General features: G+C 37.4%; 2 protein-coding genes across 3 annotated transcripts in view; both read left to right on the forward strand.

Moving 5' to 3' along the window:
* Positions 1-1,728, forward strand: part of nr2c1 (nuclear receptor subfamily 2, group C, member 1) — a 32,313-nt gene extending 30,585 nt beyond the window's left edge. For both annotated transcript variants that reach the window (XM_062043058.1, XM_062043059.1), the window contains exon 14: positions 1,065-1,728. In XM_062043058.1, the coding sequence (XP_061899042.1) occupies positions 1,065-1,236 (172 nt within the window). In that variant the 3' untranslated portion in view covers positions 1,237-1,728. The remainder of the gene's footprint in view (positions 1-1,064) is intronic.
* A 6,707-nt stretch (positions 1,729-8,435) lies between these two features.
* LOC133647020 (transmembrane and coiled-coil domain protein 3-like) lies at positions 8,436-60,605 on the forward strand. Its single transcript, XM_062043060.1, has 4 exons — positions 8,436-8,842; positions 53,049-54,010; positions 56,579-56,714; positions 56,789-60,605. Exons 1-4 carry the CDS (start codon positions 8,762-8,764, stop codon positions 57,092-57,094), a joined length of 1,485 nt encoding a protein of 494 aa, XP_061899044.1. The 5' UTR covers positions 8,436-8,761; the 3' UTR covers positions 57,095-60,605.
* Positions 60,606-67,399: the final 6,794 nt, after the last annotated feature.

Genomic DNA, 67,399 nt, shown 5'->3' on the forward strand with positions numbered 1-67,399 from the left:
TAGGTTTTAGTCCAAAAAACTGTAAAAGTGCATTTTATTTAGGTTGTAGATTAAAATAAATACCAAAGAAAGCAAACTTACTTTGTTCTTAATTTTTGGACCAAAACATACTAAGTAGAACATTTAAAAATAGTAATTTTGACTTTATTTGTATCTTAAATGTTGGTCATTTATAGTTAAAAACAAAACAACTGTGGAGATGCATGATTTGTTGTTTGGGTCTCCATTTTATGTTTTTAGTTTGGAAAAAAACAAAACAAACACACACTTACCTTGTATTTGATAAAAAATAAATCACACAGCATTTATTTATAATGTGAAAATGTTAGTTTTTAGTCCAAAAAACTGTAAAAGTGCATTTTATTTAGGTTGTAGATTAAAATAAATACCAAAGAAAGCAAACTTATTTGTTCTTAATTTTTGGACCAAAACATACTAAGTAGAACATTTAAAAATAGTAATTTTGACTTTATTTGTATCTTAAATGTTGGTCATTTATAGTTAAAAATAAAACAAAAAAACTGTGGAGATTCATGATTTCTTGTTTGGGTCTCCATTTTATGTTTTTAGCTTTGAAAAAAAATATTTTAAAAAAAATGCAGTTATTAGATAAACAATAAATCACACAGCATTTATATATGTGAACATGTTAGGTTTTAGTCCAAAAAACTGTAAAAGTGCATTTTATTTAGGTTGTAGATTAAAATAAATACCAAAGAAAGCAAACTTATTTGTTCTTAATTTTTGGACCAAAACATACTAAGTAGAACATTTAAAAATAGTAATTTTGACTTTATTTGTATCTTAAATGTTGGTCATTTATAGTTAAAAACAAAACAACTGTGGAGATGCATGATTTGTTGTTTGGGTCTCCATTTTATGTTTTTAGCTTTGAAAAAAAATACAAATAAAATAAATGCAGTTACTTTGTATTAGATAAAAAATAAATTAAAATGTATTTATTTAAGTATGTTATATGCTCCTTCCAACACTGCCTATTATCTTGTGTAGACCACACACGTTTCCTTTTGCACGTCGAATAACAAGCATGTGGTTTCTCCCAGGTTGTCCAAGCTCCTGCTGCGTCTCCCCGCCCTGCGCCTGATCAGCGCCGCCGTCACGGAGGAGCTCTTCTTCGCCGGCCTCATCGGCAACGTGCAGATCGACAGCATCATCCCCTACATCCTCAAGATGGACTCCACGGACTACAGCAGCCAGTCCGCCTCCGCGGTGTGACGCCCCCCCCCTCTTTTTAGCGCCGGGACTGTGGAAGACAGTCATGCAAGCAAAGTCTCTGGCCACCGCGTGGCCCCGTCTTTTTATTTATGTGGATCCTCTTCATCGGGGGGGTCACCGAAGAGCAAACGTGCACACAATCAGGACTGAAGCAGTGGAAGAGTAGAGTGCATTTTAGTGTACATAAAGTAGTATTTTATGGCCTTTGCTCTTTCTGCAGATCACGGTTTGTTTTTTTCCCTTTTACACTTTCCCTAAACCATCATGTGAAATCCCATTCTAAAAGGTTATAACCTTTTATTCTCTATTTGTTTGCCAATCCAAAGGATAGGACCAACAATGCATTTCTTTCCACTGTGGATGCAAAGTCAAGTGTGTACATAGAATGTATGGAGGAGCACTCTGTGATGATCACATCCTGTCTTTTGGACAAAAAAATATATATCTATAACGGTCTTGTCGGTGGAAAATAAACAAAGTACGTGTCGAGAACGAGCTCTTTGACGGCACTTCCTCGTTCGCTCGAGCGTGATCAGGAAGCGGAGGTCTATAGAAGTAAATACTTTTTCATCATGCGCCAATAGAGCCAGCCGATTGTTTACACGCGGCGCTTAAATTATGCACACAAAGTGTTTAAAAGTGACGTCCTTTCTGCACTTTTCAGTATCAAACACAAAAACGTATGATGTAATGTGGGGACCGCCGTTCCCGACTCGGTGGATTATCCCATTCCAGTCTGAGCGAATGTTTGGACGCAAGGAGTCGCGTGGAGCGTTCCCACGGCCTTGGGATTTGGGCTCCGTTTGATCCCAAAGTCGGAGGGCTTGCAAGACAAAGCTGCAGCTTTTTTCTTGTTAATAAGCGTGGCTAATAGCGCCTGTGATGATGACGCAACTTGTTTAGTGCTATAGGGAACCCAAAAGCAGCGAAGTTGGCACGTTGTGTAAATGGTCAATAAAAACAATGATTTGCAAATCCTTTTCAACTTATATTTAATTGAATAGACTGCAAAGACAAGATATTTCATGTTCACACTGAGAAACTTTTTTGCAAATAATCATTAACTTAGAATTTAATGGCAGCAACACATTGCAAAAAAACTCATAGTAAAAGCACTCTTTTACTATGGAGCCATAATGTTGTAACATGTGCTGAAATAAGCAGGGGCGTCCATGACAACGTTGCTTGGATGGCAACATATGTTGCTCCAAAACCTGTATGTACCTTTCAGCATTAATGGCGCCTTCACAGATGTGTAAGTTACCCACTAATACACCCCCATACCATCACAGATGCTGGTTTTTCAACTTTGCGCCTAAAACAATCCGGATGGTTCTTTTCCTCTTTGTTCTAGAGGACACGACGTTCACAGTTTCCAAAAACAATTTGGAAATGTGGACTCGTCAGACCACGGAACACTTTTACACTTTGCATCAGTCCATCTTAGATGAGCTCGGGCCCAGCGAAGCCGGCGGCGTTTCCGGGTGTTGTTGATAAATGGCTGTGGCTTTGCATGGTAGAGTTTTAACTTGCACTTACAGATGTAGCGACCAACTGTAGTTACTGACAGTGGTTTTCTGAAGTGTTCCCGAGCCCATGTGGTGATATCCTTTACACACTGATGTCGGTTTTTGAAGGGTCCCGGGCGTGCTGCTTACGTGCGGCGATTTCTCCAGATTCTCTGAACCTTTTGATGATATTACGGACCGTTACCCATGCCTTGGGCACTAATACACCCCCATACCATCACACATGCTGGCTTTTACACTTTGCGCCTAGAACAATCCGGATGGTTCTTTTCCTCTTTGTTCCGGAGGACACGACGTCCACAGTTTCCAAAAACAATTTGGAAATGTGGGCTCGTCAGACCACGGAACACTTTTCCACTTTGCATCAGTCCATCTTAGATGAGCTCGGGCGGCATTTCTGGGTGTTGTTGATAAATGGCTTCCGCTTTGCATAGTAGAGTTTTAACTTGCACTTACAGATGTGGCCACAAACTGCAGTTACTGACAGTGGTTTTCTGAAGTGTTCCTGAGCCCATGTGGTGATATCCTTTACAGACGGATGTCGCTTTTTGCTGCAGTACCGCCTGAAAGATCCAAAGTCCGTAATATCATCGCTTACGTGCAGTGATTTACCCAGATTCTCTGAACCTTTTGATGATATTACGGACCGTAGATGGTGAAATCCCTAAATTCCTTGCAATAGCTGGTTGAGAAATGTTGTTCTTAAACAATTTGCTCACGCATTTGTTGACAAAGTGGTGACCCTCGCCCCGTCCTTGTTTGTGAACGACTGAGCATTTCATGGAAGCTGCTTTTATACCCAATCATGGCACCCACCTGTTCCCAATTAGCCTGTTCCCCTGTGGGATGTTCCAAATAAGTGTTTGATGAGCATTCCCTCAACTTTCTCAGTCTTTTTTGCCACTTGTGCCAGCTTTTTTGAAACGTGCTGCAGGCATCAAACTCCAAATGAGCTAATATTTGCCAAAAACAACAAAGTTTTCCAGTTGGAACGTTAAATATCTTGTCTTTGCGGTCTATTTAATTGAATATATAAGTTGAAAAGGATTTGCAAATTATTGTATTCTGTTTTTTATTTACCATTTACACAACGTGACAACTTCACTGGTAAAAACAGCATTCTTATTTCACAAGCAAACTTCCACAAATAGAGTCAAAGGAAGTGACCTAACTTCTGTTTTTTTCAATAACCAGCTGCCTCAGCAGTGAGAAGGAAAAAAATGACTTTGCATAAAACAAGCATATTTTTGTGCGGATCACAAAAAGGACAAATGCAGCATTTTAATGTTACACAACATTCATAAATGTTCTTTTTAGCCATGACTGAATACATCTATGGAGCTCTGATATGAAGATATCATCTACTTTAACTGGATCATGACTTAAACTATAAGGATGATGTCATCACACACACACACACACACACACACACACACACACACACACACACAAAGGGGTGTTTTGTTTCAAACCGTACCAGTTGTGTGCAGGGTTGGGCGATACTGCAAATATTGGTACTGGTCCGATACCACGTGAATACCGGACCAATATCGCCGATACCGACACGTCTTACTTGAAGCTGTCAAAGACTGCATGTTGATTTTTGCCTTTCATTCGTTCAAACCAGAACAAGCAGGCCACAAAAACATTGGTATCAACATAATTTTGAACATTTTAAACGATATCTAATATGGCAGTAGAAGAGGATATCAACGAAATAATACAAATTAAAAAAAACAAAAAACGATCTAATCATGCGAGTATGTGGATTCGATATTGATTTAGGGTGGACGATTGATCCAAATATTCTTAGTATCGATACCATGGGTACAGTATCATTTACAGTCTTATGTTTATCATTATAAATTTGATGGTATAGTTGTCATCAAAATATTAATTAATGTAATAGTTGTAATATAATGTTTTGCTTTTGTTACGTAACTTAATTGACATGCTTGAATTTTATTTTAATCAATAAAATAAATGCATTATATTAATATATTGAAACGTTTTGTAAATTATACACAATTAACAAATTAAAGGCAACATCACAAAGTCATCTAATGTTCAAAAACAAACAAACAAAAACATTTCACTGCTTGACTTTTATTTTGAAAAGTTTTAAAATGATACACAATTAACAAATGAAAGGCAAAATCAGAAAGTCATCCAATGGTCAAAAACAAAACAAATTTTCACTGCTTGACTTTTATTTTGAAAAGTTTTAAATGACACACAATTAACAAATTAAAGACAAAATCAGAAAGTCATACAATGGTTAAAAACAAACAAACAAAAAAAAAAACATTTAAATGCTTGACTTTTATTTTGAAAAGTTTTAAAATTATACACAATCAACAAATTAAAGGCAAAATCAGAAAGTCATCCAATGTTCAAAAACAAACAAAATAATTTCACTGCTTGACTTTTATTTTGAAAAGTTTTAAAATGATACACAATTAACAAATTAGAGGCAAAATCAGAAAGTCATCCAATGGTCAAAAACAAAACAAATTTTCACTGCTTGACTTTTATTTTGAAAAGTTTTAAATGACACACAATTAACAAATTAAAGACAAAATCAGAAAGTCATACAATGGTTAAAAACAAACAAAAAAAAAAACATTTAAATGCTTGACTTTTATTTTGAAAAGTTTTAAAATTATACACAATTAACAAATTAAAGGCAAAATCAGAAAGTCATCCAATGTTCAAAAACAAACAAAAAAACAATTTCACTGCTTGACTTTTATTTTGAAAAGTTTTAAAATTATACACAACAAATTAAAGGCAAAATCAGGAAGTCATACAATGTTCAAAAACAAACAAACAAAAAATACATTTCACTGCTTGACTTTTATTTTGAAAAGTTTTAAAATTACACACAATTATCAAATTAAAGGCAAAATCAGAAAGTCATCTAATGTTAAAAAACAAACAAAAAAAATTGTCACTGCTTGACTTTTATTTTGAAAAGTTTTAAAATTATACACAACAAATTAGAGGCAAAATCAGGAAGTCATCCAATGTTCAAAAACAATTTCACTGCTTGACTTTTATTTTGAAAAGTTTTAAAATGATACACAATTAACAAATTAAAGGCAAAATCAGAAAGTCATCTAATGGTCAAAAACAAACAAAACACATTTTCACTGCTTGACTTTTATTTTTGAAAACTTTTAAAATTATACACAATTAACAAATTAAAGGCAACATCAGAAAGTCATCTAATGGTCAAAAACAAACAAACAAAAAAGCATTTCACTGATTTACTTTTATTTTGAAAAATTTTAAAATTACACACAATTAACAAATTAAAGGCAAAATCAGAAAGTCACATAATGTTAAAAAACAAACAAAAAAAATTGTCACTGCTTGACTTTTATTTTGAAAAGTTTTAAAATTATACCCAATTAACAAAATAAAGGCAAAATCAGAAAGTCATCCAATGTTCAAAAACAAACAAAAAAAAAACATTTCACTGCTTTACTTTTATTTTGAAAAGTTTTAAAATGACACACAACAAATTAATGGCAAAATCAGAAAGTCATACAATGGTTAAAAACAAACAAACAAAAAAAAACATTTAAATGCTTGACTTTTATTTTGAAAAGTTTTAAAATTATACACAATTAACAAATTAAAGGCAAAATCAGAAAGTCATCTAATGTTCAAAAACAAACAAACAAACAAATGGTCACTGCTTGACTTTTATTTTGAAAAGTTCTAAAATTATACCCAATTAACAAAATAAAGACAAAATCAGAAAGTCATACAATGTTCAAAAACAAAAAAACATTTCACTGCTTGACTTTTATGTTGAAAAGTTTTAAAATTGTACACAACACATTAACGGCAAAATCAGAAAGTCATCTAATGTTCAAAAACAAATAAACAAAAAAACATTTCACTGCTTTACTTTTATTTTGAAAAGTTTTTAAATGACACACAATTAACAAATTAAAGGCAAAATCAGAAAGTCATAAAATGGTTAAAAACAAACAAACAAAAAAAACATTTAAATGCTTGACTTTTATTTTGAAAAGTTTTAAAATGATACACAATTAACAAATTAAAGCCAAAATCAGAAAGTCATCCAATGTTCAAAAACAAACAAAAAAAACATTTCACTGCTTGACTTTTATTTTGAAAAGTTTTAAAATTATACACAATTAACAAATTAAAGGCACAATCAGAAAGTCATCTAATGTTCAAAAACAAACAAACAAAAAAAAACATTTCACTGCTTGACTTTTATTTTGAAAAGTTTTAAAATGGCACACAATTAACAAATTAAAGGCAAAATCAGAAAGTCATCCAATGTTCAAAAACAATTTCACTGCTTGACTTTTATTTTGAAAAGTTTTAAAATGATACACAATTAACAAGTTAAAGGCAAAATCACAAAGTCATCTAATGTTCAAAAACAAACAAACAAAAACATTTCACTGCTTGACTTTTATTTTGAAAAGTTTTAAAATGATACACAATTAAATGAAAGGCACAATCAGAAAGTCATCCAATGTTCAAAAACAAACAAACAAAAAAAACATTTCACTGCTTGACTTTTATTTTGAAAAGTTTTAAAATTATACACAATTAACAAATTAAAGGCAAAATCAGAAAGTCATCTAATGTTCAAAAACAAACAAACCAAAAAATTGTCACTGCTTGACTTTTATTTTGAAAAGTTTTAAAATTATACACAATTAACAAAATAAAGGCAAAATCAGAAAGTCGTACAATGTTCAAAAACAAACAAACAAAAAAAACATTTCACTGCTTGACTTTTATTTTGAAAAGTTTTTAAATTATACACTACAAATTAAAGGCAAAATCAGAAAGTCATCCATTGTTCAAAAACAAACAAAAAAAACATTTCACTGCTTTACTTTTATTTTGAAAAGTTTTAAAATGACACACAATTAACAAATTAAAGGCAAAATCACAAAGTCATCTAATGTTCAAAAACAAACAAACAAAAACATTTCACTGCTTGACTTTTATTTTGAAAAGTTTTAAAATGATACGCAATTAACAAATTAAAGGCAAAATCAGGAAGTCATACAATGTTCAAAAACAAACAAACAAAAAAAACATTTCACTGCTTGACTTTTATTTTGAAAAGTTTTAAAATTACACACAATTAACAAATTAAAGGCAAAATCAGAAAGTCACCTAATGTTCAAAAACAAACAAACAAAAAAATTGTCACTGCTTGACTTTTATTTTGAAAAGTTTTAAAATTATACACAATTAACAAATTAGAGGCAAAATTAGGAAGTCATCCAATGTTCAAAAACAAACAAACAAAAAAAACATTTCACTGCTTGACTTTTATTTTGAAAAGTTTTAAAATTACACACAATTAACAAATTAAAGGCAACATCAGAAAGTCATCCAATGTTCAAAAACAAACTAAAAAAATGTCACTGCTTGACTTTTATTTTGAAAAGTTTTAAAATGATACACAATTAACAAATTAAAGGCACAATCAGAAAATCATCCAATGGTCAAAAACAATTTCAGTGCTTGACATTTATTTTGAAAAGTTTTAAAATGATACACAATTAACAAATTAAAGGCAACATCAGAAAGTCATCCAATTGTCAAAAACAAAAATTTCAATGCTTGACTTTTATTTTGAAAAGTTTTAAAATGACACACAAGGTCATACAGTTCAAAAACAAATAAACAAAACAAAACAAAAATGTCACTATCGGCCCTGCAATTTCCGCGGTTTCGGTTCGACGTCCAGTATCACCCAGTACGCATCCCCGCGGCCCTCAGTATCGACACAGTCGACATGTGTGTCGATCCGCCCAGCTCGTATTAGTGTGTAGCGAGCGGAGCAATGTTGGCTAGTTGTGTGGGTTGTGTTCGACACGCCAGGAGGCGAGAAAGGGACGAAGACGCCGACAAATGAAAGAATGACGGACGACATGTGACGACTCACTTGTCCTTTTGACGACGAGGCGCGGGGGAGATTGTTACAAATGTATTGTACGATGCCCGGCGCCACCGTGTCCGTGCGGAGTTTGTCCGAAGAGGAGAAACACCTCAACGGCAACAGGATGGTGAGTAACTTACACCTTTTCACGCTACACAACAACACTACACGGTAACCCTGAACGCAACACAGCAACCCTGAACGCAACACAGCAACCCTGAACGCAACACAACAACCCTGAACGCAACACAGCAACCCTGAACGCAACGCTACATGTTGAAATAATAGTTCATATAAGACTCCTTTGGTGACGACACGGTGCCCCTTCAAAATAAAACATCCTACCGGAAGCAGTTCAACTCATGTTGGAGTTTTGGTTGTTTTTGCTTTTAACACAATTACGACTATTTATTATTTTTAAATGTTTAGTTGTGTGAATGCTCCAAAATATGATTTTGTACACCAAAATTCATGTATTTATTTAACTTCTTTTTCTCCAGATTTTGGTGTGTTCTACCTTTGGTGTGTTCTACCTTCTGCATTTTTCAAACCGTTCCAACTTCAAACTGTTCAGCCTATTTCCCTTGACAAATTCCAAAAATTCCCTAATTTCCCAGAATTCCAGTTTTTCCGGGACATTTTTCCCCATTCAAAATGAATTGGCCACTTTTCAAGCTTCCGCCATTTCCACAACAAACCATTCCACCATTCTGGAAATTCAAGCTATTATTTTTCAAAGTTCAAAAAAATTCCAGGATTTTTTTCAGAATTCCTGGTTTTCGAAAGCTCTATTTCCACCCTTTTTTTCTGGCGACTACTCCTTCCACATTTGTCAACCAACTTCAATCGTTTCACCGTCAAAACATTCCTCTTAATCGGGACAAAAAACAAAGTTGCTTTTTGAACCGGAAAAATTCCCGGTTTTCCAGGATTTCCATAATACCATTTCTCAATTCAACATGTTACTACTACAACATTTCTCGACCGATTGAAAAAATTCCAACACCAACCATTTCAACTCATTCAAACATTCAAGTTTTTTACCATTAAAAAAAAAATAAAAATAAATAAATTACCAAAATTCCAGGAATTCTATATTACCATTTCTCAATTCAACATGTTACTACTTCAACATTTCTCGACCGATTGAAAAAATTCCAACACCAACCATTTCAACTCATTCAAACATTCAAGTTTTTTACCATTAAAAAAAAAATTAAAATAAAAATAAATTACCAAAATTCCAGGAATTCCATATTACCATTTCTCAATTCAACATGTTACTACTTCAACATTTCTCGACCGATTGGAAAAATTCCAACACCAACCATTTCAACTCATTCAAACATTCAAGTTTTTTACCATTAAAAAAAAAAATTAAAATAAAAATAAATTACCAAAATTCCAGGAATTCCATATTACCATTTCTCAACTTAACATGTTACTACTTCAACATTTCTCGACCGATTGGAAAAATTCCAACACCAACCATTTCAACTCATTCAAACATTCAAGTTTTTTACCATTAAAAAAATAAAATAAAATAAAAATAAATTACCAAAATTCCAGGAATTCCATATTACCATTTCTCAATTCAACATGTTACTACTTCAACATTTCTCGACCGATTGGAAAAATGTCAACACCAACCATTTCAACTCATTCAGACCATTCAAGGTTTTTTTTTACCATTTTCAAAAAAATTCCAGGAATTCCATAATACCATTCCTCAATTCAACATGTTACTACTTCAACATTTCTCCACCATTTGAAAAATTCCAACACCAACCATTTCAACTCATACAGATCATTCAAGTATTTTTAAACCATTTTCAAAAAAATTCCAGGAATTCCATAATACCATTTCTCAATTCAACATGTTACTACTTCAACATTTCTCCACCGATTTTGAAAAATTCCAACACCAACCATTTCAACTCATTCAGACCATTCATGTTTTTTACCATTTTCAAAAAATTCCTGAAATTCCAGGAATTCTATAATACCATTTCTCAATTCAACATGTTACTACTTCAACATTTGCCCCCCGATTTGAAAAATTCCAACACCAACCATTTCAACTCATTCAGAACATTCAAGGTTTTTTTTTTACTATTTTCCAAAAAAATCCCCAAATTCCAGGAATTCCATAATAGCATTTCTCAATTCAAAATTGAGAATTCAAAAATTCCAACACCAACCATTTCAACTAATTCAGACCATTCAAGTTTTTTTTTTACCATTTTCAAAAAAATTCCCGAAATTCCAGGAATTCCATAATACCATTTCTCAATTCAACATGTTACTACTTCAACATTTCTCCACCGATTTGAAAAATTCCAACACCAACAATTTCAACTCATTCAGACCATTCAAGTTTTTTTTTACCATTTTCAAAATAAATCCCGAAATTCCAGGAATTCCATAATACCATTTCTCAATTCAACATGTTACTACTTCAACATTTCTCCACCGATTTGAAAAATTCCAACACCAACCATTTCAACTCATTAGACCATTCATGTTATTTACCATTTTCAAAAAATTCCTGAAATTCCAGGAATTCTATAATACCATTTCTCAACTCAACATGTTACTACTTCAACATTTGCCCCCCGATTTGAAAAATTCCAACACCAACCATTTCAACTCATTCAGAACATTCAAGGTTTTTTTTTGCTATTTTCCAAAAAAATCCCCAAATTCCAGGAATTCCATAATACCATTTCTCAATTCAAAATTGAGAATTCAAAAATTCCAACACCAACCATTTCAACTCATTCAGACCTTTCAAGTTTTTTTTTACCATTTTCAAAAAAATTCCCGAAATTCCAGGAATTCCATAATACCGTTTCTCAATTCAACATGTTACTACTTCAACATTTCTCCACCGATTTGAAAAATTCCCACACCAACCATTTCAACTCATTCAGACCATTCAAGTTTTTTACCATTTTCAAAAAAATTCCAGCTTTTCCCGAAATTCCCATTGAAATCAATGAGACATTCTTCAAAGTTCCACAACTCCCACATTTTTCATGTGATTCAAACTGTTCCAACTTCAAAATGTTTAGCCTGTTCGGGAAATGTGTGCTCTACTTCAACAATTCTAAAAAAAATTCCAGGATTTCAGTTCAACTTCACCATTGTAGCATTCACACGCAACTCCTTTAGGAATTGCCTCATCTAGTTACTATTCAAACACTACAAAGTTACCTTTGTAGTGTTTGAATAGTAACTAGATGAGGCATTTCCTGAAGGAATTGCGTGTGAACGTTAACACTGTCGCAACATTTACAGAGATACAAATGCAAAACAAAGCAACTGTGGAGATGCATGATTTGTTGTTTGGGTCTCCATTTGATGTTTTTAGTTTTTGAAAAAACAAACATGCAGTTACTTTGTAGTAGATAAATAAATGTATAAAACACGCAGTATTTATATGTTGAAATATGCTAGGTTTTAGTCCAAAAAACTGTAAAAATTGCATTTTATTTTGGTTGTAGATGAAAATAAATACCAAATAAAACGAATGTGATGATACATGCTTTGTTCTTAGTTTTTGGACCAAAACATACTAAGTAGAACATTTAAAAGTGTCATTTTGACTTTATTTGTATCTTCAAATGTTGGTCATTTGTAGTTAAAAACAAAACAAAACAACAGTGGAAATGCATGATTTGTTGTTTGGGTCTCCATTTTATTGTAGCCTTCAAAGTCTCTAAAACTTCAAAACCATCAATGTTTTATATACACACTGCAAGCATATATATAATGTAGTAACAGACACCTTCATAACAATATGTAATATGTACAATATACACACTGCAAGTATATATATAATGTAGTAACAGACACCTTCATAACAATATGTAATATGTACAATATACACACTGCAAGTATATATATATATAATGTAGTAACAGACACCTTCATAACAATATGTAATATGTACAATATACACACTGCAAGTATATATATAATGTAGTAACAGACACCTTCATAACAATATGTAATATGTACAATATACACACTGCAAGTATATATATAATGTAGTAACAGACACCTTCATAACAATATGCAATATGTACAATATACACACTGCAAGTATATATATAATGTAGTACCAGACACCTTCATAACAATATGTAATATGTACAATATACACACTGCAAGTATATATATATATAATGTAGTAATAGACACCTTCATAACAATATGTCATATGTACAATATACACACTGCAAGTATATATATATAATGTAGGAACAGACACCTTCATAACAATATGTAATATGTACAATATACACACTGCAAGTATATATATAATGTAGTAACAGACACCTTCATAACAATATGTAATATGTACAATATACACACTGCAAGTATATATATAATGTAGTAACAGACACCTTCATAACAATATGTAATATGTACAATATACACACTGCAAGTATATATATAATGTAGTAACAGACTCCTTCATAACAATATGTAATATGTACTATATACACACTGCAAGTATATATATAATGTAGTAACAGACACCTTCATAACAATATGTAAAATGTTCAATATTTACCGTATTTTGGTCATGTTATGCACAGCCGGAACTAATTTTTCGGCGCATTTATTTCCGTTTCCATAGCAGCGCACATTCTGACTTCCTGCAAGAAATTTGTCCCTGCTCCCGGAATCAAACGCGAGTGTGTTTTCTAATCACGACAAACTTGGTAACAGACAACGAAGACGTCCAATTTTTGGACAAATGAGGATTTACAACCTTATCTTTTTTGAAGCTGAATATACGGAGGATGAACCGCCGCTTATAGAAGCGGGCAGGAAGAATGGGAGCCATTACCTCCCTGCTTGGCACTCAGCATCAAGGGTTGGAATTGGGGGTTAAATCAGCAAAAATTATTCCCGGGCGCGGCCACCGCTCCTGCTCACTGCTCCCCTCAAGGGTGATCAAGGGTGATGGGTCAAACGCAGAGAATAATTCCGCCACACCTCGTGTGTGCGTGTGACAATCAAACTTAACATGCAACTTCTACTGAAATTGCCTCATGTCGTTGACGTAGGAAAACTACTTCAAAACAAAGGTTTGTAGCGTGTTATTGTTTTGAAAATCACTTGGAAGCTGTGACCGTATGATTTGTCACGCTCTGCAGTCTTGTGTGGAATCTCCCGGACTCTTTTGTTTCAGTCTGGAAGAATGTCATCATCATCATCACATAACAGGTTGTTAGCATTAGTCAGGGGAATGTTAATGAGATTTTAGCTGCAAGTATTTTCCGTAAAAGGAAACAGAAATTGAAGGGTGTATATACAAACTCATTTTAGATCGTGGAGAAAAATCTACTCCCAAGTGGGCCGGACCGGTAAAATCACGGCACGATAACTTGATTTAACGTAATTTTCCCTCGCTTCTCGGCGTGCGTTTAAGAGCGCACTGCTGTGTTTAGATGGAGACAGGTGTGGACAATATGAGAAAACTATTTGATGTTGCTTCTATTTTCTCAATACAGCGTCCTTCAGCTACTGTCTTGCAGGAAGTATTCTTTCGTAAAAGGAAACAGAAAGGCATACTTGATTATTTCTATTATGACACTCGTAGATGTACTCCAGGGGTGTATATGCAAACTCATTTTAGATCGTGGAGAAAAATCTACTCCCGAGTGGGCCGGACCGGGAAAATCACGGCACGATAACTTGATTTAACGTAATTTTCCCTCGCTTCTCGGCGTCCGTTTGAGAGCGCATTGCTGTGTTTAGATGGAGACAGGTGTGGACAATATTGGAGACACACTAAAAGCATACGGCGAAAGAAGAAAACTATTTGATGTTGCTTTCATTTTCTCAATACAGTGTCCTTCAGCTGCTGTGTTGCAGGAAGTATTTTTTCGTAAAAGGAAACAGAAAGGCATACTTGATTATATCTATTATGACACTCGTAGATGTACTCCAGGGGCGTATATCCAAACTCATTTTAGATCGTGGAGAAAAATCTACTCCCGAGTGGGCCGGACCGGTAAAATCACGGCACGATAACTTGATTTAACGTCATTTTCCCTCGCTTCTCGGCGTCCGTTTAAGAGCGCATTGCTGTGTTTAGATGGAGACAGGTGTGGACAATATTGGAGACACACTAAAAGTATACGGCGAAAGAAGAAAACTATTTGATGTTGCTTTTATTTTCTCAATACAGCGTCTTTCAGCTACTGTGTTGCAGGAAGTATTTTTTCGTAAAAGGAAACAGAAAGGCATACTTGATTATTTCTATTATGACACTCGTAGATGTACTCCAGGGGCGTATATCCAAACTCATTTTAGATCGTAGAGAAAAATCTACTCCCAAGTGGGCCGGACCGGTAAAATCACGGCACGATAATTTGGTTTAACATAATTTTCCCTCGCTTCTCGGCGTGCGTTTAAGAGCGCGTTGTTGTGTTTAGATGGAGACAGGTGTGGACAATATTAGAGACACTTGCCCCCACACTAAAAGTATAAGGCGAAAGGAGAAAACTATTTGATGTTGCTTCTATTTTCTCAATACAGCGTCCTTCAGCTACTGTGTTGCAGGAAGTCTTTTTCGTAAAAGGAGACAGAAAAACATACTTGATTATTTCTATTATGACACTCGTAGATGTACTCCAGGGGTGTATATGCAAACTCATTTTAGATCGTGGAGAAAAATCTACTCCCAAGTGGGCCGGACTGGTAAAATCACGGCACGATAACTTGATTTAACGTAATTTTCTCTCGCTTCTCGGCGTGCGTTTAAGAGCGCACTGCTGTGTTTAGATGGAGACAGGTGTGGACAATATTGGAGACACACTAAAAGTATACAGCGAAAGGAGAAAACTATTTGATGTTGCTTTTATTTTCTCAATACAGCGTCCTTCAGCTACTGTGTTGCAGGAAGTATTTTTTCGTAAAAGGAAACAGAAAGGCATACTTGAATATTTCTATTATGACACTCGTAGATGTACTCCAGGGGTGTATATGCAAACTCATTTAAGATTGTGGAGAAAAATCTACTCCCAAGTGGGCCGGACTGGTAAAATCACAGCACGATAACTTGATTTAACGTAATTTTCTCTCGCTTCTCGGCGTGCGTTTAAGAGCGCACTGCTATGTTTAGATGGAGACAGGTGTGGACAATATTGGAGACACACTAAAAGTATACAGCGAAAGGAGAAAACTATTTGATGTTGCTTTTATTTTCTCAATACAGCGTCTTTCAGCTACTGTGTTGTAGGAAGTATTTTTTCGTAAAAGGAAACAGAAAGGCATACTTGATTATTTCTATTATGACACTCGTAGATGTACTCCAGGGGTGTACATCCAAACTCATTTTAGATCGTGGAGAAAAATCTACTCCCAAGTGGGCCGGACTGGTAAAATCACAGCACGATAACTTGATTTAACGTAATTTTCCCTCGCTTCTCGGCGTGCGTTTAAGAGCGCACTGCTGTGTTTAGATGGAGACAGGTGTGGACAATATTGGAGACACACTAAAAGTATACAGCGAAAGGAGAAAACTATTTGATGTTGCTTCTATTTTCTCAATACAGCGTCCTTCAGCTACTGTCTTGCAGGAAGTATTCTTTCGTAAAAGGAAACAGAAAGGCATACTTGATTATTTCTATTATGACACTCGTAGATGTACTCCAGGGGTGTATATGCAAACTCATTTTAGATCGTGGAGAAAAATCTATTCCCAAGTGGGCCAGACCGGTAAAATCACGGCACGATAACTTGATTTAACGTAATTTTCTCTTGCTTCTCGGCGTGCGTTTAAGAGCGCACTGCTGTGTTTAGATGGAGACAGGTGTGGACAATATTGGAGACACACTAAAAGTATACAGCGAAAGGAGAAAACTATTTGATGTTGCTTTTATTTTCTCAATACAGCGTCCTTCAGCTACTGTGTTGCAGGAAGTATTTTTCGTAAAAGGAAACCGAAAGGCATACTTGATTATATCTATTATGACACTCGTAGATGTACTCCAGGGGCGTATATGCAAGCTCATTTTAGATCGTGGAGAAAAATCTACTCCCAAGTGGGCCGGACCGGTAAAATCACGGCACGATAATTTGGTTTAACGTAATTTTCCCTCGCTTCTCGGCGTGCGTTTAAGAGCGCGTTGTTGTGTTTAGATGGAGACAGGTGTGGACAATATTAGAGACACTTGTCCCCACACTAAAAGTATAAGGCGAAAGGAGAAAACTATTTGATGTTGCTTCTATTTTCTCAATACAGCGTCCTTCAGCTGCTGTGTTGCAGGAAGTCTTTTTCGTAAAAGGAGACAGAAAGGCATACTTGATTATATCTATTATGACACTCGTAGATGTACTCCAGAGGTGTATATCCAAACTCATTTTAGATCGTAGAGAAAAATCTACTCCCAAGTGGGCCGGACCGGTAAAATCACGGCACGATAACTTGGTTTAACGTAATTTTCCCTCGCTTCTCGGCGTGCGTTTAAGAGCGCACTACTGTGTTTAGATGGAGACAGGTGTGGACAATATTGGAGACACACTAAAAGTATACAGCGAAAGGAGAAAACTATTTGATGTTGCTTTTATTTTCTCAATACAGCGTCCTTCAGCTGCTGTGTTGCAGGAAGTATTTTTCGTAAAAGGAAACAGAAAGGCATACTTGATTATTTCTATTATGACACTCGTAGATGTACTCCATGGGTGTATATGCAAACTCATTTTAGATCGTGGAGAAAAATCTACTCCCAAGTGGGCCGGACCAGTAAAATCACGGCACGATAACTTGATTTAACGTAATTTTCCCTCGCTTCTCGGCGTCCGTTTAAGAGCGCATTGCTGTGTTTAGATGGAGACAGGTGTGGACAATATTGGAGACACACTAAAAGTATACAGCGAAAGGAGAAAACTATTTGATGTTGCTTTTATTTTCTCAATACAGCGTCCTTCAGCTACTGTCTTGCAGGAAGTATTTTTTCGTAAAAGGAAACAGAAAGGCATACTTGATTATTTCTAATATGACACTCGTAGATGTACTCCATGGGTGTATATGCAAACTCATTTTAGATCGTGGAGAAAAATCTACTCCCGAGTGGGCCGGACCGGTAAAATCACGGCACGATAACTTGATTTAACGTAATTTTCTCTCGCTTCTCGGCGTGCGTTTAAGAGCGCACTGCTGTGTTTAGATGGAGACAGGTGTGGACAATATTGGAGACACACTAAAAGTATACAGCGAAAGGAGAAAACTATTTGATGTTGCTTTTATTTTCTCAATACAGCGTCCTTCAGCTGCTGTGTTGCAGGAAGTATTTTTCGTAAAAGGAAACCGAAAGGCATACTTGATTATATCTATTATGACACTCGTAGATGTACTCCACGGGTGTATATCCAAACTCATTTTAGATCGTGGAGAAAAATCTACTCCCAAGTGGGCCGGACCGGTAAAATCACAGCACCATAACTTGGTTTAACGTAATTTTCCCTCGCTTCTCGGCGTGCGTTTAAGAGCGCACTGCTGTGTTTAGATGGAGACAGGTGTGGACAATATTAGAGACACTTGTCCCCACACTAAAAGTATAAGGCGAAAGGAGAAAACTATTTGATGTTGCTTCTATTTTCTCAATACAGCGTCCTTCAGCTGCTGTGTTGCAGGAAGTCTTTTTCGTAAAAGGAGACAGAAAAACATACTTGATTATTTCTATTATGACACTCGTAGATGTACTCCAGGGGTGTATATCCAAACTCATTTTAGATCGTGGAGAAAAATCTACTCCCGAGTGGGCCGGACCGGTAAAATCACGGCACGATAACTTGGTTTAACGTAATTTTCCCTCGCTTCTCGGCGTGCGCTTAAGAGCGCACTGCTGTGTTTAGATGGAGACAGGTGTGGACAATATTGGAGACACACTAAAAGTATACAGCGAAAGGAGAAAACTATTTGATGTTGCTTTTATTTTCTCAATACAGCGTCCTTCAGCTACTGTCTGGCAGGAAGTATTTTTTCGTAAAAGGAAACAGAAAGGCATACTTGATTATTTCCAATATGACACTCGTAGATGTACTCCAGGGGTGTATATCCAAACTCATTTTAGATCGTGGAGAAAAATCTACTCCCGAGTGGGCCGGACCGGTAAAATCACGGCACGATAACTTGGTTTAACGTCATTTTCTCTCGCTTCTCGGCGTGCGTTTAAGAGCGCACTGCTGTGTTTAGATGGAGACAGGTGTGGACAATATTGGAGACACACTAAAAGTATACAGCGAAAGGTAAAATCACGGCACGATAACTTCAAAATAAAGACAACTTTAGATTGTTTTCTTTGTTTAAAAATAGAACAAGCACATTCTGAAATTGTACAAATCATAATGTTGTTGGGTTTCTTTTACAATTACCTGTTGCGGTTAATAGTGTATATACTTCATTTGTCGTTATTTATATTTTCTGAATAAATTATGTGATAATGTTTATCAGTCAACTCATTGGTGTTCATTTTCAATCTATTAAGATAAAATAATTATATCAAACTCAAATTACAGGATGTTATTTATGTAGTTTGATCATTTTCCTCGACTGATGTACTAACATCATGTGGTTTATTTTGTACATATGTAGCATCATCTACAAGGATACAAATAATTGCTATTGCGACATCCAGTGGACACATTTAGAACAGCGGTTTCTTTCATTAAAAAATTTCAGATTTATTTTTATACTTAGCAAACTCATCCCGCGGACCAGATAAAACCTGTTCGCAGGCCTTATCCGGCCCTCGGGCTGTACATTTGACACCCCTGATTTACTATTTATGAATGTCAGGGTTTTTGGGTCACTAGCTGTGTTTCCATTGCAGTTTTTCGCACAATAAAAAGCGATATTTTTTAAATTTTTTGACGAAATAGCTACTTGTCGGTGTTTTGCGGTTTGTGCCGTAACTTTCATAAAAACTTATGATTCAGGGCTCGAATTTAACCACGGCAACCGTTTCCATGGTTTTGGAGCTGTGATTCAGGGCTCGAATTTAACCACGGCAACCGCCGTCGTCATTTGCCGTAAGCCCTAAAAACTTGACCAACATCGGTGGCAAGAACATGCCGTGACCGCCCTCGACTTTTTACTTGTTAATGGTAACGGTAAACAATATAATGATAATTCGCAATACATTTCCGGACGGTTAGTATTACCGTCTAATTTTTTCATTACCGAAAACCCGTCATTTATTAATGCAATTTAGGCAACACCAAGTCAGCCGCGTGCGCACTAGCGTCGTTTGGCTTGATAATCATGGCGGACTAACTGCACTGACTTTGCTCGGGAGAGTTCCCCTTGGAGGAAATAAACGGAGCCAAGCGCTTGGTTTAACGTCATTTTTTCCCTTGCTTCTCGGCGTGCGTTTAAGCGTGCACTGCTGTGTTTAGATCAGTGTTTTTCAACCACTGTGCCGCGGCACACTAGTGTGCCGTGAGATATTGTCTGGTGTGCCGTGGGAAATTATGCAACTTCACCTAATTTCTCCCAAAAATATTTTTGGCAAATCAATAGTTAGTATCTGCCAATAATGTGCCGTTGCTTAGTGTCTGTGCTGTGTAAAACTCTGCAGGGTAACCACGTAATACTCCATTTCAGTAGGTGGCAGCATTGCTTTGTAAAAGTCGGAATGTGTCGGGTGAGACGAGGATGGTTTGTTGTGATCCTGATATGCAGACCACAGTGGGAGGCAGGGTGCAGGTAAAAGGGGTATGTGATGCTTAAACCCAAAATGAACGAAAGGAAAAGGCTATGCAAAAACAAAAGTCAAACTGAACAGGCTACAAAGTAAACAGAGACAGAATGCTGGACGACAGCAAAAACTTACGGCATCCACAAAGTACATCCGTACGTGACATGACAATCAACGATGTCCACACAAAGAAGGATAGCAACAACGTAAATAGCCTTGCTTGCTAACACAAAGCAGGTGCGCGGAATAGCGCTCAAAGGAAGACATGAAGCCACTACAGGAAAACACCGGCAAAACAGGAAGGGCCACCAAAATAAGCAAGACAAGAACTAAAGCACTACACACGGGAAGACACCAACACACTCAAAATAAGACACGACGACTTGGTGGAGTTAAGTTTTTTAAAGTTTTCTGCTGGTGGTGTGCCTCCGGATTTTTTTTATGACAAAAATGGACCTTGCCTCAAAAAAGGTTGAAAAACACTGGTTTAGATGGAGACAGGTGTGGACAATATTGGAGACACTTGTCCCCACACTAAAAGTATACAGCGGATGGAGAAAACTATTTGATGTTGCTTCTATTTTCCCAATACAGCGTCCTTCAGCTACTGTGTTGCAGGAAGTACTGCCTTAAAAAACGTAATGGGATTTTACATTTTTCTATGAACGATAAAACACTGAATATTGACAAAATATGAACGTCGACCTATTTTACAATCAAGTGAAACGCAACAAAAATGCAACAAACAGTGAAATATGAACGCAAAGGGTACAAAATAAACCCACCTACAATCTGACATAGCTGATATTTGCCAGGGATCAAATAAATAAATAATAAATGGGTTATACGTGTATAGCGCTTTTCTACCTTCAAGGTACTCAAAGCGCTTTGACACTATTTCCACATTCACCCATTGTATTTATTTATGTAAAAAAAAAAAAAAAAAAAAATTTTTTTTTTTTTTTTTTTTTTACATAAATAAATACAATCATGTGTGCTTACGGACTGTATCCCTGCAGACTGTATTGATCTATATTGATATATAATGTATATATTGTGTTTTTTATGCTGATTTAATAAAAAAAAAATAAAAAAAATAAAAAATATATATATATATATTTTTTTTTAAATTTCTTGTGCCGCTTGTGAATTGTACCGGTCCGCGGCCCGGTGGTTGGGGACCACTGCTATAGATCACTAAGCTTTAGAACTTTGTTGTGAAAATCTCCTTCCTCGTCTGTGGAAACGCTTCCCGCCCACACTGCTTGGTGCCTCGTCTGAGCTGCTGTGACGTAGATGACCATAGTAACTAATTAGATTACCATAGTAACTGGTATATCATCCATGAGCGCAGATTCCAACCATTGAAATACTTAGTATAGTTGAAGACTTCCGGTCATTAGAAAACATGACTGCACATCATAATGGCAGCTACACTTTCCATCTTAAAGATCTACTGAAAGCCACTACTAGCGACCACGCAGTCTGATAGTTTATACATCAATGATGAAATCTTAACATTGCAACACATGCCAATACGGCCGGGTTAACTTATAAAGTGCAATTTTAAATTTCCCGGGGAACTTCCGGTTCAAAACGCCTTTGGAGGATGACGTATGCGCGTGACGTCGCGAGGTCAACGGAAGTGTTTGGACCCTATTGGATACAATACACAAAGCTCTGTTTTCTTCGACAAAATTCCACAGTATTCTGGACATCTGTGTTGGTGAATCTTTTGCGATTTGTTTAATGAACAATGGAGATAGCAAAGAAGAACGTTGTAGGTGGGATCGGTGTATTAGCGGCTGGCTGCAGCAACACAAACAGGAGGACTTTGTTGGATAGCAGACGCTAGCGCCGGCGACCTCACCTTGACTTCCTACGTCTCCGGGCCGCCGCCCGCATCGTCGATCGCTGGTGTTGATGAGCAGATGAGGGCTGGCTGGCGTAGGTGGAGCGCTAATGTTTTTATCATAGCTCTGACGAGGTCCCGTTGCTAAGTTAGCGTCGTTAGAAACAGCATTGCTAGGCTCCGACAGGCAGCACAGCATTAACCGTGTATTTACATGTCCAGTGTTCGGTTCGGTGTCTCCCGATAGTAGCATTGTTGATCTTCTGTCTATCCTTCCAGTCAGGGATTTATTTATTTTGTTTCTGTCTGCGTTTGAGACAGATGCTATCACGTTAGCTCATGCTAAAGAGCTTCGCCGATGTATTGTCGTGGGGATAAAAGTCACTGTGAATGTCCGTTTCGCCTTCTCGACTCTCATTTTCAAGAGGATATAGTATCCGAGGTGGTTTAAAATACAAATCCGTGATCCACAATAGAAAAAGGAGAGAGTGTGGAATCCAATGAGCCAGCTTGTACCTAAGTTACGGCCAGAGCGAAAAAAGATACGTCTTGAACCGCATTCTAGTCCGTCACTCTAACGTTCCTCATCCACAAATCTTTCATCCTCGCTCAAATTAACGGGGTAATCGTCGCTTTCTCGCTCGGAATATCTCTCGCTCCATTGTAAACAACGGGGAATTGTGAGCAGCACTACCGCTTGTGACGTCACGCTACTTCCGGTATGGGGCAAGGCTTTTTTTTTTTATCAGCGAGCAAAAGTTGCGAACTTTATCGTCGATTTTCTCTACTAAATCCTTTCAGCAAAAATATGGCAATATCGCGAAATGATCAAGTATGACACATAGAATGGATCTGCTATTCCTGTTTAAATTTAAAAAAATCATTTCAGTAGGCCTTTAAAGATCTAAAAAAAATTTTTGGGGAATGTCCGGCAGATTGAAAAGCTCAACGGGCCGCATGTGGCCCCCGGGCCTTAATTTGCCCAGGTCTGGTCCAGAGGATTATTTGTGATTTGTACGTTTTCAGCATGTGGCCAAAGTAAAACAAAGAAAACAACCTGGCGCTGTCTTTATTTTTAAGTTATCATGCCATGATTTTACCATCCTGGCCCACTTGGGCATAGATTTTCCCTGAGCTAAAATGAGTTTGACACCCCTAAATTAGACGTTCGTTTGATCCACCAATAAGCGTGTTTTTTTTTGCCTATATGTTGTGAAAACAAAGGTCGGTCCACGGTGACAATGAGAGTCCTACAATGGATTAATGAGGTAATGCCGTCTTCTTGTCCTCCACAAAAGAGGTTTTGCAATGGGAGTGCAGGCCAGCTGTCAGGCCCAGTTGTCGGAGCGATGGCGACTAAAGACATGGACGCTCCCTGTTGTTCCCCTTCACTGCTTCGCTGTCTTCCCAGTGAGAGACTGGGAATACCAATAAGCACGGTGCGGTCCTTGTTCTCCCGCCTGAACTGGGCTCTGTTTGTTCCATCCGGGGCGACGGTGCCAGCCAGCCAGCCCGCAGGTTCCATCCGGTTTATTCAAATAAGTGCAAATGTTTATCCCGCGCCGTGCAGATTTAATATGGAAAGTATGCTACAGAGCAGGAAACTCCAGTATTCTCTATTACTGTACGATGTGCTTATAATAATAATAATAATAATAACATCAGACGTTATTAGTCATTTCTTATGCCCGGTTCACACCAACGCCGTCATTTTTGTCAATTTTTCCACGAATATCCCGATCTCCGAAGTAATGTTATGCTTTGATACGCTCCGATACAAATTAGTTGCCGCTTTGGGGGGACGAATTACCGTTTCTCACGATTTGATGCCGCTTTGATCCCGCTTTGATATGCTTTAAATCACGCTTTGATACGTTTTATTACGCTTTATTGAACTTTATTATGCTTTTGATGCGATCCTGACGCTTTAAATCAGGCTCTGACACGATGATCAAGCTCCGTTGTGCATTGGAATTAATGTGTCATGAACATTATGAACATTAATTTGTAATAATGACTTTGAAATGTGATATTGTTATGTCATTATGTGCAATTTGGAAGATGCTGTGATTATTATTTTGTGAATTTGATGAATAAATTGCGTGCGCACACATAATATAATAAAAAAGAGAGATATGATAAACAAATAAGTAAAAAAAAAAGTGAAAAACTCAGTATACTAAGTTTTCCCCACATTTTTTTAGATTTATCTATTTATTTGATTTCTCTTTTTGTTTTATTATATACAGGATAAAACACATAATGTAATAAAAAAGAGAAATATGATAAACAAATAAGTAAAAAATTTTTTGAAAAACTCAGTATACTGTTTTCCACACATTTTTAATATTCATTTATTTTTTCAATTTCTCTTTTTTTCCCGTTATATTATGTTTATTATTTATTATTTATGTTTTATATTCATTTATTTTTTCAATTTCTCTTCTTTTTTCGTTATATTATGATTATTATTTATTATGTTTTATATTCATTTATTTTTTCAATTCCTCTTCTTTTTTCGTTATATTATGTTTATTATTTATTAATAATTATGTTTTATATTCATTTATTTTTTCAATTCCTCTTCTTTTTTCGTTATATTATGTTTATTATTTATTATTTATTATGTTTTATATTCATTTGTTTTTTCAATTTCTCTTTTTTTTCATTATATTATGTTTATTATTTATTATGTTTTATATTCATTTATTTTTTCAATTTGTCTTTTTTTTCCCGTTATTATGTTTATTATTTATTGTGTTTTATATTCATTTATTTTTTCAATTTCTCTTTTTTTTCCGTTATATTATGTTTATTATTTATTATTTATTATGTTTTATATTCATTTATTTTTTCAATTTCTCTTTTTTTTCCGTTATATTATGTTTATTATTTATTATTATGTTTTATATCTTCATTTCTTTTATTTCTTTGTCATCTTAATAAATATCTATCTTTCATTTCTTATGCTAGTTGACAATAAAAGGCATTTCTTTATTTTTTATATTCAATGTCACTAGTCAATATCACAGTCACTTCCTATTTGTAGTTGTAGACTGGGGTCCGCGCTTTGAACCAAGATCTGTTAAGCTTTCCTAAGCTTTGAGTCAAGCTTTGCTGAGCTTTGTCAGGCTTTGATACGCCCTCTGCGCTTTATTCTATCCTTGACAGAGCGGCAAATTTTTTTAAACCGTTTAAAATCTTTGTTCCGGAGGACACAACATCCACAGTTTCCAAAAACAATTTGAAATGTAGACTCGTCGGACCACAGAACACTTTTCCAATTTGCGTCAGTCCATTTTAAATGAGCTCGGGGCCCAGCTAAGGGTGTTGTTGATAAATGGCTTTGGCTTTGCATAGTAGAGTTTTAACTTGCACTTACAGATGTAGCGACAAACTGCAGTTACTGACAGCGGTTTTCCGAAGTGTTCCTGAGCCCATGTGGCGATGTCCTTTACACGCTGATGTCGCTTTTTGATGCAGTACCGCCTGAGGGATCCACGGTCACGGGCATTCGATGTTGGTTTTCGGCCTGGCAGTGATTTCTCCAGATTCTGTAAACCTTTTGATGATATTACGGACCGTAAATGAAGTCCTTGCAATAGCTCGTTTAGAAATGTCGTTCTTAAACTGTTGGACAATTTGCTCGTGCATTTGTTGACAAAGTGGTGACCCTCGCCCCGTCCTTGTTTGTGAACGACTGAGCATTTCATGGAAGCTGCTTTTATACCCAATCATGGCACCCACCTGTTCCCAATTAGCCTGTTCACCCTGTGGGATGTTCCAAATAAGTGTTTGATGAGCATTCCCTCAACTTTCTCAGTCTTTTTTGCCACTTGTGCCAGCTTTTTTTTTAAAAAAACATGTTGCAGGCATCAAATTCCAAATGAGCTAATATTTGCAAAAAATAACAACGTTTTCCAGTTTGAACGTTAAGTATCTTGTCTTTTCAGTCTATTCAATTGAATATTGGTTGAAAAGAATTAGCAAATCATTGTATTCTGTTTTTATTTACTATTTTGGGGTTTTGGACATTCTGTCAGCAATTCAGTCCAACTTCCGCATTGGAGCATTCCTTCATCTAGTTTTAATAGCGTCTGCAAATATTGACTAGACCAATGTTAAAACACATTCCGTGCATACGACGGCGAGGGGCTCTCACTGTGTTGTCCTTCAGGACTCTGCCTTCATTTAAGCATTAATCATTCACTCATCCGTAGTGTTGTTATTTTTTTTATTTTTTTTAAAGCCTCTTCTGACTTTGCATGCAAGATAGCAGTTTGAAGCCTGGTGAGGCTAATGTAGTTGGACTCTCTCATGTTATGCCCGCCTTGCAGGTTGCTCTAAATGGGTCACGGTGTTGGCGGACAGACGCTGAGGGCTATGTAGGGCAGTGTGGGGGGGATTTTGGGGGCTTGTACTGGGATGAGGTGAGAGGGACATCCCCCAAAGTCCCCGCTTATCTTATCTTCCTATCTTTTTTGTTTTGTTGTGTGCCAGTCTTTTGTTTTGGTTCCACTGGAGGGAGGAGGTGGTGTCTGCCAGCCTACTAACACGCTGACACGCATTCCACTCGCATCAGTAGTTTCTTACGAATATGCATTTTAAGAGCTTTTCTACTTGATTAAGCAAAACCAATCATCGTTCCATTACACCCAAATGCAAGTGTATATATATATATATATATATATATATATATATATATATATATATATATATATATATATATATATATATATATATATATATATATATATATATATATATATATACAGTGGGGCAAAAAAGTATTTAGTCAGCCACCCATTGATTGTCAATGGGTGGCTGACTAAATACTTTTTTGCCCCACTGTATATATATATATATATACACACACACACACTTAGGGCTGCAACAACTAATCGATTAAAATCGATTATAAAAATAGTTGCCGATTAATTTAGTCATCGATTCACTGGATCTATGCTATGCGCATGCGCAGAGGCAATTTTTTAATTTTTATTTTATTTATTTATTATTTTTTTTATAAACCTTTATTTATAAACTGCAACATGTACAAACAGCTGAGAAACAATAATCAAAATAAGTATGGTGCCAGTATGCTGTTTTTTTTTTCAATAAAATACTGGATAGGATAGAAATGTAGTTTGTCTCTTTTATCCGATTATTAATCGATTAATCGAAGTAATAATCGACAGACTAATCGATTATCAAATTAATCGTTAGTTGCAGCCCTAATATATATATATATATATATATATATATATATATTCGATTATCAAATTAATCGTTAGTTGCAGCCCTAATATATATATATAAATATATATATATATATATATATATATATATATATATATATATATATATATATATATATATATATATATATTAGAGCTGCAACTAACGATTAATTTGATAATCGATTAATCTGTCGATTATTACTTTGATTAATCGATTAATAATCGGATAAAAGAGACAAACTACATTTCTATCCTTTCCAGTATTTTATTGAAAAAAAACCAGCATACTGGCCATGTTGTGGACATTGCGGGTGCAGCATACACCAACAATAACACAGAAATGTAACTCATCAGAACTGAATCAGATATTGTACACGTTTCTGTTGTGAATAATAAAGGATTCATTTTAGGCTGCCTCTGAATAATAGCATGAAATATTCCAGCACCTTCATAACGTTTAGTTATACTAAAGCGTCAAATCTAAATATATTTATATAGCTTTATCAGCCCGGCTACATTGATCCATTATGAAACCAACCTAAGATATTTCTGTCCGTTACGTTTATTTCCAAATTGGTAACCGTGCGTTTTCTCTCTCAAAACGGAGTCAAATGTGCCGGAGACACATTATCAGCCCCGCGTTGCAACGAAGGCATAACGTTAAAGTTACTTACAAAAAAGCTGAACTCATGAATGCCTGTTGCCACTATGGACTTAAAAAGTTACGTACTGTGAGTTCTTCCCTATATCAATGGCTCCAACATGTTTCTTCTTCAGGTGCTCCTGAAGCAATGTTGTACTTCCGTGCCATTTTGCAGGAAACGGTCTTCTTTGAAGTCTTTAAAGTGAAGTGTTCCCACACTTTTGACGACTTAGGTCGTACACTTTTCTCCATTGGAGCAATAACCTCAAGATATTTATTCGCTAAACTATCGGTAGTGTTTTCCTGCGCCATTTTTCGAATGTTTCCAGCAAAGGAGACGCTGTCGTCACGTGAGCTGCACATGACACATCATTGGCTAGCTTACGCCACCTCATGAGACGTAGCCTCAGCGCCGTCCTGGCGCTGTTTTGTACTGTTTTTGTACTTATTTTGATTATTGTTTCTCAGCTGTTTGTAAATGTTGCAGTTTATAAATAAAGGTTTATAAAACAAAGAAAAACAACAACAAAAAAACAAAAAACAAAAAAAAAAGCCTCCGCGCATGCGCATAGCAGAGTTCCAACGAATCGATGACTAAATTAATCGCCAACTATTTTGGTAATCGATTTTAATCGATTTAATCGATTAGTTGTTGCAGCCCTAATATATATATATATATATATATATATATATATATATATATATATATATATATATATATATATATATATATATATATATATATATATATATATATATATATATATATATATATATATATATATATATATGTATATATCTATATATATATATATATATATATATATATATATATATATATATATATATATATATATATGTATATATGTATATATATGTAATTTATCAGCCCGGCCCCCAGCCACATTTTTTTTTATTGTACTTTTGAATAATTTACCTGAATGTGCATGAACTATTTCTGTTCAAAATAGTTTGAAATGTCAAATGTTAAATGTTTAAATATTAACTGTCAGTTTACTGTACTACTTTATGAGTACGTATTTTCTATTGTTTCATAGAAAATAAAACAGCAAAGTCCATTTGGCTGTCATCTGTTTCAATTATGAGACACAATTGTGTCAAAGTCAGGATTTTTTTGTTCATGCTTGAAATAAGAAATGATTACTTTGAAAAAGCAGTTTTATACTTGTGAGTGTTGATGACACAGCTTGTTGATATTCTAGTTTCAAGCATGTTTTACTCAATATAGGTCATCAAATCTCAGCAACAAGCTGTAATATCTTACTGACATCATTTAGGACCAAAACCCTTAAAACAAGTAAAACACTCTAACATAAAATCTTATCTTATTAGACAGAAAATAAGCAAATATCACCCTTATTTGAGATATTTAATCTTACTTAGATTTCACTTTTTGCATTGTGTGGTATTTTGAGAGGTAATTGTTGAAGTCGGACATCACTGAAGGCCTAGGTGGGAAACGCACGGCCCGCCGCTGATTTTGTATAATAGTGTTTAGTGTGGAAATGGTATGCAAACCTCCTTAGTACCGCCTGCCGGTGCAGTCAAAAAGTTTGGATGTGTTTTCTCATTCAACAACATGAGTAAGTGTGTCTCCACTTTTCAATGGTCACCTAATCCACTGCATCTTTATGACCCCCCGACCCTGTTTTTGTTGACGTTGACCTTCCCACTCAGACTGTTACTATCCGCCATCTGCTTCCCCGTCCTCCAAGTCTAGTCGCTCCGTTTTCATCCCCTTCTGCCGTCTCCAGCCATCCCCAATGACTTCTTAATCCTCTCCCCCCCACTCCTCCATACCTCAGCCTACCCCCTGGGGGGGGGGGTGGCAACAAGCGAAAAGTAGGGCGGCTAATTGATTTAGTAAGGTCTGCTCCAAGCAGTAACCCTCAACGTTGAGCTCGGGCAGTCAAACGGGATGGCTGGAAAGTCATGCAAATGCCTCTGGTTAGCGATCGTGCCAAGGAGGAGCCGGAGCTTGAAAATCGTCTTCTGTCGTTAAAAGTCCGGGAAAGATTTCCTGTATATACAGTTGCAAGAAAAAGTGTGGATTTATATCATAACACTTACCGTATTTCCTTGAATAGCCGCAGCGGCGCTAATTAATTTAAAACCTCCTGTCACTCCGGCGTTTACCGGAAGCCTGCGGGATGGCCGTGCATGCGCTAATTATTTTAAAACCTCTTCTCACTCCGGCGTTTACCAAAAGGAATGCGGTAAATTTAGGCGTGCGCTTTGAGTGTGATGTAAGCATACCATCATGAAAAGCACATTTAATAAAAAAAAACGTTATTATGGTCTTACCTGTACTTATAAATGGAGTCCATTTGCAGCTCCTTCTGACCAAAAGCATCGATAACTTGTTTATAGAAGTCTTCCTTATGTTCTTTCTTCCGTTTTAAAAGTCTCTCTGTCTCGATGGAGATACTCCTTTAATTATTACCTCCTGCTTCGATTGAAAGTCCAGTTTAGAAAACTGTTTTATTTTAGATACCGGTATGTAACCCTCCATGTTAAAAGTTCAGGCGAGAGGAAAAAAAAGTCGATCTGTTGCTGCGTGTTGTCACTTCTTCTGCAGTACCGGAAGTCGCAAGAAGGATCACTAGCGCCCTCTACCACCAGGAGGCGGGAGTCATTTAATGACTCATACCGTATTTGACACACGCAGCTACGGTATATTAATAAAACATAGCTGCTTACTGTTCTTTTTAGCATACTGTACCGGTATTCAATAGCTTGGACCTTAAATCATAGTGAATAACTCTTTATCTTTTTTCCTTTGTGCGATTGCAAACTACTGAAAGCAGCTTCCTCCATTTTGAAAATGAGGACAGGTAAAGCGTCACTCGTGACGTAACGAATTTGACCTGGCGGAAGTTCTAGACATATGCTAAATATTTTGCGAAACGAGTTTGACCTGGCGAAAATTATAGACATGCGATAATAAAATTAATATTTTGCGAAACGAATTTGATCCGGCGTTAATAATGAACCTGCGATAAGGCCAAGCATGCGTTAATTATTTTGAGAAACGAGTTTGACCCGGCAGTAATACTAGACGTGCGAATACTATATTCCCTGCGCCAATTCAAGGAAATACGGTATATAAAGCTCCAGACAGATTTTTTTTTGTTGTATTTTTGGTCCAATATGGCTCTTTCAACATCTCGGGTTGCCGACCCCCGGTTCAAGCAGTCTGCGTTTGTGTCTATCAGTGACGTGCAGTCACTAGAGGCAGGTGAGGCGGGGCCTCACGTGCCATCATGGAAAGAAAAAAAAATGTAAAAAGAAAAAAAAAAAATTAATTGTTATATTTATCCAGTGATTATACTATAAAGTTATTTTCCATTTAATTTCACCAGTTTTGGATTATTTTCATTCAAAATCGCTGAATTTTCACATTTGCCGTTCAAATACTGAGAAGAGACGGTGAGGCACGTCACTGCGTTGTGCCTCAACATGGATTGCGGACTCGGCTAGCTGCTGGCCTGCTGTGCAGTGAGAGCGTATTGCTATATGAATTATATTATACATTTCCATAGTTTAGTTAGCTGAGGTATATAATGTACAGCGTATTTTGTCAACAACTGTATGTGTGTAATGTATTTCTTGTGCTGAGCGATCATAAAACGGCTGCGAAGACGCACTGGCTGAGGCTCGCAGTAATCCCGCCTCATGGTGGTAGAGAATGTACCCCCAGGCAAGATTGAATCTATTTAAAAAAGTTATTTCATAAGAAGCCAAAAAGTGCAAAAACAATAATGTTCGTGTTGGAGGAGTTGTGAAAGACTGCAGGGCCACAACATTAGGTACACCTGCAGACTGCAGCACGGATTTCATATTTCATTCATTCACAACTCCTCCAACACTTTTTGGCTTCTTATTAAATAACTTTTGTAACCTATTTTTATGGGCTTTCCTCTTTGTGATGTTGAGTTCCTGTTACACGCTGTTATACAGTATATGCCTTGAGCTCTTATTTTGAAGGCGCTAAGAGCGGAAGTGATGACACGTTGGAGTGGAGCGGAGGTTTTTGAAAGAAGGTAAATAAAGTGGTCCTCGTGTAAACGGGAGCCTCCGTGTTTGTTATTTTGTAGTTTCATGCAGTATAGGCGACATTTATAAACCCTCGGTTACACTTTTTTAAATAGATTCAATCTTGCACGTGGAATGTTTAAGTGTGGGCTTTAGTTGATATAACACTCCCGTCAGGGGGTGCATTAATCCAGCACAACAGCGGCGCATGGACTTCATTTATAAGTAAAGGTAATACCATAATAACGTTTTTTTTTAATTAAATGTGCTTTTTTTGTGTGCTACAGTTTGTGTGTGTAAAGTTAAAGTTAAGTTAAAGTACCAATGATTGTCAGGGGGTGCATTAATCCAGCACAACAGCGGCGCATGGACTTCATTTATAAGTAAAGGTAAGACCATAATAACATTTTTTTTTAAATTAAATGTGCTTTTTTGTGTGCTACAGTTTGTATGTGTAAAGTTAAAGCTAAGTTAAAGTACCAATGATTGTCAGGGGGTGCATTAATCCAGCACAACAGCGGCGCATGGACTTCATTTATAAGTAAAGGTAATACCATAATAACGTTTTTTTTTTAATTAAATGTGCTTTTTTGTGTGCTACAGTTTGTATGTGTAAAGTTAAAGTTAAGTTAAAGTACCAATGATTTTCAGAAGGTGCATTAATCCAGCACAACAGCGGCGCATGGACTTCATTTATAAGTAAAGGTAATACCATAATAACGTTTTTTTTTAAATTAAATGTGCTTTTTTGTGTGCTACAGTTTGTATGTGTAAAGTTAAAGTTAAGTTAAAGTACCAATGATTGTCAGGGGGTGCATTAATCCAGCACAACAGCGGCGCATGGACTTCATTTATAAGTAAAGGTAATACCATAATAACGTTTTTTTTTTTTAATTAAATGTGCTTTTTTGTGTGCTACAGTTTGTATGTGTAAAGTTAAAGTTAAGTTAAAGTACCAATGATTGTCAGGGGGTGCATTAATCCAGCACAACAGCGGCGCATGGACTTCATTTATAAGAAAAGGTAATACCATAATAACTTTTTTTTTTTTAAATTAAATGTGCTTTTTTGTGTGCTACAGTTTGTATGTGTAAAGTTAAAGTTAAGTTAAAGTACCAATGATTGTCAGGGGGTGCATTAATCCAGCACAACAGCGGCGCATGGACTTCATTTATAAGTAAAGGTAATACCATAATAACGTTTTTTTTTTAAATTAAATGTGCTTTTTTGTGTGCTACAGTTTGTATGTGTAAAGTTAAAGTTAAGTTAAAGTACCAATGATTGTCAGGGGGTGCATTAATCTAGCACAACAGCGGCGCATGGACTTCATTTATAAGTAAAGGTAAGACCTTAATAACGTTTTTTTTTATTAAATGTGCTTTTTTGTGTGCTACAGTTTGTATGTGTAAAGTTAAAGTTAAGTTAAAGTACCAATGATTGTCAGGGGGTGCATTAATCCAGCACAACAGCGGCGCATTGACTTCATTTATAAGTAAAGGTAAGACCTTAATAACGTTTTTTTTTATTAAATGTGCTTTTTTGTGTGCTACAGTTTGTATGTGTAAAGTTAAAGTTAAGTTAAAGTACCAATGATTGTCAGGGGGTGCATTAATCCAGCACAACAGCGGCGCATTGACTTCATTTATAAGTAAAGGTAAGACCGTAATAAGGTTTTTTTAAATTAAATGTGCTTTTTTGTGTGCTACAGTTTGTATGTGTAAAGTTAAAGTTAAGTTAAAGTACCAATGATTGTCAGGGGGTGCATTAATCCAGCACAACAGCGGCGCATGGACTTCATTTATAAGTAAAGGTAATACCATAATAACGTTGTTTTTTTTAAATTAAATGTGCTTTTTTGTGTGCTACAGTTTGTATGTGTAAAGTTAAAGTTAAGTTAAAGTACCAATGATTGTCAGGGGGTGCATTAATCCAGCACAACAGCGGCGCATGGACTTCATTTATAAGTAAAGGTAATACCATAATAACGTTTTTTTTTTAAATTAAATGTGCTTTTTTGTGTGCTACAGTTTGTATGTGTAAAGTTAAAGTTAAGTTAAAGTACCAATGATTTTCAGAAGGTGCATTAATCCAGCACAACAGCGGCGCATGGACTTCATTTATAAGTAAAGGTAATACCATAATAACGTTTTTTTTTAAATTAAATGTGCTTTTTTGTGTGCTACAGTTTGTATGTGTAAAGTTAAAGTTAAGTTAAAGTACCAATGATTGTCAGGGGGTGCATTAATCCAGCACAACAGCGGCGCATGGACTTCATTTATAAGTAAAGGTAATACCATAATAACGTTTTTTTTTTTAATTAAATGTGCTTTTTTGTGTGCTACAGTTTGTATGTGTAAAGTTAAAGTTAAGTTAAAGTACCAATGATTGTCAGGGGGTGCATTAATCCAGCACAACAGCGGCGCATGGACTTCATTTATAAGAAAAGGTAATACCATAATAACTTTTTTTTTTTTAAATTAAATGTGCTTTTTTGTGTGCTACAGTTTGTATGTGTAAAGTTAAAGTTAAGTTAAAGTACCAATGATTGTCAGGGGGTGCATTAATCCAGCACAACAGCGGCGCATGGACTTCATTTATAAGTAAAGGTAATACCATAATCACGTTTTTTTTTTTAAATTAGATGTGCTTTTTTGTGTGCTACAGTTTGTATGTGTAAAGTTAAAGTTAAGTTAAAGTACCAATGATTGTCAGGGGGTGCATTAATCCAGCACAACAGCGGCGCATGGACTTCATTTATAAGTAAAGGTAATACCATAATAACGTTTTTTTTTTTAAATTAAATGTGCTTTTTTGTGTGCTACAGTTTGTATGTGTAAAGTTAAAGTTAAGTTAAAGTACCAATGATTGTCAGGGGGTGCATTAATCCAGCACAACAACGGCGCATGGACTTCATTTATAAGTAAAGGTAAGACCTTAATAACGTTTTTTTTTATTAAATGTGCTTTTTTGTGTGCTACAGTTTGTATGTGTAAAGTTAAAGTTAAGTTAAAGTACCAATGATTGTCAGGGGGTGCATTAATCCAGCACAACAGCGGCGCATTGACTTCATTTATAAGTAAAGGTAAGACCGTAATAAGGTTTTTTTAAATTAAATGTGCTTTTTTGTGTGCTACAGTTTGTATGTGTAAAGTTAAAGTTAAGTTAAAGTACCAATGATTGTCAGGGGGTGCATTAATCCAGCACAACAGCGGCGCATGGACTTCATTTATAAGTAAAGGTAATACCATAATAACGTTGTTTTTTTTAAATTAAATGTGCTTTTTTGTGTGCTACAGTTTGTATGTGTAAAGTTAAAGTTAAGTTAAAGTACCAATGATTGTCAGGGGGTGCATTAATCCAGCACAACAGCGGCGCATGGACTTAATTTATAAGTAAAGGTAATACCATAATAACGTTTTTTTTTTTTAATTAAATGTGCTTTTTTGTGTGCTACAGTTTGTATGTGTAAAGTTAAAGTTAAGTTAAAGTACAAATGATTGTCACACACACACTAGGTGTGGTGAAATTTGTCCTCTGCATTTGACCCATCCCCTTGATCACCCCCTGGGAGGTGAGGGGAGCAGTGGGCAGCAGCGGCGCCGCGCCCGGGAATAATTTTTGGTGATTTAACCCCCAATTCCAACCCTTGATGCTGAGTGCCAAGCAGGGAAGAATGCTGGTATGAGCTTTTAAACACAACCCGTTAACTGCTGCCAATCAAATGGTGAATAAGATACTCTTTAGGGTTCATATGTTTGTAAATCTGACTGTGATGAAGTCAGTGCCTCACCTGCCATGAACCTCACCGCACGTCACTGGTGTCTATTGTTGTGACTTCGATGTGTGTTATCTGAGCTGCTTTGACTCACAGTTCCACCCCGAAGACTCGCCATGTTGACCAGTCCAGGTTACATCACTAAATATTGCTGCTGCATCAAATGCACATTCTTGCCAAGCCTCTCCCACACACATGCTCCACTTCACAGTTTGATGTCCTTGAATGCTGACCCGGCCGCTATCTGTGTGTCATCCAGCAAGCAGCTTGCACACGCTTTGAGCCACGATATGGAGCTTTTCACCACCGAGCCCGAGGAGACCGTTTAGTTGCGCAGCAGAAACAAATAACACACATCCCTCTACTAGTTCGGTGGTTCCATTCCTTTATCGCTTTATATGGGATAAAGGACGGTATGGCTCGGTTTGTAGAGTGGCCGTGCCGGCGACCTCAGGGTTCCAGGTTCGAACCCCGCTTCCGCCATCCTAGTCACTGCCGTTGTGTCCTCGGGCAAAACACTTTACCCACCTGCTCCCAGTGCCACCCATACTGGTTTAAATGTAGATATTGGGTTTCACTTTGTAAAGCGCTTTGAGTCACTAGAGAAAGTTAAATGTAGCTAAGCTACAAGTTACTCTCCATGAAATGTAGCTAAGCTACAAGTTACTCTCCATTAAATGTAGCTAAGCTACAAGTTACTCTCCATTAAATGTAGCTAAGCTACAAGTTACTCTCCATTAAATGTAGCTAAGCTACAAGTTACTCTCCATTAAGCTACAAGTTACTCTCCATTAATGTAGCTAAGCTACAAGTTACTCGCCATTAAATGTAGCTAAGCTGCAAGTTACTCTCCATTAAGCTACAAGTTACTCTCCATTAAGCTACAAGTTACTCTCCATTAAATGTAGCTAAGCTACAAGTTACTCTCCATTAAATGTAGCTAAGCAACAAGTTACTCTCCATTAAATGTAGCTAAGCTACAAGTTACTCTCCATTAAATGCAGCTAAATTACAAGTTACTCTCCATTAAGCTACAAGTTACTCTCCATGAAATGTAGCTAAACTACAAGTTACTCTCCATTAAATGTAGCTCAGCTACAAGTTACTCTCCATTAAATGTAGCTAAGCTACAAGTTACTCGCCATGAAATGTAGCTAAGCTACAAGTTACTCTCCATTATATGTAGCTAAGCTACAAGTTACTCTCCATTAAATGTAGCTAAGCTACAAGTTACTCTCCATTAAATGTAGCTAAGCTACAAGTTACTCTCCATTAAAAGTAGCTAAGCTACAAGTTACTCTCCATTAAATGTAGCTAAGCTACAAGTTACTCTCCATTAAATGTAGCTAAGCTACAAGTTACTCTCCATTAAGCTACAAGTTACTCTCCATTAAATGTAGCTAAACTACAAGTTACTCTCCATTAAGCTACAAGTTACTCTCCATTAAATGTAGCTAAGCTACAAGTTACTCTCCATTAAATGTAGCTAAGCTACAAGTTACTCTCCATTAAATGTAGCTAAACTACAAGTTACTCTCCATTAAGCTACAAGTTACTCTCCATTATATGTAGCTAAGCTACAAGTTGCTCTCCATTAAATGTAGCTAAACTTCAAGTTACTCTCCATTAAATGTAGCTAAGCTACAAGTTACTCTCCATTAAAAGTAGCTAAGCTACAAGTTACTCTCCATTAAATGTAGCTGAGCTACAAGTTACTCTCCATTAAATGTAGCTGAGCTACAAGTTACTCTCCATTAAATGTAGCTAAACTACAAGTTACTCTCCATTAAATGTAGCTAAACTACAAATTACTTTCCATTAAGCTACAAGTTACTCTCCATTAAATGTAGCTAAGCTACAAGGTACTGTCCATTAAATGTAGCTAAACTACAAGTTACTCTCCATGAAATGTAGCTAAACTACAAGTTACTCTCCATTAAGCTACAAGTTACTCTCCATGAAATGTAGCTAAACTACAAGTTAATCTCCATTGAGCTACAAGTTACTCTCAATGAAATGTAGCTAAACTACAAGTTACTCTCCATTAAGCTAAAAGTTACTCTCCATTAAATGTAGCTAAGCTACAAGACTCTCCATTAAATGTAGCTAAGCTACAAGTTACTCTCCATTAAATGTAGCTAAGCTACAAGTTACTCTCCATGAAATGTAGCTAAGCTACAAGTTACTCTCCATGAAATGTAGCTAAACTACAAGTTACTCTACATTAAATGTAGCTAAGCTACAAGTTACTCTCCATTAAATGTAGCTAAGCTACAAGTTACTCTCCATTAAATGTAGCTAAACTACAAGTTACTCTCCATTAAATGTAGCTAAGCTACAAGTTACTCTCCATTAAATGTAGCTAAGCTACAAGTTACTCGCCATGAAATGTAGCTAAGCTACAATTTACTCTCCATTAAATATAGCTAAGCTACAAGTTATTCTCCATTAAATGTAGCTAAACTACAAGTTACTCTCCATTAAATGTAGCTAAGCTACAAGTTACTCTCCATTAAATGTAGCTAAGCTACAAGTTACTCTCCATTAAATGTAGCTAAGCTACAAGTTACTCTCCATTAAATGTAGCTAAGCTACAAGTTACTCTCCATTAAATGTAGCTAAGCTACAAGTTACTCTCCATTAAATGTAGCTAAGCTACAAGTTACTCTCCATTAAATGTAGCTAAGCTACAAGTTACTCTCCATTAAGCTACAAGTTACTCTCCATGAAATGTAACTAAGCTACAAGTTACTCGCCATGAAATGTATCTAAGCTACAATTTACTCTCCATTAAATATAGCAAAGCTACAAGTTACTCTCCATGAAATGTAGCTAAACTACAAGTTCCTCTCCATTAAGCTACAAGTTACTCTCCATTAAATGTAGCTAAGCTACAAGTTACTCTCCATTAAATGTAGCTAAACTACAAGTTACTCTCCATTAAGCTACAAGTTACTCTCCATTATATGTAGCTAAGCTACAAGTTGCTCTCCATTATATGTAGCCAAGCTACAAGTTACTCTCCATTATATGTAGCCAAGCTACAAGTTACTCTCCATTATATGTAGCTAAGCTACAAGTTGCTCTCTATTATATGTAGCCAAGCTACAAGTTACTCTCCATTATATGTAGCTAAGCTACAAGTTACTTTCCATGAAATGTAGCTAAGCTACAAGTTACTCTCCATTATATGTAGCTAAGCTACAAGTTACTTTCCATTAAATGTAGCTAAGCTACAAGTTACTTTCCATTAAATGTAGCTAAGCTACAAGTTACTCTCCATTAAGCTACAAGTTACTCTCCATGAAATGTAGATAAGCTACAAGTTACTCGCCATGAAATGTAGCTAAGCTACAATTTACTCTCCATTAAATATAGCTAAACTACAAGTTACTCTCCATGAAATGTAGATAAGCTACAAGTTACTCGCCATGAAATGTAGCTAAGCTACAATTTACTCTCCATTAAATATAGCTAAACTACAAGTTACTCTCCATGAAATGTAGATAAGCTACAAGTTACTCGCCATGAAATGTAGCTAAGCTACAATTTACTCTCCATTAAATATAGCTAAACTACAAGTTACTCTCCATGAAATGTAGCTAAGCTAGAAGTTACTCTCCATGAAATGTAGCTAAAGTACAAGTTACTCTCCATTAAAGCAAGTGTTTAGGTCCCTTCAGAAGCTTTAAACATGAACTTCTAAGAAGAAGGAAGACACGAGGCTCCTCGTGTTAAACGTGACCAAACCGGTTCCACACAAAAGGAAGTTGAACGCTTGAACCTGATTGTCGAGACCAGAGCTTTGGCCTGCAGGCCGTCTGGAGGCCAAAGCTGATTGGTCGGCGTGCCGCTGCATCTTCATGACGCCAGCGCACATGGTAGAGCTTAGCTGCGAGGCGACAAAGTGGGCCTTTTGTCTCTGGCGAGAGGCAGAAAGGGTCGAGTGTTCCTGGAAGGAGAGGAGAGGCGGGGCTGTGGGATGGAGCTCCCAGCTGAAAACCCCGAGGCATGCTGGGAGAAAGTTCTGGAAGCGCGTATTTGTGTAGAAGGAAGGCTAATTAAGAGGACGGGCGTGAGGCTTACTCGGATTATTCACCGCATTCTTGCACACAACAAGTTTGGCCGGTTGTTGTGAAAATGTGACGTCAGCACCAATTAAACACAAAAAGGTGTAATTAGATCACCACGGACATCATTGATGTATTTACCGTATTTACCTTTGTTAATAAATCATATACAGTAATCATATACAGTAATTGTAATATACACACTGTTACTACATTATATATATACTTTTACAGTGTGTATATTGCACATATTACATATTGTTCTGAAGGTGTCTGTTACTACATTATATATATATATATAGATATATATATATATATATATACTTTTACAGTGTGTATATTGCACATATTACATATTGTTATGAAGGTGTCTGTTACTACATTATATATACTTGCATTGTGTATATTGCACATATTACATATTGTTCTGAAGGTGTCTGTTACTACATTATATATATATATATATATATATATATATATACTTTTACAGTGTGTATATTGCACATATTACATATTGTTATGAAGGTGTCTGTTACTACATTATATATATACTTGCTGTGTGTATATTGTACATATTACATATTGTTATGAAGGTGTCTGTTACTACATTATATATATACTTGCGGTGTGTATATTGTACATATTACATATTGTTATGAAGGTGTCTGTTACTACATTATATATATATACTTTTACAGACACCTTCATAACAATATATATGTACAATATACCAGAGGTGTGGACTCGAGTCACATGACTTGGACTCGAGTCAGACTCGAGTCATGAATTTGATGACTTTAGACTCGACTTGACAAAATGTAAAGAGACTTGCAACTCGACTTAGACTTTAACATCAATGACTTGTGACTTCACTTGGACTTGAGCCTTTTGACTTGACATGACTTGCTACTTTCCCCAAAACCTAAAGCTTAAAAAATTATTTGGGAGCGCTCCGTAGCTTTCATTTTGTACGTATCTGTCTATCAGCGTGTGTGCTGCGTGTCAGCGTGTGTGCTCTCAGTACAACAGCCAATCAAATTAAATCTACAGTTTTCATCACACAGGCATTCATCCAATCAAATTGCAGGACAACCAATGAACAAGAGTTGTCAAACAACGCGCCAGTGAGAAAGATTTATACTAAAGTTGGTTTCGTTCGGGTATGAAAACTACGACTTGGTCAACGAATTGCCGTATGCAAATCACGCAGTTGGAATATTACAGACGGAGACGCAACAACTTCCAACTTCGTTCGACATTTGAAGTTGCACAAAGAAGGGTAAGTTTTGAATGTAAGATACCGTTTATTGGCTAAGTAACATGACTTTTATTTGCTGTGTAGTTAAATCAGTGAAGCTGTAAACTCACTGCTAACGTCATAACCATAGACATCTTATATAGGTACGCAGCATCGAGCGCTACTGCCTACTGGCGCAGACGAGACGCGGGGCCGCCATCTTGGAGTGGTGATCCGCTCCACTCAGTGCAATTCATTTGGCAGGAGCAATGAACTGTCAACGCATTTAATTAATTTTACCTCACTGAATACCACTCATTTTCACGCGCTTTTTTGTCATACGTGTAGCTATGATAACGGACACATGTTTTATTATTCATAGTTTGCTTAACAGTAATATAATATTCTTATACGCTATAAGTGACCAGACGTCCGAGATTAAAACTGGGAATATAATCCCAGAGAAGGGGGAAAAAAACGGTCAGCTATTTTTAAATTGAAGAAACAATATGATTACGTTATATATACATGCTACATAAACAATGTATGAATACATTATATATCTATATATCTTATAGACCATATCTCTGTTGCTGCAGCAGCAGAGAGTTTATTCTGTCGTGACACTTTGTATTGATATTTTGTATTACATTCTTCCCTTAAATGATCATGTTTACAGTGATTGTTATATATGTATTTTTTATGCATGTCGCTTTGGATAAAAGCGTCTGCCAAATACGTAAACATATATAAACACCTAAAAGTCTTTATATCAGCTAAAACCACCAATCTGTTTCACTGGATTCAGAATAAAACCAAATTCTGTTTTACCCAACAATGTTAGTATTTGAATATTGTTACTTGAAGACTTATTCCTGGTTACAATTATACTGTTAAGAAAGTATTGTCTTATATTTTGCCTAAAATGAGAATGCATTATAATCAATGGCGGCTGGTGAATTTTGTTTTAGGTGGGGCAGAAAGTTTGTAAACCAAACCCCTGTAGGGGCGTCATCCACCCCCAGAAGATTTATTTGTGATTTTCACATACAAATATTGAAGATCTTTGCTCCTTCTCAACTCTGTGGTAATGTTATTTTCATAAAATACAACCAATAGTACATTAATGTTAAATCTTACTTGTGAAAAGTAATCCCCCGATTCCTATTTTCAACAGTCCGCTCATTTGAGCAGGAAAACGCTGAACACCAGCCCGGCATCTTTGTTTTCTACCTGTCAACTGTCAGTTTAGGCTGCTCGCCGGCTCCTCATCACCACTTCAAGATGCAAATTGCTCGCGTCACAGCAACCAATATTGCGTCTACTTATAAGATGTTTATGGTTATAACGTCATTTCAAACACGGCAATATGTTGCGTCCACTGCAGTTTGCTACCTTATTCATACTTTTTGTCAAGTGATTTTTTTAAGCAGGGTTTCATGAGGTACCTACACATAACGTTACGTTAGTCAATGTATCACACACAGTAACGTAACGTTAGACGGCGGTCAGCAGCACCGCATATTTTAGCCACCTACAAAAAGACAAACATAGTCAAATAAAGGTCAGTTAAAATATATACTATATTAAGAATTGTGTACATATTGCATAGGGCCCTGACATCTAAAAAGTACAACTCTGTTCATTGTTATGTTCATGTATTCATGTGTATGCACACATCAACACACATACAGTATGAGATGAGATCAATGAGATAAGGTAAGAACAGAATAGAAACTGCTGTGGAACTAGTTACAATGCAATATGCCATGGAAATACAATGTTAACACTTTTGTACAAATAAGTACAGTTGCACTTGTTTTTGCAAATGTGTTTATTCTGTAAAGGAATGAGTTAAATGTTTAACATTGTTTAAACTATTAAAATGACTGGTTAATAGTGCTATTATGAATTGCAATGTCAGTACTATTTTCTTTCCTGCTATTTCAAATGCACTTGTTTTAATAAATAAATACAGCGGTTTAAAAGCATACACAATCTGTGTAAAAATATTAGTCTGTGGTCAAAAGGACTTGAAAGGACTCGAAACTCAAAATGCAGGACTTGTGACTTGACTTGAGACTTTCCAGTCTTGACTTTGGACTTGACTCGGGACTTGCCTGTCTTGACTCGGGACTTGACTCGGGACTTGCCTGTATTGACTCGGGACTTGACTCGAGACTTGAGGGCAAAGACTTGAGACTTACTTGTGACTTGCAAAGCAATGACTTGGTCCCACCTCTGCAATATACACACTGCAAGTATATAATGTAGTAACAGACACCTTCATAACAATATGTAATATGTACAATATACACACTGCAAGTATATATATAATGTAGTAACAGACACCATAACAATATGTAACATGTACAATATACACAATGCAAGTATATATATAATGTAGTAACAGACACCTTCATAACAATATGTAATATGTACAATATACACACTGCAAGTATATATATAATGTAGTAACAGACACCTTCATAACAATATGTAATATGTACAATATACACACTGTAAGTATATATATAATGTAGTGACAGACATCTTCATAACAATATGTAATATGTACAATATACACACTGCAAGTATATATATAATGTAGTGACAGACACCTTCATAACAATATGTAATATGTACAATATACACACTGCAAGTATATATATAATGTAGTAACAGACACCTTCATAACAATATGTAATATGTACAATATACACACTGCAAGTATATATATATAATGTAGTAAAAGACACCTTCATAACAATATGTAATATGTACAATATACACACTGCAAGTATATATATAATGTAGTAACAGACACCTTCATAACAATATGTAATATGTTCAATATACACACTGCAAGTATATATATAATGTAGGAACAGACACTTTCATAACCATATGTAATATGTACAATATTTACCGTAATTTGATCATTTTAATCATTTCCAGGACCGATTTTTTTCCGCATGTGGATTTCTGTTTCCATAGCAACACATGTCTGACTTCTGGCAACATGTGTGTTCCTACTTCCGGAATCAAACACGAGTGTTTTCCAATCATGGCAGACTTGGTAACAGACAACAAAAACGACAAATGAGGATTTACCACCTAATAATTTTGAAGCTGAGTATACTGCAGCTTATAGAAGCGAGCAGGAAGGAAGAGTGAGACGTTGGAGCAGACGGAAGCCGAGAGAGTGAGATGAAAGTGATTTTGAGGCTATAAATATGGAACTTGGAGACGAGCTATTTCGACATAAATGGAGTGCTTACCCAAAATCAACAGGAAACGTCCCCGGCCAGCTGAACCAGACAAATAACTGTCCATGGAGTGAGTCACTTTAATATTGATCATGATGAGTGTTATTACAACTACAGTACTTACAAATTAGACGGCCATTTTTGTTGGACTGGTGGTGCTGAGACCGTGCCCTCAAGTGACACCCGGACTAAGGAAGATGCATGCTGGACCTTTCCTTTAGTTCTCTCTGCTTCCTCTTTGACTTCATTCCTGTCTCAGACAGTTGACCAGATGAAATATTTCTGCTTTCACTTCCTCCATCTCTATGTCCTGGTCAACTTAATTGACACACATGTGTACCGGCCAAGGGATTTCCCAAGCGGCGTTGACATTATGGCTGACCTACATTCCATGTGTACGCTCTACTTGCTTCACACACATTTAATAATGGCCCTTATCTGAAATGTGGTCATTAGTGTGAGGGTTGTAAGCAAACAGGATTAGATGTTATTTATAAATATTATTTATTATTATTAGATATTTAATAATTGCTGTTATCTGAAATCCGGATCAGATATTTATTATTATTATTATTATTATTATTATTATTATTATTAGATATTTAATAATGACCGTTATCTAAAATGTGGTAATTAGTGTGAGGGTTGTAAGCAAACAGGATGAGATATTATTTATTATTATTAGATATTTAATAATGACTGTTATCTGAAATCAGGATCAGATATTATTTATCATTATTTATTATTATTACATATTTAATAATGGCCGTTATCTGAAATCAGGATCAGATATTATTTATTATTATTTGCTATTTAATAATGGCCGTTATCTGAAATGTGGTCAGTGTGAGGGTTGTAAGCAAACAGGATTAGATGTTATTTATAAATATTATTTATTATTATTAGATATTTAATAATGGCTGTTATCTGAAATCCGGATCAGATATTTATTATTATTATTATTATTATTATTATTATTATTAGATATTTAATAATGGCCGTTATCTAAAATGTGGTAATTAGTGTGAGGGTTGTAAGCAAACAGGATGAGATATTATTTATTATTATTATTAGATATTTAATAATGACTGTTATCTGAAATCAGGATCAGATATTATTTATCATTATTTATTATTATTATTACATATTTAATAATGGCCGTTATCTGAAATCAGGATCAGATATTATTTATTATTATTTGCTATTTAATAATGGCCGTTATCTGAAATGTGGTCAGTGTGAGGGTTGTAAGCAAACAGGATTAGATGTTATTTATAAATATTATTTATTATTATTAGATATTTAATAATGGCTGTTATCTGAAATCCGGATCAGATATTTATTATTATTATTATTATTATTATTAGATATTTAATAACGGCCGTTATCTAAAATGTGGTCATTAGTGTGAGGGTTGTAAGCAAACAGGATGAGATATTATTTATTATTATTATTAGATATTTAATAATGACTGTTATCTGAAATCAGGATCAGATATTATTTATCACTATTTATTATTATTACATATTTAATAATGGCTGTTATCTGAAATCCGGATCAGATATTATTTATTATTATTCAATATTTAATAATGGCCGTTATCTAAAATGTGGTCATTAGTGTGAGGGTTGTAAGCAAACAGGATGAGATATTATTTATTATTATTATTAGATATTTAATAATGACCGTTATCTGAAATCAGGATCAGATATTATTTATCATTATTTATTATTATTATTACATATTTAATAATGGCCGTTATCTGAAATCAGGATCAGATATTATTTATTATTATTAGCTATTTAATAATGGCCGTTATCTGAAATGTGGTCATTAGTGTGAGGGTTGTAAGCAAACAGGATTAGAAATTATTTATTATTATTATTAGATATTTAATAATGGCCGTTATCTGAAACATGGTCATTAGTGTGAGGGTTGTAAGCAAACTGATCAGATATTATTTAATATTGTTAATTATTACATATTTAATAATGGCCGTTATCTGAAATTAGCATCAGATATTATTTATCATTACTTATTATTATTATTATTATTATTACATATTTAATAATGCCCGTTATCTGAAATCAGGATCAGATATTATTTATCATTATTTATTATTATTAGCTATTTAATAATGGCTGTTATCCGAAATGTGGTCATTAGTGTGAGGGTTGTAAGCAAACAGGATTAGAAATGATTTATTATTATTATTAGATATTTAATAATGGCCGTTATCTGAAACGTGGTCATTAGTGTGAGGGTTGAAGCAAACTGGATCAGATATTATTTATTATTACATATTTAATAATGGCCGTTATCTGAAATCATGATCAGATATTATTCATCATTATTTATTCTTATTACATATTTAATAATGGCCGTTATCTGAAATCAGGATCAGATATTATTTATCATTATTTATTAATATTAGCTATTTAATAATGGCTGTTATTTGAAATGTGGTCATTAGTGTGAGGGTTGTAAGCAAACTGTATTAGAAATTATTTATTATTATTATTAGATATTTAATAATGGCCGTTATCTGAAATGTGGTCATTAGTGTGAGGGTTGTAAGCAAACTGTATTAGAAATTATTTATTATTATTATTATTAGATATTTAATAATGGCCGTTATCTAAAATGTGGTCATTAGTGTGAGGGTTGTAAACAAACCGGATTTGCTATTATTTATTAATTATCATTATTAGATATTTAACAATGGCCGTTATCTGGAACGTGGTCATTAGTGTGAGGGTTGTAAGCAAACTGGATCTGATATTATTTAGTATTATTATTTATTATTACAAATTTAATAATGGCCGTTATCTGAAATCAGGATCAGATATTATTTCTCATTATTTATTATTATTATTATTATTATTACATATTTAATAATGGCCGTTATCTGAAATCAGGATCAGATATTATTTATCATTATTTATTATTATTATTACATTTAATAATGGCTGTTATCTGAAATGTGGTCATTAGTGTGAGGGTTGTAAGCAAACAGGATTAGATATTATTTATTATTATTATTAGATATTTAATAATGGCCGTTATCTGAAATGTGGTCAGTGGGAGGGTTGTAAGCAAACTGGATCAGATATTATTTATTATTACATATGGCCGTTATCTGAAATCGGGATCATATATTATTTATCATTATTTATTATTATTACATATTTAATAATGGCTGTTATCTGAAATGTGGTCAGTGTGAGGGTTGTAAGCAAAGTGGATCAGGTATTATTTATTAATATTACATATTTAATAATGGCCGTTATCTGAAATCAGGATCAGATATTATTCATTATTTATTATTATTATTATTACATATTTAATAATGGCCGTTATCTGAAATCAGGATCAGATATTATTCATTATTTATTATTATTATTATTACATATTTAATAATGGCCGTTATCCGAAATCAGGATCAGATATTATTTATCATTATTTATTATTATTATTATCATTATTACATATTTAATAATGGCCGTTATCTTAAATCAGGATCAGATATTATTTATCATTATTTATTATTATTAGCTATTTAATAATGGCTGTTATCTGAAATGTGTTCTTTAGTGTGAGGGTTGTAAGCAAACTGGATCAGATATTATTTATTATTGTTTTTTATTATTACATATTTAATAATGGCCGTTATCTGAAATCAGCATCAGATATTATTTATCATTATTATTTTTACATATTTAATAATGGCCGTTATCTGAAATCAGGATCAGATATTATTCATTATTTATTATTATTATTATTACATATTTAATAATGGCCGTTATCTGAAATCAGGATCAGATATTATTTCTCATTATTTATTATTATCATTATTACATATTTAATAATGGCCGTTATCTTAAATCAGGATCAGATATTATTTATCATTATTTATTATTATTAGCTATTTAATAATGGCTGTTATCCGAAATGTGGTCATTAGTGTGAGGGTTGTAAGCAAACTGGATCAGATATTATTTATTATTGTTTTTTATTATTACATATTTAATAATGGCCGTTATCTGAAATCAGCATCAGATATTATTTATCATTCTTTATTATTATTATTATTACATATTTAATAATAGCCGTTTTCTGAAATCAGGATCAGATATTATTTATCATTATTTATTATTATTAGCTATTTAATAATGGCTGTTATCTAAAATGTGGTCATTAGTGTGAGGGTTGTAAGCAAACTGGATCAGATATTATTTATTATTGTTTTTTATTATTACATATTTAATAATGGCCGTTATCTGAAATCAGCATCAGATATTATTTATCATTCTTTATTATTATTATTATTACATATTTAATAATAGCCGTTTTCTGAAATCAGGATCAGATATTATTTATCATTATTTATTATTATTAGCTATTTAATAATGGCTGTTATCTGAAATGTGGTCATTAGTGTGAGGGTTCTAAGCAAACAGGATTAGAAATTATTATTATTATTATTATTAGATATTTAATTATGGCCGTTATCGTTATGTGAGGGTTTCAAGTAAACAGGATTATATATTTATTATTATTATTTGATATTTAAAATGTGGTCATAAGTGTGAGGGTTGTAAGCAAATGTGTCCTCTTGACAGTCACACCCAGAAGCTCTCACAGGAAGTAGAAGTTACTTAGAAGACTTTCTGATATTCCAAGAACATTTTTGTGAGGAAAATATGAACAACTTGTGAAAGCGTGTCTGATTTAGGTGCAAAATGTCAGATTTCTATCAAACGTGTCTGATTGAATGCGGTGAAGATGAGGACTTGTTGACCAACCAGACCGAAGACTCCAGTTCAGACTTTCTATTGACTCGAAGAAATCAAGTGCCGTCTTTTGTGTTGCAAGCAGTACTTTCTGCAATCCACCGCGTGCACTCTGACCATAGGGCGGAGTGCGTGGATCACCCCTGATAATCGATCGCACAGATACCAGGGGTAGTATCAGTACCGGATTGATACTTGCACGATCAAAATGTCTATTTTCTACTTGTTTTGTTGTGTTTCCATGATTGTTTACAAAGTACTGTCTTAGACAAAAATCCAAAGTATTTGAATATTAGGGACGACGGTTGGAATAAATATTTACCTTCATTCTTCTTTCTGATAAATGCACATCATCAGCATTGACATTGCACTTTGAACGTGTGTGCGTGATGAACAATTTATTATTGACTTATTTTGCACAAGACCGAGACAACAACAGCACAGCATCAGCAAATAGGATATGTGGAAAAGTGAAAGTGAAAGTGATAGCAAAGAAGCAGTTGGGGAAGTAAATATTGATAACACTAAAATGACAATGAACTACAAATGGATCAATACAAACACCAATAGCACTATTGATATTGAATAATAACAATCATTACCTCTATCATCAACAATACAATTGTTCCAAATGCAACAAATGGTAACTTCAAATACAAAAGAAAGCAGTTGAATGGAGGGGAAGAACGAACTGTATTAACCTTGTAGATTGTTATAGTATCTATAGGTTAAGCTTTGTCAGTGTGCCGTGTGTTACCCAGTTTACCCTAGGGCAACAACGTTAATATATGTTTGATGAAACCTGATTATATGTATGTATATGTACTTATATATGTACAGTATGTGTATATGTATGTATGTACAGTGAATGTATATGTACATGTATGTGTATATGTATGTGTACAGTGAATGTATATGTACACTGTGTATATGTATGTATGTACAGTGAATGTATATGTACAGTATGTGTATATGTATGTGTGTACCGTGAATGTATATGTACAGTATGTGTATATGTATGTATGTACAGTATGTGTATATGTATGTTTGTACAGTGAATGTATATGTATGTTTGTATCACCCTAGCTAAACTTGACATTAACATGTTAGTACCTGGTATCACTAGCTAAACTTGATATTTATATGTTAGTACCTGGTATCACCCTAGCTAAACTTGATATTAACATGTTAGAACCTGGTATCACTAGCTAAACTTGATATTTATATGTTAGTACCTTGTATCACCCTAGCTAAACTTGATATCAACATGTTAGCACCTAGTATCACCCTAGCTAAACTTAATATCAACATGTATGCAACTGGTATCACCCTAGCTAAACTTAATATCAACATGTATGCAACTGGTATCACACTAACTGAACTTGATATTAACATGTTAGCACCTGGTGTCACCCTAGCTAAACTTGATATCAACATGTTAGTACATGGTACACAACTGGTATGACCCTAACTAAACTTAATAACAATATGTGTGCAACTGGTATCACCCTAACTAAACTTGATATCAACATGTATGCAACTGGTATCACCCTAGCTGAACTTGATATCAACATGTTAGTAACTGGTATCACCCTAGATAAACTTGATATTAACATGTTAGAACCTGGTATCACCCTAGCTAAACTTTATATCAACATGTTAGCACCTAGTATCACCCTAGCTAAACTTAATATCAACATGTATGCAACTGGTATCACCCTAACGAAACTTGGTATCAACATGTTAGTACATGGTATCAGTCTAGCTAAACTTGATATCAACATGTTAGTACCTGGTATCACCCTAGCTAAACTTGATATCAACATGTTAGTACCTGGTATCACCCTAGCTAAACTTGATATCAACATGTTAGTAACTGGTATCAGTCTGGCTAAACTTAATATCAACATGTATGCAACTGGTATCACCCTAGCTAAACTTAATATCAACATGTATGCAACTAGTATCACCCTAACTAAACTTGATATCAACATGTTAGCACCTAGTATCACCGTAGTTAAACTTGATATCAACATGTTAGTAACTGGTATCAGTCTAGCTAAACTTAATATCAACATGTATGCAACTGGTATCACCCTAGCTAAACTTAATATCAACATGTATGCAACTAGTATCACCCTAGCTAAACTTGATATCAACATGTTAGTAACTGGTATCATCCTAACTAAACTTGATATTAACATGTTAGCACCTGGTATCACCCTAGCTAAACTTGATATCAACATGTTAGTACATGGTATCAGTCTACCTAAACTTGATATCAACATGTTAGTACATGGTATCAGTCTAGCTAAACTTGATATCAACATGTTAGCACCTGGTATCAGTCTAACTAAACTTGATATCAACATGTTAGTACATGGTATCAGTCTAGATAAACTTGATATCAACATGTTAGTACATGGTATCAGTCTAACTAAAGTTGATATCACCATGTTAGTACATGGTATCACCCTAGCTAAAGTTGATATCAACATGTTAGTACATGGCATCAGTCTAGCTAAAGTTGATATCACCATGTTAGTACATGGTATCACCCTAGCTAAAGTTGATATCAACATGTTAGTACATGGTATCAGTCTAGCTAAACTTGATATCAACATGTTAGCACATGGTATCAGTCTAGCTAAACTTGATATCAACATGTTAGTACATAGTATCAGTCTAGATAAACTTGATATCAACATGTTAGTACATGGTATCAGTCTAGCTAAACTTGATATCAACATGTTAGTACATGGTATCACCCTAGCTAAAGTTGATATCAACATGTTAGTACATGGTATCAGTCTAGCTAAACTTGATATCAACATGTTAGTACATGGTATCAGTCTAGCTAAACTTGATATCAACATGTTAGTACATAGTATCAGTCTAGATAAACTTGATATCAACATGTTAGTACATGGTATCAGTCTAGCTAAACTTGATATCAACATGTTAGTACATGGTATCACCCTAGCTAAAGTTGATATCAACATGTTAGTACATGGTATCACCCTAGCTAAACTTGATATTAACATGTTAGCACCTGGTATCACCCTAGCTAAAGTTGATATCAACATGTTAGTACATGGTATCACCCTAGCTAAAGTTGATATCAACATGTTAGTACATGGCATCAGTCTAGCTAAACTTGATATCAACATGTTAGTACATGGTATCACCCTAGCTAAAGTTGATATCAACATGTTAGTACATTGTATCACCCTAGCTAAAGTTGATATCAACATGTTAGTACATGGTATCAGTTTAGCTAAACTTGATATCAACATGTTAGTACATGGCATCAGTCTAGCTAAAGTTGATATCACCATGTTAGTACATGGTATCACCCTAGCTATAGTTGATATGAACATGTTAGTACATGGTATCAGTCTAGCTAAACTTGATATCAACATGTTAGTACATGGCATCAGTCTAGCTAAACTTGATATCAACATGTTAGTACATGGTATCACCCTAGCTAAAGTTGATATCAACATGTTAGTGCATGGTATCACCCTAGCTAAAGTTGATATCAACATGTTAGTACATGGAATCAGTCTAGCTAAAGTTGATATCAACATGTTAGTGGCTGGTGTCAGCTGGTATCAACTAAACACTGGAGTTATTGAGTTGTGTGTGACATGACGTGGTCTCTCCACCATGCAGGACCGCAGCACCGACGGCTCTTTCCCCAGCCCCCCCGCCTCCATGCGCCGGGGACTGTCGGAGAACAACCTGGACCTGGACCTGAGCGACGGCGCGCCCTCGTCCTCCGGGCCCCCGGAGTTCCAGCGGAGCCGCTCCTGCGTGGACAGCCTCCAGCAGAAGATCCTGAAGGTGACGGAGCAGCTGAAGATCGAGAAGACGGCGCAGGATGAGAACCTGGTGGAGTACCTGAAGCTGGTGAACAGCGCCGACAAGCAGCAGGTGGGCCGCATCAAGCAGGTGTTCGAGAAGAAGAACCAGAAGTCGGCGCAGAACATCGCCCAGATGCAGAAGAAGCTGGAGCAGTACTACCGCAAGATGAAGGACAGCGAGGTCCACCTCCACCCCTCGCCGCCCAAGCACAGCACCATACCCCGGGAGTCTCGCCGGGAGCTGCTGAGGGACATGACGGGCAGCGGGCGCCACCCCACCATGGACAAGATCAAGACCATCGGACCCGGCGTCTCTCTCTCGCCGCCGTTCTTCTTCAGCAAACCCCGGGAGTTCGCCAACCTCATCAGGAACAAGTTCGGCAGCGCTGACAACATCGCCCACCTCAAGACCTCCATGGACGCCTCCCCGCCGCTGCCCGCTGAGGCGGCGGGCGGGAAGGGCCTGAGCAGCAGCACCTCGCTGGTGGGGAAGTCCAAGTACCCCAGCGACGACGAGTGCTCCCTGGTCAGCGCCTCCAACTCTGCGGACAGCAACGGGCTCTCGGCGGGGATGCGGGCCCCCGGACCTTGCCCGGGTCAGCAGGCGGTGCCTGTGGGCGAGACCTACAGCAGGCTGGTGATGGGCCTGGAGGAGGCCCGGGAGATTAAGGAGGCGCAGAACCAGCTGGAGGAGGACATGGAGGAGGCCAAAGCCCAGTTCAAGAGGGAGTATGGAGTCGTTAACCAAGCGCTGCAGGAGGAGCGATACAGGTGGGTGGTCCAGATCAGGGAGTCCTCAACCTGCTCCAGGCCAGAGACCCCGACTCCAATTGTGTTTGAACACATCGCGTTGTTGTGTAAAACTGTACTAAGACCTTCAAATAATACTATATAGCCCTGCTAATGGCTGGCTGGCAACTGGTGCACTAATCGCTAGCTGGCAACAAGCAGCCTCATTTTTGAATGGCGAATAGCTGGCTAGCAACTAGTGCACTAATTGCTAGCTGGCAACAAGCACCCACATTTTTAGATGGCTAATTGTTGACTGGTAACTAGTGCACTAATCGCCAGCTGGCAACAAGCACCCACATTTTTAGATGGCTAATTGCTAACTGGTAACTAGTGCATTATTCGTTAGCTGGCAACATGCACACTAATTTTTAGATGGCTAATAGCTGGCTGGCAACTAGTGCACTAATTGCTAGCTGGCAACAAGCACCCTCATTTTTAGATGGCTAATTGCTTACTGGTAACTAGTGCACTAATCGCTAGCTGGCAACAAGCACCCTAATTTTTAGATGGCTAATAGCTGGCTAGCAACTAGTGCACTAATTGCTAGCTGGCAACAAGCACCCACATTTTTAGATGGCTAATTGCTGACTGGTAACTAGGGCATTATTCGTTAATTGGCAACAAGCACCCTCATTTTTAGATGGCTAATTGCTGACTGGCAACTAGTGCACTAATCGCTAGCTGGCAACAAGCACCCACATTTTTAGATGGCTAATTGCTGACTGGCAACTAGTGCACTAATTGCTAGCTGGCAACAAGCACCCACATTTTTAGATGGCTAATTGCTGACTGGCAACTAGTGCACTAATCGCTAGCTGGCAACAAGCACCCTCATTTTTAGATGGCTAATTGCTGCCTGGTAACTAGTGCACTAATCGCTAGCTGGCAACAAGCACCCTAATTTTTAGATGGCTAATTGCTAACTGGTAACTAGTGCACTAATCGCTAGCTGGCAACAAGAACCCTAATTTTTAGATGGCTAATTGCTGACTGGTAACTAGTGCACTAATCGCTAGCTGGCAACAAGCACCCTCATTTTTGAATGGCGAATAGCTGGCTAGCAACTAGTGCACTAATCGCTAGCTGGCAACAAGCACCCACATTTTTAGATGGCTAATTGCCGACTGGTAACTAGTGCACTAATCGCCAGCTGGCAACAAGCACCCACATTTTTAGATGGCTAATTGCTAACTGGTAACTAGTGCATTATTCGTTAGCTGGCAACATGCACACTAATTTTTAGATGGCTAATAGCTGGCTGGCAACTAGTGCACTAATTGCTAGCTGGCAACAAGCACCCTAAGTTTTGGATGGCTAATAGCTGGATGGCAACTAGTGCACTAATCGCTAGCTGGCAACAAGCACCCTCATTTTTGGATGGCGAATAGCTGGCTAGCAACTAGTGCACTAATCCCTAGCTGGCAACAACCACCCACATTTTTAGACGGCTATTGCTGACTGTTAACTAGTGCACTAATCGCTAGCTGGCAACAGGCACACTAATTTTTGGATGACTTATAGCTGGCTGGCAACTAGTGCACTAATCGCTAGCTGGCAACAGGCACACTAATTTTTGGATGACTTATAGCTGGCTGGCAACTAGTGCACTAATCGCTAGCTGGCAACAAGCACCCTCATTTTTGGATGGCGAATAGCTGGCTAGCAACTAGTGCACTAATCGCTAGCTGGCAACAACCACCCACATTTTTAGATGGCTAATTGCTGACTGTTAACTAGTGCACTAATCGCTAGCTGGCAACAGGCACACTAATTTTTGGATGGCTAATTGCTGCCTGGCAACTAGTGCACTTATTGCTAGCTGGCAACAGTCACTTTAATTTTTGAATGGCTAATAGCTGGCTAGTGCACTAATCGCTAGCTGAAAACAAGCACCCTAATTTTAGGACGGCTAGTAGCTGGCTAGCAACTAGTGCATTAATCGCTAGCTGGCAACTAGCGCCTTAATCATTAGCTGGAAACAGGCGCCCTAATCTCTAGTTGACAACTAGCGCACTAATCACTAGTTAACAACTAGCACGCTAGTTGCTAGCTGGCAACTAGCGCACCAAACGCTAGCTGGCAACAATCCCCCTAATGTTTTGATGGCTAATAGCTGGCTATCAACTAGTGCACTAATTGCTGACTGGTAACGAGCGCCTTAATCATTAGCTGGCAACAGGCGCACTAATCACTAGTTAACAACTAGCACGCTAGTTGCTAGCTGGCAACTAGCGCTCCAAACGCTAGCTGGCAACAATCCCCCTAATGTTTTGATGGCTAATAGCTGGCTAGCAACTAGTGCACTAATTGCTGACTGGTAACGAGCGCCTTAATCATTAGCTGGCAACAGGCGCACTAATCACTAGTTAACAACTAGCACGCTAACTGCCAACTAGCACGCTAATTGCTAGCTGGCAACCAGCACGGTGATCATTTCCAAAAAAAAAAAGATTGGCAAATCTTTGTATTCTGTTTTTATTTACCATTTACCCGACGTGGTTTTGGGGTTTGTCGATGTGCCGCGCCATTAAAAAGGTGGTGTTTCAGGTACGAGCGCCTGGAGGACCAACTGAACGACCTGACGGAGCTCCACCAGCACGAGATGGCCGACCTGAAGCAAGAGCTGGCCAGCATCGAGGAGAGGGTGGCCTACCAGGCCCTGGAGAGAGCCCGCGACATTCAGGTAGACCACGGGAGACGTCCCACGGTCCTTTAAAAAAAAACACGCTCCAAATCCCTCCCCCGCCTGATCCTTAGGAAGCTCTGGAGTCGTGTCAGACGCGCGTGTCCAAGCTGGAGCTGCAGCAGCAGCACCAGCAGCAGACGGTGCAGCTGGAGAGCGGCGACGCCCGGGTGCTGCTGGGGCGGAGCATCAACATCATGCTGGCCTTCGTCACCGTCATCCTGGTCTGCGTCTCCACCGCCGCCAAGTTCGCCGCCCCGCTGATGAGGAGCCGGCACCACGTGGTCGCCACCGTCCTGGGGGTCTTCTTCCTGACCGTGTTCTGGAAGAACTGGGACCGTTTACAGTACGCCATAGACAAGGTGCTGGTGCCCGGCTGAGCCGCGGGAGGTGGACGCTGTGAGGTGATTGGTTGTACAATTGTCTTACATCACACTTCTTCTTCTTCTTCCTAAACCGTGATTCTACTTTCCTGTCCTTAACTTCCACCATTACTTTCATACGTTACATCACGGACGCCCCTGCTTATATCTACGGCGTAAATGACCGGATCCAACCAGCTCAAGAAGGACCGACAAAAGTCGAGTTGCACCCAAAAAAATCGCAAGAGCTCTGAAGGAAATGTTTCACGTGAAATACGGTACAGGGAGTCGCCGGCCGAAACGTACCTTCAAGGCTTGAAACGGCGAGCTCGTTTGCGGTTCTTACAGCTGAAGTTCACTGTTTTGCACGCCGTTGCGACGTTTTGCGAGGCACACACGAACAATCAAATGCCGCACCCCCCGAAAAGTGCTGCTTTTTAAAAATAATGTCGGCTAAAACTCGGAAGACGGCCCGTTCGGTTGCGTGTTGTGCCATTTGTAGTTTATTTTAGATACACTTCACTAGGTAGACGTGAACAATCAAATGTCGCACCCCCCCCCCGAAAAGTGCTGCTTTTTAAAAATAATGGCGGCTAAAACTCGGAAGACAGCCCGTTCGGTTGCGTGTTGTGCCATTTGTAGTTTATTTTAGATACACTTCACTAGGTACACGTGAACAATCAAATGTTGCACCCCCCGAAAAGTGCTGCTTTTTAAAAATAATGTCGGCTAACACTTGGAAGACGGGAAGAAACGGCCCGTTCGGTTGTGTATTGTGCCATTTGTAGTTTATTTTAGATACTTCACTAGGTACACGTGAACAATCAAATGTTGCACCCCCCGAAAAGTGCTGCTTTTTAAAAATAATGTCGGCTAAAACTTGGAAGACTGAAAGAAACGGCCCGTTCGGTTGTGTATTGCGCTATTTGTAGGTTATTTTAGATACACTTCACTAGGTACACGTGAACAATCAAATGTTGCACCCCCCGAAAAGTGCTGCTTTTTAAAGATAATGACGGCTAAAACTCGGGAGGGGGGAAGAAACGGCCAGTTCGGTTGTGTATTGTGCTATTTGTAGTTTATTTTAGATACACTTCACTAGGTAGACGTGAACAATCGAATGCTGCACCCCCCCAAAAGTGCTGCTTTTCAAAGAAAGGTCGGCTAAAATTTATTTTAAAGATTTGAAACAGGGAGATTCAGTTTATCTTACTTAAAGTTCACTATTTTACATACCACACCTGTTACTTCACTAGGTACACGTGAACAATTGAATGCAACACCCCACCAAAAGGGCTAGAAACAGATAGATTCCGTTTTTTCTTACTTAAAGTTCACTATTTTACATCCACACCTGTTACTTCCCTAGGTACACATGAACTATCAAACACAACACCCCCCCTAAAAGGGCTAAAAGATATTTTAAAGACTTGAAACGGAAATATTCAGTTTTTTCTTATTTAAAGTTCACTATTTTACATGCACACCTTTATAGGTAGACGTGAACAATCAAATGCTGTACCCCCCAAAAGTGCAGCTTTTCAAAGAAAAGTCGGCTAAAATTTATTTTAAAGATTTGAAACAGGGAGATTCAGTTTTTCTTACTTATAGTTCACTATTTTACATGCACACCTGTTTCTTTACTAGGCAGACGTGAACAGTCAAATGCTGTACCCCCCGAAAAGTGCTACTTTTTAAAAATAATGTCAGCTAAAACTTGGAAGACAGGAAGAAACGGCCCGTTCGATATTTGTAGTTTATTTTAGATACACTTCACTAGGTACACGTCAACAATTGAACACCACACCCCCCTAAAAGGGCTAAAAGGTATTTTAAATACTTGAAACAGGGAGATTCAGTTTTTCTTACTTAAAGTTCACTATTTTACATGTACACCTGTTTCTTCACTAGGTACATGTGAACAATCAAATGTTGCACCCCCCTAAAAGTGCTTAAATGTATTTTAAAGACTTTAAATAAGAAAAAACTGAATCTTTCTGTTTCAAGTTCACTATTTTACATGCACACCTGTTTTTTCACTAGGTACACGTGAACAATCGAATGTTGCACCCCCACCGAAAAGTGCTGCTTATTAAAAATAATGGAGACTGGAAGAAACGTCCCGTTCCGTTGTGTATTGTGCTATTTGTAGTTTATTTTAGATACACTTCACTAGGTACACGTGAACAATCAAACACAACACCCCCCTATAAGGGCTAAAAGGTATTTTAAAGACTTGAAACGGAAAGATTCTTATTTAAAGTTCACTATTTTACATACACACCTGTTACTTCACTAGGTACACGTGAACAATCAAACACAACACCCCCCTAAAAGGGCTAAAAGGTATTTTGAAGACTTGAAACGGAAAGATTCAGTTTTTTCTTACTTAAAGTTAACTTTTTTACATGCACACCTGTTTCTTTACTAGTTAGACGTGAACAGTCAAATGCTGTACCCCCCGAAAAGTGCTGCTTTTCAAAAAAAGATCAGCTAAAATGTATTTTAAAGACTTAAAACAGGGAGATTCATTTTTTTCTTACTTAAAATTCACTATTTTACATGCACACCTGTTACTTCACTAGGTACACGTGAACAATCGAATGCTGTACCCCCCTAAAAGTGCTGCTTTTCAAAGAAAGATCGGCTAAAATGTATTTTAAAGACTTGAAACGGAAGGATTCAGTTTTTTCTTACTTAAAGTTCACTATTTTACATCCACACCTGTTACTTCACTGTGTAGACGTGAACAGTCAAATGCTGTACCCCCCAAAAGTGCTGCTTTTCAAAGAAAGGTCGGCTAAAATTAATTTTCAAGATTTGAAACGGGGAGATTCAGCTTTTCTTACTTAAAATTCACTATTTTACATACACACCTGTTACTTCACTAGGTAGACGTGAACAATCGAATGCTGTACTCCCCCAAAAGTGCTGCTTTTCAATGAAAGGTCGGCTAAAATTATTTTAAAGATTTGAAACAGGGAGTTTCAGTTTTTTCTTACTTAAAGTTCACTATTTTACATGCACACCTGTTACTTCACTAGGTACACGTGAACAATCAAATGTCACACCCCCCTAAAAGGGCTAAAATGTATTTTAAAGTTCACTATTTTACACGCACACCTGTTTCTTCACTAGGTAGACGTGAACAATCAAATGCTGCACCCCCCAAAAGTGCTGCTTTTGAAAATCTGCCAGCTAAAACTTTAAAATACTTGAAACAGAAATAAATGGCAAGTTGTGTTGTGTACTGTGCTACCAAGTAGTGTACTGTGCTACCAATAACATGTTTATTATTATTATTAATATTATTATTATTATTACCGTAATATTATTATTATTATTATTATTATTGTGGGTGTAGTTTGCAGCTGTTTTTGCACTGTTATTTTTTTGAAAGGCAGAAGTTTGATATTGCGTCCGATTCGATTGCACAGGTGTACCTAAAGAAGTGTCCGGTGCAGCGCAGGTTTGCCTAATGAAGTGTCCGGTGTGCCTAAAGAAGTGTCCGGTGCAATGCAGGTGTGCCTAACGCCGGACACTTCATTAGGCACACCTGCACTGCACCGGACACTTCATTAGGCACTCCTGCGCTTCGCGGCACAGGTGTGCCTAATGAAGTGGCCCCTGAAGCGCAGGAGTGCCTAATGAAGTGTCCCGTGAAGTGCAGGTGTGCCTAATGAAGTGTCCGGTGCAGTACAGGTGTGCCTAATGAAGTGTCCGGTGCAATGCAGGTGTGCCTAAAGAAGTGTCCTGTACACTGCAGGTGTGCCTAATGAAGTGTCCCGTGAAGCTCAGGTGTGCCTAATGAAGTGTCCGGTGCAGTGCAGGTGTGCCTAATGCCGGACACTTCATTAGGCACACCTGCACTTCACGGGACAGGTGTGCCTAATGAAGTGTCCCCTGAAGCGCAGGAGTGCCTAATGAAGTGTCCGGTGCAGCGCAGGTGTGCATAATGAAGTGTCCGGTGCAGCGCAGGTGTGCCTAATGAAGTGTCCGGTGTGCCTAAAGAAGTGTCCGGTGCAGTGCAGGTGTGCCTAGTGCCGGACACTTCATTAGGCACACCTGCACTGCACCGGATACTTCATAGGCACACCTGCACTTCACGGGACAGGTGTGCCTAATGAAGTGTCCCCTGAAGCGCAGGAGTGCCTAATGAAGTGTCCGGTGCAGCGCAGGTGTGCCTAATAAAGTGTCCTGTGAAGTGCAGGTGTGCCTAAGGAAGTGTCCGGTGCAGTACAGGTGTGCCTAATGAAGTGTCCGGTGCAGCGCAGGTGTGCCTAATAAAGTGTCCTGTGAAGTGCAGGTGTGCCTAAGGAAGTGTCCGGTGCAGTACAGGTGTGCCTAATGAAGTGTCCTGTGCAATGCAGGTGTGCCTAATAAAATGTCCCGTGAAGCACAGGTGTGCCTAATGAAGTGTCCAGTGCAGTGCAGGTGTGCCTAACGAAGTGTCCGGTGCAGTGCAGGTGTGCCTAATGAAGTGTCCGGTACACTGCAGGTGTGCCTAATAAAGTGTCCCGTGAAGCACAGGTGTGCCTAACGAAGTGTCTGGTGCAGTGCAGGTGTGCCTAAAGAAGTGTCCGGTGCAGCATAGGTGTGCCTAATGAAGTGTCCGGTACACTGCAGGTGTGCCTAATAAAGTGTCCCGTGAAGCACAGATGTGCCTAATGAAGTGTCCGGTACACTGCAGGTGTGCCTAATAAAGTGTCTTGTGAAGCACAGGTGTGCCTAATGAAGTGTCCGGTACACTGCAGGTGTGCCTAATAAAGTGTCCCGTGAAGCACAGGTGTGCCTAAAGAAGTGTCTGGTGCAGTGCGGGTGTGCCTAAAGAAGTGTCCGGTGCAGCATAGGTGTGCCTAATGAAGTGTCCGGTACACTGCAGGTGTGCCTAATAAAGTGTCCGGTGCAGCATAGGTGTGCCTAATGAAGTGTCCGGTACACTGCAGGTGTGCCTAATAAAGTGTCCCGTGAAGCGTAGGTGTGCCTAATGAAGTGTCCGGTACACTGCGGGTGTGCCTAATAAAGTGTCCGGTGCAGCGCAGGTGTGCCTAATGAAGTGTCTGGTACACTGTAGGTGTGCCTAATACAGTGTCCCGTGAAGCACAGGTGTGCCTAATGAAGTGTCTGGTGCAGTGCAGGTGTGCCTAATGAAGTGTCCGGTGCAGCATAGGTGTGCCTAATAAAGTGTCCCGGGCAGCACGGATGTGCCTAATGAAGTGTCCGGTGCAGCATAGGTGTGCCTAATAAAGTGTCCCGGGCAGCGCGGGTGTGCCTAATGAAGTGTCCGGTGCAGCATAGGTGTGCCTGATAAAGTGTCCGGTGCAGCATAGGTGTGCCTAATAAAGTGTCCCGGGCAGCGCGGGTGTGCCTAATGAAGTGTCCGGTGCAGCATAGGTGTGCCTAATAAAGTGTCCGGTGCAGCATAGGTGTGCCTAATAAAGTGTCCGGTACACTGCAGGTGTGCCTAATAAAGTGTCCGGTGCAGCATAGGTGTGCCTAATAAAGTGTCCGGTGCAGCATAGGTGTGCCTAATAAAGTGTCCGGTGCAGCATAGGTGTGCCTAATAAAGTGTCCGGTGCAGCATAGGTGTGCCTAATGAAGTGTCCGGTGAAGCGCGGGTGTGCCTAATGAAGTGTCCGGTGAAGTGCAGGTGTGCCTAAAGAAGTGTCCGGTGCAGCATAGGTGTGCCTAATGAAGTGTCCGGTACACTGCAGGTGTGCCTAATAAAGTGTCCCGTGAAGCACAGGTGTGCCTAATGAAGTGTCCGGTGCAGCATAGGTGTGCCTAATGAAGTGTCCGGTGCAGCATAGGTGTGCCTAATAAAGTGTCCGGTGCAGCGCGGGTGTGCCTAATGAAGTGTCCGGTGCAGCGTGGGGTGTTCCTAATGAAGTGTCCGGTGCAGCGCAGGGTGTTCCTAATGGGGTGTCCAGTGCAGCGCGGGTGTGCCTAATGAAGTTTCCGGTGCAGCGCAGGGTGTTCCTAATGAGGTGTCCGGTGCAGCATAGGTGTGCCTAATAAAGTGTCCGGTGCAGCATAGGTGTGCCTAATAAAGTGTCCGGTACACTGCAGGTGTGCCTAATAAAGTGTCCGGTGCAGCATAGGTGTGCCTAATAAAGTGTCCGGTGCAGCATAGGTGTGCCTAATAAAGTGTCCGGTGCAGCATAGGTGTGCCTAATAAAGTGTCCGGTGCAGCATAGGTGTGCCTAATGAAGTGTCCGGTGAAGCGCGGGTGTGCCTAATGAAGTGTCCGGTGAAGTGCAGGTGTGCCTAAAGAAGTGTCCGGTGCAGCATAGGTGTGCCTAATGAAGTGTCCGGTACACTGCAGGTGTGCCTAATAAAGTGTCCCGTGAAGCACAGGTGTGCCTAATGAAGTGTCCGGTGCAGCATAGGTGTGCCTAATGAAGTGTCCGGTGCAGCATAGGTGTGCCTAATAAAGTGTCCGGTGCAGCGCGGGTGTGCCTAATGAAGTGTCCGGTGCAGCGTGGGGTGTTCCTAATGAAGTGTCCGGTGCAGCGCAGGGTGTTCCTAATGGGGTGTCCAGTGCAGCGCGGGTGTGCCTAATGAAGTTTCCTGTGCAGCGCAGGGTGTTCCTAATGAGGTGTCCGGTGCAGCGCAGGGTGTTCCTAATGAAGTGTCCGGTGCAGCGCGGGTGTGCCTGTCGAAGCGTGTATTTCCGTAAATGCATAAAAACGAGACAAAGTTTCACAAGTTTCTGTTTTTGAAACAGTTCTTCACACTTTTTTTTCCCCCCTCTGATGTTTTGAACAAGTGCAATATCTATTTTTGCGTGCGTGTGTGAGACGGTGCTCGAGGGGAAGTGTCAGAGATGCGTATCAGCACTCCAAGCTGGTGTTCAGCTGTGAGAACACCACGTCTGCTCTCTGGAGGACACGACCAGGTCTTTGTAAAACTCCTCCACACTGTGACTCCGACACTTTCATCTTTCACTACAAGGCCACTTCCAGGTGATGGTTGATGCCGCCATACGCTACATTTTCTCCTTCTTCTTCTTCTTGTGCTGTCAAAGTCACTTTATGTGTCGGCCCAACATTCCACAGTCTTGAAACTAACAATTGATGTTTGGACTAATGTTGACTTTTTTTAGCGGGTCTCGTAATTAATTCCCCGTTTCAACGTCGTCTGTGTTGCTCTACCGACTGAATCTTTGTCCTCGTTAAGAACCACGCTCACTGGCCACAACATTAGGTACACCCGAGTTGTGTGCTGAACATTCCACCTTTACAAAAGTCGTGTCTTAACACTTTTTAAAAAAAAACTTTGCACTCAATTAGCGACCTAAGGACCATTAAAACACAGTTGCGTAGTAGGCCTAAGTCAGGAGGAGTTTGCTAAGTAGGAAATGAACGAAACTGCTGTTCTGAATGTGTCCACTGGATGTCGCAATAGCAATTATTTGGGGGCGGAGCCATGTGCCGTGTTGCTTATTAGTGGTAGAATATGATTTGTACATTTTCGGAATGTGTTTAGTCTAGTTTTAAACTAAGAAAACCATCTGAAGTTGTCTTTATTTTTACGTTATCATGCCATGATTTTAACTGTCTGGCCCACTTGAGAATAGATTTTCCCTCATGTGGCCCCTGATCTAAAATTAGTTTGACATTTAGACTATTTTTAAACCTAGAAAACAATCTGAAGTTGTCTTTATTTTTAAGTTATCATGCCATGATTTTACTCGTCTGGCCTACTTGAGAATAGATTTCCCCTCATGTGGCCCCCGAGTCTATTTTTAAACTAAAAAAAAAAAAATCTTAAGTTGTCTTTATTTTTAAGTTATCATGCCATGATTTTACCCGTCCGGCCCACTTGGGAATAGCTTGTGGCCCCTGATCCAAAATGATATACTCTATTTTTAAACTAAGAAAACAATCTGAAGTTGTCTTTATTTTTAAGTTATCATGCCATGATTTTACCCGTCCGGCCCACTTGAGAATAGATTTTCCCCTCATGTGGCCCCTGATCTAAAATTAGTTTGACATTTAGACTATTTTTAAACTAAGAAAACAATCTGAAGTTGTCTTTATTTTTTTGTTATCATGCCATGATTTTTCCCGTCCGGCCCACTTGAGAATAGATTTTCCCCTCATGTGGCCCCTGATCTAAAATTTGTTTGACATTTAGTCTATTTTTAAACTAAGAAAAAAATCTGATGTTGTCTTTATTTTTACGTTATCATGCCATGATTTTTCACGTCCGGGCCACTTGAGAATAGATTTTCCCCACATGTGGCCCCTGAGTCTATTTTTTAACTAAAAATAAACAATCTGAAGTTGTCTTTATTTTTATGTTATCATGCCATGATTTTACCCGTCCGGCTCACTTGGGAATAGCATGTGGCCTCTGATCCAAAATGATATACTCTATTTTTAAACTAAGAAAACAATCTGAAGTTGTCTTTATTTTTACGTTATCATGCCATGATTTTACCCGTCCGGCTCACTTGAGAATAGATTTTCCCTCTAGTGGCCCCCGATCTAAAATGAGTTGTCACTTTGTTTTCTTAGTTTAAAAATAGACATTATGAAGTGGTCTTTATTTTTACGTTATCATGCCATGATTTAACCCGTTTGGCCCACTTGAGAATAGAGTTTCCCTCTTGTGGCCCCCGAGTCTATTTTTAAACTAAAAAAAAACATTCTTAAGTTGTCTTTATTTTTACGTTATCATGCCATGATTTTACCTGTCCGGCCCACTTGAGAATAGATTGTGGCCCCTGATTTAAAAGGATTTAGTCTATTTTTAAACTAAGAAAACAATCTGAAGTTGTCTTTATTTTTAAGTTATCATGCCATGATTTTACCCGTCGGGCCCACTTGAGAATAGATTTTCCCCTCATGTGGCCCCTGAGTCTATTTTTAAACTAAAAAAAGACCATCTGAAATTGTCTTTAGTTTTAAGTTATCATGCCATGATTTTACCCGTCGGGCCCACTTGAGAATAGATTTTCCCCTCATGTGGCCCCTGAGTCTATTTTTAAACTAAAAAAAGACCATCTGAAATTGTCTTTATTTTTAAGTTATCATGCCAGGATTTTACCTGTCCGGCCCACTTGAGAATAGATTTTCCCCTCATGTGGCCCCTGAGTCTATTTTTAAACTAAAAAAAGACAATCTGAAATTGTCTTTATTTTTAAGTTATCATGCCATGATTTTACCCGTCCGGCCCACTTGAGAATAGATTTTCCCTCATGTGGCCCCTGATCTAAAATGAGTTTGCACTTTGTTTTCTTAGTTTAAAAATAGACAATCTGAAGTTGTCTTTATTTTTACGTTTTCATGCCATGATTTTACCCGTCAGGCCCACTTGAGAATAGATTTTCCCCTCATGTGGCCCCTGAGTCTATTTTTAAACTAAAAAAAGACAATCTGAAATTGTCTTTATTTTTAAGTTATCATGCCATGATTTTACCCGTCCGGCCCACTTAAGAATAGATCTTACCTCATGTGGCCCCTGATCTAAAATGAGCTTTTATTGAATAAGTATATTTAACACATTTGACCACTGCAAAACACACACGGTTTGAATAGTAACACTGGAAAATAAAACACTGTACTTTAACCAGGCGACTCTTTGGCAAACTGCATTTGTTATGTACCGGCCCCTCCGTCCAGGTGTACCTAATATAGTGTCCAGTGAGTGTGCGCACCTGGTCAGCTCACCTGTGGTGCGCCACGTGAACCAATCATTCGCATTTCCAGGGATTTTCATGTGCCTTTTGTCTTTACTGTGATGCATAAATTAAAACCTTTTTAATCAGCTCGCTGTGTGTCGTTATTACCGCAGTGACGTCACACTATGATAGGTTGGCCCCGCTGTCCACCAGAGGGCGCCAAAGGTGCATACTATCCAAGGAGAGGTGAAGCAAACGTTCACGTTTCTGTGTGCAAAATGTGCTTTTCTACTCGAGTCTTTGACATAACGTGCGAGAAAACCAGAGTTGCCAACTTCCTGTACGCCAATCATGCGTCAGGGGCCTCGTTTAGCGCGGAGGTGCGTGTCAAATAAAAGAACGACAAGGCTCCTGAGATGAAATGATACTGCAAATGTGTTCCTAGCCACTTCCTGCTCCATCATTGATGTTTTAACACTTTCCCACCAATACATAGGTGGTCCAAAGGGTCTATGTGCTAATCTTGTAAGGCAGACATCCTCCTGGGAGTTTTGGCAAACAGATTTTTCAAATGTTATTTTTATTTTTTTATTATTATTTTTTTAGAAATATTTAAAAATGTCTTTCCCTTGAATTATTTTCAGTCCAAAAAGCAATAATGTATCATAGGATCAGTTTTATCATGACATTCTCAA

This window comes from Entelurus aequoreus, linkage group LG03, assembly GCF_033978785.1.
Source record: "Entelurus aequoreus isolate RoL-2023_Sb linkage group LG03, RoL_Eaeq_v1.1, whole genome shotgun sequence".
Taxonomy (NCBI): domain Eukaryota; kingdom Metazoa; phylum Chordata; class Actinopteri; order Syngnathiformes; family Syngnathidae; genus Entelurus; species Entelurus aequoreus.

Bases quoted from the DNA above. Each gene is read 5' to 3' on its own strand.
- LOC133647020 (XM_062043060.1), top strand. From the start codon at position 8,762: ATGTATTGTACGATGCCCGGCGCCACCGTGTCCGTGCGGAGTTTGTCC. The intron at 8,843-53,048 runs GTGAGTAACTTA...TCCACCATGCAG, and splicing joins ACCTCAACGGCAACAGGATG to GACCGCAGCACCGACGGCTC. The intron at 54,011-56,578 runs GTGGGTGGTCCA...GTGGTGTTTCAG, and splicing joins CTGCAGGAGGAGCGATACAG to GTACGAGCGCCTGGAGGACC.